Source organism: Poecile atricapillus, chromosome 8, assembly GCF_030490865.1.
Source record: "Poecile atricapillus isolate bPoeAtr1 chromosome 8, bPoeAtr1.hap1, whole genome shotgun sequence".
NCBI lineage: Eukaryota > Metazoa > Chordata > Aves > Passeriformes > Paridae > Poecile > Poecile atricapillus.
In genome coordinates, this window is record NC_081256.1 from 18,750,610 (window position 1) to 18,820,447 (window position 69,838).

The 69,838-nt window shown below is 56.3% G+C and overlaps 1 protein-coding gene across 2 annotated transcripts; it reads right to left on the reverse strand.

Moving 5' to 3' along the window:
• Positions 1–7,248: 7,248 nt before the first annotated feature.
• On the reverse strand, positions 7,249–36,764 carry EPHB3 (EPH receptor B3). Of its 2 annotated transcripts, none has more exons than XM_058844138.1 (16): positions 36,585–36,764; positions 23,183–23,247; positions 22,141–22,813; positions 14,826–14,981; positions 14,342–14,677; positions 13,437–13,561; positions 13,113–13,281; positions 12,912–13,017; positions 12,447–12,499; positions 12,157–12,279; positions 11,832–12,079; positions 11,376–11,591; positions 11,136–11,285; positions 10,848–11,041; positions 10,522–10,677; positions 7,249–10,246 (listed from the first exon to the last, which is right to left on the reverse strand). In XM_058844138.1, the coding sequence occupies exons 1-16, from the start codon at positions 36,679–36,681 to the stop codon at positions 10,138–10,140; spliced, it is 2,976 nt and encodes a 991-aa protein (XP_058700121.1). In that variant the 5' UTR covers positions 36,682–36,764; the 3' UTR covers positions 7,249–10,137. The 2 variants fall into 2 exon arrangements, with proteins under 2 accessions (XP_058700121.1, XP_058700119.1); XM_058844136.1 differs by having other exon boundaries at positions 12,447–12,544.
• Between the last annotated feature and the right edge of the window lie 33,074 nt (positions 36,765–69,838).

Below are 69,838 nucleotides of genomic sequence, written 5' to 3' on the forward strand. Positions count from 1 at the left end.
TTTCCCTGTCTTGCCTGCCTTTGTGGCCCCAACATAATGTATCAAAGAGACCTGCACTCACCCTGGGGACCCTCTCAGTTCCCAGGGGAATTGTCCTGAGAGGGACTGTAGAGGAAACAGAGGGGTGCTGAGCACATGGGAAACATAGGGTTAGATGTCACTAAGGCAAACTGTCCTCTCCCTCTCTCATGGGTCCTACCTGCTGCTGGGGCAGGAGCATCCCAGTTTGAATCCACAGGTGTTTTAGTGATCTGAGACTGGCCCTGGATGTGTGGGAGGCTCCCACCACCACGGGGGTCCCTAGACAGCCCAGCTCCCCTCCTGGCTGACATTATACCCTACGGCCTCCTCCGGCCTGGATTATCCCCAGCTGGCCAACTCGTGGCAAACATGGACTAGTTTACACACTTGCCCTTGTTAGCCAGGAGCTCCCAAGTGCCAGCGTTCAGGCACTTCCTGTGCCACCTTCCTCTGGGGCTTGCCATGGTGGGACATGAGGATGGACACGGGGTCAAGGGGGTGGCTGGACGCTGGTGCAGGGTTATCGTACAGGGGTGGTGTGGGATGATAACCAGAGCTCCCTCCTGTCAGCACTCCACAGTGTGAAAGCAGGATGGGGACAGGGACAGTCCCTAAGCCCCTGTCCCCGACCTTGGGGATGCCTTGGGATGGCGGGTGCCTGCTCCCTGCTGTCTCCCTCTCTGGCTTTGTTCCCATTGGGCTGTGTTCCCACCCGCCCAATATTCATGTAGGCCCCTTCCCTCCCCGGGGGGCTGCTAATCCCCCCCGAAACGGGCCAGGGATTGTTGACCGAGCTGCCATATCCCTTGAACAAGCAAGCCTGGGCCCCGCAGCTGCCGCCGGATTAAGAGTCACCCTTTCGCTGCCACAGCCCCCGCGCCAAAGCCCTGCCCCCCCCAGTGTGCTCAGCCCCCCATCCATCAGGGAGGGCAGCCAACAGGACGCCAAGGAGATGCCGATTTGGGGCACTGCTGCAGTCAAAACTGACAGGTTTAGTGTGGCTCTGCCAGCACCCGAAATGCCTGATCTGTTGGGTCTGGCTTGTGCTGGCAGTGCCTGGGGAGTGGGGGCCAGGAGAGTGCCAGCCTGCAGGAAGCAGCCCTGGGAGGGCATTGGTAGCGTGACACTGGCATCGGTGGCTGCCCGGTTGTTCCCATTCCTGCTGCCACCAGTCATGGCAGGGGCACAGCTGTTCACAGCAATGGCACAGGGTGAGGAGCAGCTCTCACGCTCCTGAATTGTGGGTCATTGGAATTACATTAATTAGCGTGTGCTAATGGTATCTAATTAACACCCAGCTGTGCTGATGCAGAGCTTGCTAAACCAGGCACCTGACCCCTGCCCTGGTGCCTCAGTTTACCCACCTGCAGCAGGGTGAGCCTGGCACTTGGTGCTCTGTTGAAGCCAAGAGACATCAAACCAGCAGGGAAATGTTGCAGGGAGAGGGGACCAGCTGCTGGCTTGTTATCTGGGCCAGCCCTGCCAAGTGCCCCATCCGGGGCAGCCTCTGGCTATCTCACTATCTCAAGAGCTCGCTCTGGGTTGGGGTGGACATGTCCGCACACCGAGAGGGTGTTGCTGGATGCCCAAGCCAGGGTGGCTGGGGGGTACCCAGGGATGTCTCAGAGGGTGAATAAATAGAGGTGGGAAGAGCAGAGTACCATGGTTCTGTCTGCTCCTGCTGTCGAGAGGAACGGTGGGGGCTGCCCTTTGTAGGGGAAGTCGGGGACCCATGGGTGCTATTCATACCTGGAGAGATTAAAAACATTTTTTGACTCCACTAACAAGCTCCCAGGGCCCGGCAGAAGCTTTCATCCTGTTTAAGTGCACAGAGAAGATAAAGGGTCCTCAAGGAGCTGGCTGAGATGCTCGCTGTCCTCAGTGTGCATTTTTGGTGGCAAGCACCCTATCCTTCCCTCACAGGGACCCCCTGAGCTCTGCTGCAGCCTCAGCAGTGGTGCTGGGCACCTACTGTCATGGGCTGTAAAGAGGAAAAGCCCTTTACCCATGCTGTGCCTATCCCAGCCTCTCCTAGAGAGGCTCTGCCTCCAGGTGACGTGTGACACGAGCTCAAGGACGAGCCCTCCTTCCAAACAGCTGGTGTAATGGGTGCCATCCCCTGGCAGCTAGGCTTGACCCCCCAAATGCTGCAGGGATATCTGGAGGCTTTGGATCCATGGGACACAGAGAGTTCCCCAACATCAGGATTTAGGGGCATTTTGGGGCCAACCCCATGTGGGCAAAGGGTTGGTGCAGGGGGAAAGGATACTTGAGAAATTGCAAGCTCCGGCACAAGCTGTCCTGCCTTCAATGCAAGCAGTGAGTGTGAAGTTAAGAGATAAAGAGGGAATTAGGAGATAAAGTCTGCGTAATCCCAGTTGCTCTATGCAATTAAAATGAGCTTCACCCCGCTGTAATTGGATGGAAGCTGCCTGCCAGCGTCAGCGCAACCGGGAGCGTTGGGCGAGCAGGCGCGGAGGATTCACCGCACCGAGCACGGAGACTTATCTCTCCGCCAGAAAAACCGAGAGGGCAGCGGCACAGAGAGCGGGAGTTAATGAGATGAAAATGGAAAGCCTGGCACAAAGGATTAGCTCCCGGCCGGCTCTGCTGCTGAAATCCCAAGGTTCCCTCGAAAGGCTTTCCTTGCATCATGGATGCATCCTGCCTTGGCCTGCTTTGCAGAGGAGGCATGTGCTTGGAGCAGGAAAATTTGGCTCCTCTTCAGCACTTTGAGCCCTCCGTTGGAACTGGGCTGTCCCAGCCTCCAGCTCCCCCTGCTCCACTGTATCTGTGCCCTGGTGCCCAGTCTTCCCCCGGAGGGTCCCTGCACACGACGATCCCTAACAGCATTTACAGCTGCTGGTATTAAGCAGAAATAAAAAACCCCCAAGTGCAGATTAAAAGGACACTGATGGAATGCCAGGAGAAGAATTACAGCCCTAATAAACTGCTGCCTTCTGCTGGGGGTGGGTGACAAGGGGGTTTACGAGGCCATTTAAACTTCACTGTCAGAAAGGTGTATTAAGGCTATAAAGGTCTCGTTGCCTCTCCTGTCCCCTGGATGCCAGAGCATGGCTGTGGTCATAAATCCACCTGCTCGCAGCCTGGGGCGAGGGGCCCAAGGCCCCTTGTCCCTGGGAAAAGCCAGGAAGAGCAGTGAGGCCTCCTTGGCCGGGGTCTTGGAGGGTGACGTCAGCCCTGGTGCGAGATAAATGCCGACCGCGGGCCAGCAGGGACAGGATTATCTCGGCACGGAGGCTGGGCCATGCCTCGTCCATCACCCACTGCCCACCCGCCAGGAGCGTGTGAACGGGAGCCCAGAGCCCTGCTGCCAGCGCACCCTGTCCCCTGCCTGCCACCTGGGCCCAAGGGACAACAGGACAGTGGCTGGAACCACAGCAGCGCTGCCATCACGCTCTCAGGGATGGCTCCTGCCTCATACCAGCCCTCAGATGTGCTGTGCCACAGCTCTGTCACCTGGCTCCTTGACCCCATGAGCCCCAGAGCTGAGTGTGTTATGGGATGGTCCCTCCCCATCCCTCTGCCTGGCTGTCCCCCATCCCTGCAGTCCCACGTGTTTGTTTGCACAGGTCTGATGATGCTGGCTCACACCTCGGCACTCCTGCTCCAGTGTTCCTGCCCCAGGCTTGGCTCATTCTCCTGCTCCTCTTCCTGAAAGGCTGGGCTGTGGACAGAAACATCCACCACCTCCATGGAGCTTTTACCTCCCTCCTCTCTATTGGTGCCTCCCGTGGGGTCCTTCTGCAGCATTGTGGGGTGGGGATGGGGTCAGCCACAGGGACAGGAACAGGGACAGGGACAGGAATGGGTATGGTGCTGAAAGGTGCTTTCCAGCAGAAGTCACCTGGCACAGCCTGACTCACTGCCCTGGGGATGGGTCATGGTTTCAGCTTCATCCTCCCGGGGCGCAGTCCTGGTTCCCCGCCTGGGTGACAACAGGGACAGTGGGATGCGGGGAAACTGCACCAGGGAGGTGGCAGAAGCTGAGCCACCCTGTAGGTGGTGACATGAGACACCCTTTTTTCCAGGCACCAGTGTGGGGCTGCGTGGGTGGCAGGGATGTGCTGGGGGTCAGTGGGGCTGGCTGGGAGCACCAGGAGCAAGCAGGACTCAATGCAGGGAGTTAAGGGTGGATGATGGCTGCCTCTCCCCCAGTATGTTCTGCTAGCAGCCACTTGCTCCCTCCTCTGCCCCAGTTTGGAGGCCCTCGGTCCCTGCCGCTTCCCACGCAGGCTCATTTGCGAGTTCAGAGTGAGAAAACCCGTTAATGGCACGAAATTACTTCAGGCTGTGACATGGGGAGTGGGGATCCAAGCCCAAACCCTCTCACACAGCGGGGACTTCTGCTTTTCCTCTTCCCTTTGAACTTCTCCGGCTGTCCCGAGCTGTGGTTCCCCGAGCACGGACCAGGGCAGCAGGGACGGTGGGGCACAGCAGGGTGTGCCAGCCGAACTCCCCAGCCGCAGCTGCACCGACCCCTCCCCAGGCTCAGCCCACCCACCCCGGCTCCAGAGCAGCGCCTGGGCTCATGGCATCGCCCTCGGGTGCCTGGCTCTTGCAACAGGATGGGTCATCGCAGTTTTGGTTTCGCCAGGCCCCTGGGCACGCCACGCTCATGCTTTGAGAGGAAGGCACGGGGACAGGGTGCTGCTAGGGCCTGGCAAGCACCGTGCCGGTGGCTGAAGCCAGCGTGCGGGAGGTGGCCCGGGTCCCCCCTGACTCAGCCTGCCGTGGCAGAGGCAGAGGTGGGGTAGTGATACCGGAGCTAAAAAAAAACCTGGCCGAACGCCGGGGAGAGGAAATTTCTCATTAGCCAGAAATGTGTGGCTGAACCAGTCTGACACCCGGGGCGGCCCCCGGCCCCGGCGGCGATACTGGCCCGGCTCCGAGGGAGATCAAAGCGGGAGAGGGGCAACAAGGGGGCTCAGCAGCCCTTGGGATGTGGTTGTTGGGGGTCTGGGGCAGTGTGAAGGGTCTCCTCGTCTGAAGATGCCATGTTTAGGTGGCAGGAAGGCCTGGGTGGGCAGTGGCAGGGGTAATGTTGCCATGTGGGATACAGGCATCAATACCTGTGATACTCCAGGACTGGGCAGGGGTGTTGGCCAGCAAAACCTGGGTAAGGCAAGCTAGCAGGGACAGGGGCATCTCTGCCTCTCGCTTCCAGCCATGCAGCAGTCCTTTGCTCCCCTCGTGCCCTAAGGAACCAGCGTTTCCAGCCAGCGCAGCACTTGGTGGCAGCGATGCAGCCCCTGGCACCAGCCCCAGCCTTATGAGCGAGGCCACCATTGCTTTCCACCTGACTTCCCCTGAAGATCCAGCCTTTCCCAGACAGCACTGAGTCAAGGCATTGCCCTGGTCTTGTTTAATAACCTAAAGCTGCTTTTTGCTGCCTGGGCCAGTGTTGGGTCAGATTCCGCCCCCCAAACACGGCAGACAGGCGTGGGGTGATCGATGTGGGTGCATTTGCTCGCCGGCTGTGCTGCCAAAGACGATGTCAGCTCCCAGGAATCTGCAAGAGAGCTGCCTCCTGCTCCCCAAGGCAGCCCCCCGGCCCTCAGATCCCCTTTTTCAGGCTGGCTGGCTGGCAGCTTCTGGGGCTCTTGTCCCCTATGGTCCCCCTGTAGGGACACTCAGCCCTATGAGGGGTGAGGCTGCAGCCCCTGCAGAAGTGGGCAGGCAGGACGAGCTGTGGTCATGGCAGATGAGGACAGATGCTACACCATGTGCAAGTCCTCTGCTAGCAACCAAAGGAGACTGGAAGGAAGGAATGGAAAGAAAATGATTAAAACAATTCAGGATATTTTTTTTTTTATAATTAAAAAAAAAGCCCTGGGAAAAAAGCCGTGTAGGGTCCTGGCACGTGAACAGAGTCTGTAAGTAGTCTTAAAAATTACCAATAAATAATCTTAACGGGAAACAGAAGGAGCAGAACTGGGGTGTTAGTGGGTGTTTCATGGCTTCTTGTGAGCATGGGAAAATGTGCTGGGTCCTGTCCCTTGCGCTGTGGGGACAGCCCCTTCCCGGGTCATGGTGTGTCCTTGGCTCCAGCCATGAGGCAATGACCCGCCTGGCCGGCGTCCGGGCCATCCTTGGCTGAGTGGGTTTGGGATGTGGCCCCCAGCACGGCTGTGCTTGGCCATTCCCTTGGGCACAGGGTGGTGGTGGTGGGGACAAGGCATGGTGGAGGTTGTGGAGAAAGCCTGTGCCCTCACTGCCCCGTGCCTCGTGCTGGCCTGCCGGGTCATGGATGCGCTGTGCCAAGCTGTGCCGAACCATGCCGAGCCGTGATCCCTTCCAGCTGTGCCGGCCCCAGGCGGCTGACGGGGCTGCGGGATCCTCTCCCTGCCAAGTTGTTGAGGTGTCAGCCAAGAGTTAGCAGGGAAAACGCCAAGCAGCCGGCGAGCCGGCCAACCCATCCTCAGCCTTCCTCCTCCTTCCCTGCTGCAGATATCCTCCCAGCCTCCCGCTGGAGCCCTGAGCCCCTGGCCACCCCAGCAGGGCTCCCCCTTAACACCCAGTGTGCCTTCATCCCAGCTTTGCCCCTGGGACCCCCCACCGCCGCTCCCAGGGTGTTCCCCCCATCCCGGCCCCTCCACCTGGGGTGCATGTCCCCCTCCTCTGGGTCTGTCTGGAAAGGGACGATCCCCCCTCCCCGAACTTTCCAGCTTCTCTGCAGAGCGGGAACAATCGTAGCCTTTGTCTTCCCTTAATCTCCTGGTTAGGAATTAAAAGGGGGGAAAAAACCCAGCAGCACAAAAGGCTCTTTTGCAGGGGCTGGGAGGGGGGAAGCGCAGGGCGCAGGCACAACACAGGCAGGGGTGCAGGCAGGCCTTGCCTTCCCCCCAGCCCAGCCTGGCCACCGCGCTCCCCAAGGGCCACCCCACGCTGCTCCCATCCCCATGGCCCCAGAATGTTCCCACAGTGGCACCCGAGGGCTGGCGACCCTGGGAGCATCATCTGGTCCACTCAGCCCCTCAAAACGTCCTCATCCATTGGCTGTTCCAGGAGGAAGGGAGCATCTTTTGCGGGGGGGAACTGGACTGGGCTTGCACCCACATGGGGTCAAATGCCTCCTGCTCACTGCCACGGACCCACTTAAACACACACAGTGCCCAAACACACCCTCACCTGCCCAGCATGGGGCTCCCTGCCACCCAGAGCCTCCCAAGAACCACGCAGGCACCACAGACCTCCATAAAATTCCTTAAATAATTTAATTGAAAAAAAGTATTTCCGTTAAAAAATATTTTTACAAACGCACGCTCGCATTGATTTCCCTGGCTGCTGTTTTTCGCTGTTGCTTTTCTTTCAACACGGTACACAGCTTTCCCCCAGATCTGTGTGGAAAGGGAGGAGGCAGGTACAGGATGTGGAGAGCTGCTGGGTGCACCCTTGGGTGCACCCCTGGGGCTGGGGCGAGACCCAGGGCTGGCTGCAGGGATGGTGTGTCCTGCCCCATGGGAGCAGGGTGTGCATAGAGAAGGGTGTGAGAAGGAATTTGTTGTTTAAAATGAGAACTCTTCCTCCTCAAAGCAAAGCCAGGCAAGGATGGAGGGCTGAGATGGGGATGTCTGAGATGCACCAGGGCTGGTGGGACCCCAAACTTTGCAGCAGCAGGGGCTGGGGGGAAAGGGAGGCAGGGGCAGCCCCTGTGCCCCATTGTGCTTCTGCATGGGGGGGCTGTGGGGGCTAGCAAGCCCCAAGCAGGCTCTCATGTGTCTTCAGCCACTTGTTCTTAAAAGCCCCTCAATGCCAGGTTTCTCCTGATCTGGGAGAGGGGTGAGGTCTGCCCAGTGCTGCTGTTTGGGGTCCCACCACAGTAGGGCTGGGGAGCAGCCAAGGTAGGGAGCAAGCCAGGATGGGGAACCCCAGCAAAATGGGGCTGTGGTGTCCCTGTCAGCCAACATCTCAGATACATGTTGCACAGGAGACAGTGGGATGTGGGGAGACCATTCCTGCTGCAAGACCTGCTGCCACCTGCCCTCCTGGACTTGTTTACCCTGTGGAGAAGGACTGGGTTAATGAGAAACCCAAGGACAGGCCTGTTCCAAGGAAAGGGGAAAAACAGTACCTGCCCTGTCAGCCTGGGGAGGAGGAGATCAGGGCCAAGCACTGGGGAGCATAGGGGTGCTCCCCCTCATTTTGGGGAGAGACCATTTGCCCCTCTAGACTGTCAGCAAAGCACCCCAAAAACCACTTAGCAAGGTGTACTGCAGCCGAGGGGGACCTGAGAAACCCAGGACGAGCAACTGGGGTTCCACTTGGTTACTGTGGACAAATCTCCCCTAGACTGAGGGCATGGATTCCCCCAGATCTGCTCTCCCAGGGGGTTACCTGCAGCTGGTCCGTTCACCCTGCTGAGCTCCCCCCTGCTCAAGAGCCATTTTGTAGAGGAGTGAAGCCAATAGTCCGCAAGTGCCAGGGGCTGCTGCAACCCTCCTGCTGAGGGCCAGACTGCCCAGAGGGAGCAGGGGAGGAGCAGAGCCCTATGGAGAAGCCCTGGGGCTGTGGGGACCCTCTGGCATTGGATGAGCAGTGCGCATGGCTGTTTCTGCTTGGCTTTCACATTCCCCGTTTGGTTCCTGCAGTTCCAGCCTGACTTGAGGACGGTATGGGGTAAAAAAAATGCTGAGTATCTCTAGTACATTAGAGTTGCCTGACTGGCTCTGACCTGGGACTCAGAGCCTCCACTCTATGTGCCCCATGGGGAGCGTGCTGGGTCTCCCAGCACCACAAGGTTGGTACAGCATCACTGCCTGGTCCCTGTCAGACAACCTGAAAACATGACAGCAAGAGAAAGGGAGAGCAGAAAGGGGCACACAGCCAGCTTGGGGTCGGCCAGGAGGAGGAGAAGGATGACCCTGGTGGGCAGCGAAGCTGCAGGCAGCCGGGCCCATCCAATGAGAGCGCGATCGAGCAAAGGAAACTCGGGTAAAATTCTTATTGCCTTTATTCTGCCCATTGCCTCCCACAGTCCTGCGGCCAGCACACACCCACGCACGCATGCACACACTCACGCACACTCAGGCACGCTGGGAGTCTCTCCCTCGGCTCGGAGGAACCGGGCTGCAGTGAATCCTCAGGGAAAGGTGAGTGAGTCTTTTGGCAGCAATCACAGCGTGTGTCAGGAGTGGGCAGCCGCGCCGGCGGCACCTGCTCCTTCTGCATAAAAGAGGAGGCTGGGGGAGCCACGGCCCCCGGTGCAGCCCCCGCCCCAGCCCTGCTCTCCGGCCCCTCGGGGGGAGCGTGGCTGCCGTCGGTCCGGGGGCGGAGGGTCCCTGTGCAAACGTGCTGACGGCCTTGCTCTGCAGTCCAGAGCTGGCCAGGAGAACCAAGAAGGTAAGAGATGAGGAGCCGGGCACCTGGTCCCCCTTCCTCCCCTTTCTGCTCCTCTTACCTTTTTTTAATATATCTGGGTTTTTTTTCCTTTTTTTTTTTTTTTTTTTTGCCTAACTCCCTGCATAGTAAATTGGGTTCGGGTTTTGGCGTGCAAAGCCAAGAAAGGGAGCGAAGCCTTCCCTTCGGACACGTTCCAGTGCAGACCCTTGGGCGGAGGGCTTGCCAGGGCTGGAGGAGAGGAGTGATTGTCTGGGGCTGGTGGCCCCAGCCCTGTCGTTGGCTCGGCCTCCCCCGGCTGCTTCTGTGTGGGGAACAGAGTTAGGGAAGGCTTTGGACGTGTCTGATGGACTCAGCGGACGGGTCAACAGTCTGTGGCCTCGGGGAGGTGAGGGAAGTGAGGACTGGGGGAAAAAACAGGGTGAAAAGAAATCCAAGAAGCAGAACAACTCTTCAAACCGACGAGCACCAAGACAGGGTGAGAAGTGGGTTGTGCCATCTCTGTCCCATAATCCATCTTCAATATGAAGATGTGTTGCTGCCTCGCCATTCCAGGACACGGGACGAAAAGCTGGGCTCCCTCTCAGCATGAGTGCCTTCGATCCAGGGAAGGGTGTCCCGTCCCATCCCATCCCAGGCGACCGTCCGAGGCAGAGGAGCGCCATGTGGAGGGGAAAACAGGAAGCTGGGCTGCACCGCAAACTGAACCTTTTTGGCAGGTTCCCTTGGTCCGTTCCAATGCGGAGTCCCCTGTGGTCAAACCTGCACTGGGAGCGTCTGGTTCATCTGCAGCCTCATGTCCTGAATGCTGCTCAGGATCTTCTTCTGGTGCCCTGCTAGCGTCACTCCTATCCTCAGCAGGTCCCTGCAAGGAAAAGATGAAGACTCAGTCCCCAGCCACCAGCAACATCAACATGTAGCCCTGCCCCACTGGGGCAAGGGGCCTATCCATCATTACAGCCCTCTGCCAAGTTCCAGTGCTCCCTCTAACACCAAAGGGGACTGGATGCTGAATCTCAGTCCTTAATTCAGCCCACCACGCACCCAGGTGGGAGGAGATGGTTGTCAGACAGACAAGGGACAGTGTGCAGCAGCCCTAGTCCCAGTCTTCTCCCTCCTCCCTTCCAAGCAGGGACTTACTCCGCAGTCATCTGTGCCACCAGGTCAAAGGAGGCAAACCCAGCATTGACAAAGTTCTCCTTGTACCGTCCCATTTTGATGGCATCCAGCCAGTCTCCCACGGTGGTGAAGGTGGTGTAATCCGGGACAGTGCGGTCCAGGAGCGGTTGGGAGATGCTAAAGGGCAAAAGAGCCACAGTCACAGGGAGCAGGGGATGGAGAATTGTAACTGGAAGGAACAGACATTTCTTATCCCCACCCTCCCACAGCTCTACTCCCAACCACCCCTGGAATTGTGTTCCCTGGAATTGCGGTAAATGCTGGCTGGAAACAAGGATGTCACTGACCCAGACTGGACGCTGGCGATGACCTTCAGGCTGGCAGCATTGCGGATGAGCTTGTCCAGCGTGTTGACGATCTGTGCAAATTTGGGCCTTAGGTTGCGGTCTCGCACCCAGCAGTCCAGCATCAGCTGGTGCAGTGCAGTGGGGCAGTCCATGGGGGGTGGCAGGCGGTAATCCTGCTCCACGGCATTGATCACCTGCGGAAAGACAGGCAGAGGTGTGTTATGAGCCACCTGGGCTCCCACAGGCAGCCTACAGCTCCCAGCTCCCTACCCTCCAGAGAGCACTTACATCCTGGTTGGACATGTCCCAGTAAGGTCGCTCCCCATAGGACATCACTTCCCACATGACGATGCCATAGCTCCACACGTCGCTGGCTGAAGTGAATTTGCGGTAGGCGATGGCCTCAGGAGCTGTCCATCTGATTGGGATCTTGCCCCCCTGCATGGATACACAGCTCCATGATTTAGTGCATACCTGAGGTGTCTCCCCCTACCCCCGGATCAATGATCCCTTGTGAGTGTCCCATACCAGGGAGCTGGTGTAGGTAGGGTCAGCTGGGTCATCCTCCAGAAAGCGAGAGAGCCCGAAGTCAGACACTTTGCACACCAAGTTGCTGTTGACCAGGATGTTGCGGGCAGCCAGATCCCGATGCACATAGTTCATCTCCGAAAGGTACTTCATGCCAGCGGCGATGCCTCGCATCATTCCCACCAGCTGGATGACTGTGAACTGCCCGTCATTCAACTGCCAGAGGAGAGATCAGAGGGGTTTGCAACACCCTGAACAGATTGAGGAAGGATCCCAATGTGCAACCATCACCTTCATCCTCCCCAGGGCCACCCCTCTTCTCCCACTCATGATGTCTGTGAAGAGCTTAACCCTGGGGACACCAGTATGACAATGTAGAGATGGAGAAGGGCTCAGAACTGCTGCCCTCCATGCACTGCAGCCCCCAGCCCAGGGCAGAAAGGGATGGATTCTCACCCGGAGGAAGGAGTCAAGCGCACAGTTCTCCATGAATTCTGTGATGATCATGACAGGACGGCTCTTGGTCACCACCCCCTCCAGGTGGATGATGTTGGGGTGGTCGAACTGGCCCATGATGCTGGCCTCACTCAGGAAGTCCCGCCGCTGCCGCTCCGTGTAGCCCACCTTCAGTGTCTTGATGGCCACGAAGATCTCGCGGCGGCCAGGCAGCTTCAGGCGCCCACGGCACACCTCCCCAAACTCCCCTGTAGTGGGAAGGAGAAAGGTGAGCCACAGGACAGGGTGAGAGGCAGCACCTGCTGTGCCCAGTCCCAGGACTTGCCTGCTCCAATGACCTCCTCAATCTTCACACAGGAGATGTCAATCTCTTTGGCGAATTCCCGGACAGCTTCGTTTGGGTCCTCATAGGTGAAGGGGTCAATGTATACCTTCATCCCAGGGGTAACTGCAAGGGCAGAAGTCATCACCAGGATGGAACACAGCAAGGATGACAAATGTCAAGCTGCTTGGCTGGCTGTCAGCCCACCCCTTGTTAGCAAAGGCTGCCCCTTTGCATGGGACAGGAATTGGGAGAGGGCAGGCAGAGTCCATTTGCTGGGCTCTCACACTCACCATATTGCTGCAGCTTCTCTGTGTACTCAGGGTCGGTGTTGTTGCGCTGCTTCCTGCCCAAAGGAGACGAGAGGAGGTGTTCAGTAACCATCCCTTTCCTGATGGGGCAAAGACATTCACTGCCAACTTCCAAATCCCAGCAAAGACAGCCTATGCCAGAGAGCCTTCCCTCTGGCAGCCTGTGAGCAGAGCCATCCCTCCACCTGAGGTGCAATGGGAGGAGATGGCCTAGTTGTGCTGAGTGCATGGCAGGAGCCTGGGCAGAGCCCAGCTCGTGCCAGGGAAGCAGAGGCATAATCCTCCCACATGACCCATGCTCTGAGACCCAAGTGTGGCTGATCCAGCCCTTCACTCTGTGACTGGAGCTGCCAGAGCTCTGCCCATAGGTAAGGGGGAAAGCTCTGTGGCAGACATGAGCACCCCCCAAACCCAGATTTGAAGCCCTCTGCCCTGAAAAGCCAGTACCTGAAGCAGACGATAGCAATCACCACCACCACGATGATGAACACCAGCCCTGCAGTGGCCGAACCCACGATCAGAGGCAGCTCCTGGAAAGTCTTGCTGGTGGAACCTGATGGAGGGACAGGTAGGAATCAAAGTCAAGCCAGGAAAGGACCACACACAAGGAGGCCTGGGTGATGGAGGCAGCCCAGTGCTGGTACCTACCACCCTCGGCAGTTGTCTGAAACTCCGTGGGGAGGCTGTAGCGGCCGTATCCCGCCACGGTGCGTGCCCGGACCTGCACCATGTACCGAGCATTGGCCTTCAGCCCGTCCAGCCGCACCGAGTTCTTCTGGCTGGTGACTGTGTTGGCGATGCCATCACTCTGGCCTTGCTGTAGGGGAGATGTGGGTGTCACCTTTGTGAAGCCACCCTCCATTTGCTGGCTCCCACATCCCCCAAGCACCAAGTCTGCAGGGACCCCCTATACCATGGTGCAGATGGCCAGCTAGAAGGGCTGGAGGAAGGAGAAGGCTGTTCCTGCTTTACCTTCTCCGAGTACTTGATCTCATAGTCCAGAATGATGCCGTTGGGTCTCTCTGGGGGAGTCCAAGACAGCGTCATGCTGTTCCCGGTGCTGCTGTGCAGGTGCATCGTTGGCACGGCAGACGGAGCTAGGAAGGAAAGGAAGGAATGAGCCACCTGTGCCAGGTTTCCCCCTCCACCACCCCACACAGTGTAGGGGATGCTCTGCCTGTGACCTGCTTGGATAATCATGGTGGAAAGGCATGGAAAAGCTTTGAGACTGGCCTCCCCCAAGTCTCTATAAGGAGGTATGATCTCAACACCAAGGGGAGCCTCAGAAATAACACCGAGGTCATGCTTCACCCCATGCCTAACTGCAAACTGGTCTGGGGAAGGGCCCTACCAGCCCAAACTGGGGCTCCCTCCCCTCCTCCACTTACCAGGAGCTCTGTGCTCCACCCCAGCAGCAAGACCCGTGAAATCAGATCAGAGCGCAGTGGTTGGAGATTACCAGTACGCTGGAGCGGGGCCAGAGTGGGAGGAAGGAGGGAATGGCAGAGCACTTGGCTGCCTGCAAAGGCTTGGGCTGTGCTGAGCCTTCCCAGGCACACAGGAGAGAAATCTCATTTCCTTCCTCCTCCCCTCGCAGCAGGCACAGCATCTCTGGGGTAGGTCTAGGAGATCCAGAGCTCTCTGGAGCATCTGCCAGCCCTAGTCTTCTCCACTTGCATGCATTCTGATCTCATCTCCTCTAGGGACATGCTTTAAACAGAGAGGACAGTTTACCCAGGGGATTAGATGCAGGCCCAGGGAGCCAGTTAGGCGGCACCACAAAGGACTGCAGCCTCCCAGGCTGTCAGAAAGAAATCTCTGCTCCGCTCCACTCTGAGGAGGAGATACAGCCCCTGCTCCCTGGAGGCTGCACTGACCTGCCTGGTTGGTGGTGATGTTGACAGAGGCAAAATGGGGAGGGTAGGGACTCTTGTTGGAGATGCCGTTCACAGCCTGAATCTCGAAGGTGTACTGGGTGTGGGCCATCAGGTTGCTGATGTAGATGCGTCGCTCAGTGAGGCCGAGCTGGCGCGGCACGAACTCCACGTTGTCGTCGCAGCGGGTGCACAGGCGCCGCTCCACGCTGCACTTCTTGCAGATGACGTTGTAGAGCAGGTCATCCCGCCCGCCCGTGTCCTGCGGCTCGCTCCACTCCAGCACCAGCGACGTCTCGTTCACATTGGAGATGACATTGCGGGGGGCTGAGGGGACACCTGCAGGGAAGTGTGAGGGGCAGGGGTGGTGTCTTCATGTCCAACTCACCCCTGGCATGGGCAAGGCACATACCCCCATCCCAGACAGAGACCCCCATCACCTCCACAGCTTCCCTTGCCTCCCCTCCTTGCCCAGAGCAGGACTCACTGGTGCAGGCGCTGTCTGGGGGGTCCGTGTCTGCCCGGAAAAAGCCGTTTCGACAAGTGCAGACCATTGCTGCTCCAGAGGTGGTCCGGCTATTGGGAGGGCAGGGAGAGCAGGGACCTTCCCCCTGCTTAGACTTGAAGGTTCCTGGGCCGCATGCTGGAGGAAAGAAAAACAGACCTGAGTTATAAAGTGAAAGTGAACCCAAAAAACATTCACTGCTCCCACCACAGCTGGGCAGACTCTTCCTCGCTGCCCTGCCAAATCTTTGATCAGCAGCTTGAAGACCTCAGGCCTCCTATGGGCCTTTCCACCACCATCAGCCATGCCCAGGGACGCATGGCTGGGAAGGGTGAGAAGAGTGGGCTGCTGGAAGCGCCACATGGCTTAGGCACAGCTCTGCCAGGAAATGCTGTGCTCCAGCAGCAGGCCTGAGGTAATTGGAGGTGGGATGAGTTGGTCACCACCAGCAGTATGAGGGGACGGGGGGGTCCATCCAGGAGCTCCATTCCTCAGTTCTGTTTCTTCACTGCCCTTTTGAAGGGTATTACCATGCTTCCTTCCATGGAGAATGGCCATGCTCATTTCCAGGCTTGGCAACCTTCAGAGTGCCAGGTCCATCCTCTGGGGAAGTAAGGCTGGGAAGGCAAGAATTCCTCAGTCCTGTCTGCAGCAGCCCCTGCGAGAGGCCTCCACTGCCCAAAATCAGCCACTCAGCCCCAAACCTTCCGCCTCAGGCTCTTGAGCCACTTCTCAGTCCCGGGGCGGTGGCACCTCATGAGATTGACTCAAGTGGAGCGCTGAGCAAGATGAAAACATTCCTGCAGGTCCTTGGCTGAAGAGCTGCTTCAGCATCACTGCCACCTCCCTCCTCCACTTCCGATCAGGGTCCTCCAAGGAGCCACAAGTCCTGGGATACAGCCCGATTGGCACCACAAGGTGTTTATTTGTAATGAGGGGCACGTGAAAGGATTAACAGCACATGAGCCAAGGAGCAGAGTGTCCTTGGGAACCTGACCCACACCTCAAAATAGCCCGATTTATCACGTTGTTGCCCAAGGAAGCAGATTCTGTGCTTTGTGTTTGCAGCTGGATGAGGTGAGAGACCCACTGGCGCCAGCTCTGCTTTGGCATCACCCTGTTTGCCACAGCTGGGGCAGCATCAGCACCGATGGCCCCAAAGGAAGGCACATCCTCCTCACTCCACCACGTCAGGGAAGCTCCAAGGGCACGTAACCCTCCCACACCTGTCACACATCACAGTGAAAACAGGGGGATGTTTCCTGGTGCTTCACCAGGCTGTGGCAAGTGGAAGTTTCCTGCTATGAGGCATCTCCCGACACCCTCTGTGGAAGTTTTCCGGCTGGTTGCAGCCCCACACGGGGCGTGGAGTGCTGTGAGTCACATGCTGCCAGGCCGGCCCCACAGGGACCTGCACGCAGCTCCAGGTGCTGTCTTGGGTCCCTGGTTTGTCCAGGCACCAGGAACCTCAAGGAAGAAACCCTGCTCCAGTACAGTGCTGCTGGCCAGGGGAATGTGAGAGCAGCCCCTCGCAGAGACAACTGCCTGCTCTCCAGCCCCTCTGCCTGGACGGGTGTCAGGAGCTGCTTCCTGCTCCCAGGGTGCGAGCCTTCCGGCAATGAGACTCTTCTTGGTCAAAACAGGACTGACTACATGGCTCAACTGACTCCAGCTCCTTGACCTGAGTTCACCCAGCCTCTGGGCCTTCCCATTGGAAAGCAAAGCTTTGCCCATCCCGACTGTGCAGGCTGGAAGGCAAAGGAGTGCACAGATCTACTCCTTGGCAAGCAATGGGGAGCCAGCAGGTCCAGGGCTTTTGTCTTCCCAGCCTGGGACAATCGGGCCACCAGAAAATGTGTCTTTATGTGGACAGCAGAGGCCCAGAGGTTGCAGAGCAGCCTTGGCATAGGCAGACCCACCCCGGCTGGAGTCCCGGGCGGTTCAAACTGGGTGGATGCAGATTCACACATAAGGAACCAGATTGTTGAGGAATGAGAGATGACTGAAACCTCTTGGACAGGAATGCTCTGGGCTCAGAAAGCTGCCAAACATGCTTTGGTTATGGAGAGGAGCCCAGATCCATCAGGGACAAAACCCCCTGAACAGGCTTGTTGGGGGGAGAGTGAAGCCGGAGCAAGCAGAGCTTGTGTGAAGCTGACAGCCCAAGCATGGCATGGCAGCCGAGGACAGCCAGGTGCTTGCAAAGGCTGCGGGAGGGATGAGGGCACTTGGTCTCCCACACACGAGGTGCCAGCTGGTGCCGAGTGGGTTATGGGCACAGAGGTGATCGTGGCCTCCCAGACACAGGAGGAAGAGACAGGCAGAGCTGTCCTTCAGCTGCTGCCTGCCATCCCTAAGTAGTGCCCAGTGCAGGCACAAGGGATGAAGGCCTTTTCCTTGCATCCTCATGCCACCCTGGCAGGAGGGGGATGAGCCATGAACCAGCTCTGTTAAGAAGGGGAAGAGCAGCAGAGGGACCGAGGCCCAGATGCACTCCAGTGTTTAAGTTTCCAACTCTGCTTAATAAATCAGAGCATAAAGACCTCGGTGGCAGCGTGACAGCTCTCAGCCGCCACATTTGAAGGCTGTAACCGAGCTGAAAGCTGATCCCAGGTCCCTGGTGGATAAGCCGCTGTGTCATCTCTTCTCTGCAAGAAACTGCCTGTACAACAACCACTGTCTTGGCCGGCACGCTGCGGAACGAGCCTGGGAGCTCTGGAGTGGGAACGTGACTCCATCCAGCCGGAGCTGGGAAGCCAGGCTCCCTTCTCCCTGCTGAGAGCTTTGCATAAGCACTTTTCCTGCTGAAGTGTCCTCAAATAAAATAACAACTCTGAACCTCTGCACACAGATCACATCTCCTGGTGTTGTGTTGCGGTCACTTCTGGGGAGAACATGACAGTCAGTGACAGCCACAGGATAACAGGTCAGGGAACCGAAGCGGAGCTCCCTGGTCTGAAGAGGAGCTGATGGGAGGGAGAGGCAGTCTGGCCTGACAGCAGGGATCAGCCACAGAGGGGATTTGTGTGGGGTGTGGGAGGGAGTAGGATAGTAACAGAGCCCTGCTGTAAAGCTGCCCCTGCACCCTCTACGGGGCATGGCACACCCGGCATGGCACACCCGGCCATCCAGCTGCTTCTGGCAGCCCCTCCAGGATTTTCATCAGCTGCCGACCTCCAGGGCCTGATCCTGTCTCAAAGAGCTGCAGCACAGAGCTGGGGGAAGAGGAGGGTACTATTCCCAAATACAATCCCCACCCTGGTGAATAAAGTTCAAGGAAGGGAGCTGAAAAAAACACTGAAATAAAACCCTTCTGGCAGCAGCAGAGAGCAATGACTCATCCCGTAGGCAGCCTCCATTATTGCATGGGATGCAGGCAAGCAGCAATGAACCACGCATACATCCCCAAAACTTTGGGGTCCCCTCCCTTGGGGAAGGCAGGGATAGCTGTGACACATCGGGAAAAAACAGCCCCAAACTACCATGTTTCATGTTTTGACTGTTTTCCATTCACACTACAATATTCCAGCATCCTTCCAGCTATTTCTCTCCCTGTAGGACTGAAGCAGGATGCCTCGCCTGAACTTAGATAAATTAAACTGATCATATCCCCTTGCCCATCAACCCTGTAATTTCTTTAGAGGCAGCAGTCAGGTTTGTTCAGGACGATCTGTGCTTTATGAACCTGCACAGCTCGCTCCCTTCTCGCTGTCGTAAGTGGCTACAGACGGAGCAGAGCTGTGGAAGCAACAGCCTGGCTACAGCTGAGGCGGTAACTCTGTTTTTAAGTCTCTCTTAAAAGGCAGTTATTTAAAAAAAAAGTAAAATAATCACCCTTTGGGTGAAAATATTTCACACTAGCGCAGTCCAGGAGTGAACGGGGTAAATCTGAAGGGAGAGAAGGGAAAGAGCCCTTGGGGGTTTGAAGTGGCATCCAAGGAAAAGGCAGGAAAACAATTTTTTTCCTTTTTTTTTTTAAGAAAAGAAAAAAAAAATTCAATAAGCAAAGCTGCCTCTTGAGCCACAGCGGGTCACAGGCAGGACGGCAGGGGCAGATTTCCTCGACTGTGTTACAAGTAACCCATTGTGGAGCTGCCTGGCTGTAAACCGGCAGCTCTCCCTGCCTTCCCTGCTGCTGCCTTTGATCTGGAATCCCGGGCAATTAATCCCAGGCAGTTTCACTTCCTGGGTTTCATGCAGCAAGCCCATGTTGCAATGCAAAGCTGCAAACAGTTGGCAAGTGCAATGCTTGCTTGGCAATTTTTTTTTTTATTTAATTCAGGGTGATGTTTTCATTAGTCACTGATTGCAAGGGAATTTTATTTTTGCAAAAGTTCTGATTTTGGCCCCAGACTGACCTGCACTCACCTACTGATTGTGCCCAAATGTTCAGTGCCTGGTGCCACAAGAAAAGAAACATCAAGAAGACTGAGAAATGGGTCTCAGGAAGGTGTGGTGTCATGCTGGACACTATCATCTCCAGTGCTAGCTCCTATGGTTTGGGTGTCCATGGACTGTGCCACATTGACTCAGTTTCCCTCCCAAGCGGGCTGCAGGCTCTGGGGGCACTGTGGTCCTCCTCCAGGACTCCCCCATGAGCAGAGGGGACATGCAAGGAGGGGGCTCACTGCCCACCCCGGCACAAAGCCTTTCTGTCTTTGTGTGAAGCCAACAACACAAGGGGTACAAATCCCAACAATCCGTCATGGAGCACATGCCCAGGAGCATTTTTGGGGAGCCCCTTGACACCAAATCCCCTGAACAGTTTGGGTGCCTCCTAACCAAAAGGAGAAGGGATGGGGCTGGGGGAAAGGCTAAACCCCAGGGGCTGCAGGGCTTGGGGTGTGAATGCAGTGTACCCCAGCCCATGGAGGCATGTGGGAGCCTTTGCCCCCCTCCCTGGCCATTAGCTCCTCCTTGTCCTCCAAGAGCTTCCTCTGCAGCTCTGCGTGGTAGGGAGTGTGTGGGAAGCGGCACAACCCCCAGAAGGGCCATGTGCTAATTAAATAAAGATAATGAGGCTGAGAATGAGATGCCAAATCAATGCTGTGGCAACTCAGGAGTAGAGCGCCAGGTACCAGCCTGGCGTATCGCCTTACAAAGCATGCCAAAGAAACTGTCTTCAGTCAGGCAGGATGAGCCCTCTGCTCCCGAGGGACCGGGATACAAGCTGCATTGTAACAGGTCTGAATGCAAGCTCTAATCTTGGCTCTGGATGGAGATAAAGAGGAGGAGGAGGAGGAGGAGGTCTTCAAAGGCCACTGAAAGTCTGGGAAAAGGGGGAGATTTACAACAGGGCTTATCCCATCTAAGCAGTAACTGGGTATTGTTATTTATTAAAATGCCATCTGGCATTCTGGAGCGCTGCTCGCCCACACAGTGAAGCCCCTGTGAGCTCCCTGGGGCGGGAGTGATGAAACCCCGGCTTTGGGGGCTGCATCCACACTGCTGCCCATGACATGGGCTCAGAGACTTCTTGGTGGTGCTGGACTGTGGAAATGGGGTAAGCGAACATCCAGCCAAGAGGAGCAAAGGAGCTACAGCTCCAGCTTCTCCCAGCCCTTCTTCAGCTGTTTCCACTTAAAACACACGATCATATGGCGGAAAATCTGATCCTACAAGCGTAGCGCAACTTTCCCAGAGAAACGTGAGGACACCGCCGCTTCTGCCTAGCAAGAAGGCAGGCTGCCGGATGGAGACGTGCCCATGGCCCAGCGTGGCTTCCCTGCCTGCTGCAGCAGAAGCCGGGGCTTGGTGGGAAATCAAAGGCGCTGGGAAAACCGCCACATGGGGGTCTGTCCAGCTCGGGGATGTGGAGATGGGACCTTGCCCCAGGCTCCTGAGCCTAATCTGAGGAACTCTGTCCTGCCTTGGGATGCCTCCTCTCAGCAAAGTCCTGGTACTGGCTGGTAACTGTGTCACCTTGTGTCCAAACCCCACTCTGCTGGGAAAGAGCCAACATCATGCATGGTCTAAGATCTCCCAGTCCAAGCAAGAAGGAAAGCACCTCTGCAGGAGCATGGACCTCAGTGCAGTTTGAAGTGCGGATGGATGCCTGGCACTGGTGTCCATCTGCTCAAGAGGAGCCAGACTGGCTGCTCACAAGACTGATGCAGGGGGCTGTGGCACTGATGAGCTGTGCTGGCACTGATGGTGCTGGACGCTCTGGAACTTGGCAGAGCTGCGGCCCTGTGGAGACTGACCTCTCCCTAACTAGGCACAGCAGCATGGCTGTCAGCTGCTCCCAAAGCCAATGGGGCGGCCAGCCTGACCCGAGCCCCGCGTCACAGGCCATCCCAAATCATATGGCCCCTGCCAAGAGCAAAGGGCCGGCGCCAAGCATCCCGTCATCGGCGAGCACAAGGCATCCAGTGCTGGGGGCCCAGCCAGCATCCCACTCCCTGTACAATGCCTGCAGCCAAGGGGAACGGCAACCTTTCTGCCCTAAACCCCAGACACCCCAGGGCAGGGTCCTGCTTGCCAGAGACAGCTCCCAAGAAAAAAATCACCCCAAGGGAGTGCAACATTCATCCAGACAGATTTTTCCTTATCAACACACCCGAACTGGGGTTAAACAGCAACACCAAAGCTATCGTGGGAGAACATGGCAGCTGCAGGACCCACGCAGAGCTATCCTGCTGCTAGGGTGGCTCTCCATCCCCAGCATCTCCATTTGCACGATATGTTTCCTTCCCTTCCAGCAAGAACAAGGAGTTTCAGATCCCCTGCCTTTGTGCTGGTCCCTACCATCCCTGCTGCAAGCTTCAAGCACTGGGGAACATGCATCAGCAGGGGGAACATGCATCAGCATGGCTTCTCCCACAGTGGAGCCCTGCTCACCACCAGGGCTTCCGAGTGCCTCCGCACAAGCAGCGTGAAATCACACTTGCCAAGAACAATCCCTCGCCCCAGCCATGAGCACTGCAGGAGGGAGAGAGGGAAGATGCTGGATACGGCAGCAGTGATGAGAGAACTTGGTAATTCTCAAGGGCTTAAATGTGCTGGATCCCTGCTGACGACCATGCCTTGAGCTGCAGCTCTGTTCAAAGAGATGCATCCTACAGAGGGTAGCACTGGTGGTTGCTCACCAGTGTGTCCCAGCAGACACTGCATGAGTCCAGACCACAAAGGTTTTAAGGTTTCGGAGTCAAACTGTAGACCAGACCTCTGAGATATCACCCTCCTCACTCATCAGGGAAAAGCCTCCAAAACCAGACTGAGCTCAACACAAAACCACCTCCTTCACATCAACGTATCCATGGGGGCAAAAGCCATGGTCGCTCTGCCATGCACATACCTTGGCACTGGGTATCCTTCATGGTGGGCTCATATCCAGCAGCACACGTACACGCTCCCACAGGTACCATCCACTCGCCATCACCGTTGCAGTACAGCTTTAGGGGCACAGACACCTCCACCGCATTGGGGATGCAGGTGCCTGGTGCGATGACCAGGGAAGTGGGCTCAGCCCCCGTTAAAGTCTCCGGGAAGACAGCAAAGCCAGCAATGGTGTTGGAGCATTTCTTGTAGAAAGCCCGGACAGAGATGAGGGACATGCAGGCTCCCAGGTCTTGGAAGGCAAGGTAAAAACCATTCTTGGAGAGAGGGCCAAAGCTGCGCACCTTGGTGTTCACGCGGCCAGACTCCAGCTTGGAGAAGCTCTCATCTGGGGCAATTGTATCCACTTTGATATAGGGGTTCTCCATCCAGAAAGGGCTGTTTGCAGAGGCAGAATCCGTATCTGACTCATAATAGAAGAGGTTGAAGGTCTCTTTGCAGGAGCCAGGGATGTTGGGGATGCTGTTGCAGTCCCGCACAGTGAACTTCAGCTCCACATAGACACGCTGGACATCTTGGCGCTGGATGAATTTGGTACGAAGCCAGTTGTTCTGGTTGGCCTCCCGTACGTTGCAGACCTGGTACGTGCGGATAGGGTTCATGGCCTCATCATAACCACTGACTTCTTCCCACTGTGATTGAGAGGGAAAGGGTTAGATCCCCAGCCAGGGACATCATCGCCATGGACACATTGTGAATGGCACAGGGGTGGGGGGAACAGGCACCAGTCAACAGGGAAGAGCAGCAGCTGCACCTCCACCCGTCACAACCCTCCTGGTCATCAAGGTGACTAAGAGCAACCCAGGCCAGGGACCATGGCACTCCCACTCCACCGGCATGGAGTAAGAGGAGATGGTTTCAGGAGGCAAGGATATGTACAGAAGGGAAGGAGGAAGATGCAGCCAGCTTCACAAAGGCATTGGTGAGCAACCATGATTCCCATGGGGCCAGGGCCAACTCTGCCCTTTGGAGGTTAGGACCAGGGCTGGTTCAAAACTTACCCCTGTCTCCGGATGAGTTGTCCATGACAACTCAGAGGTCACCCACTTCGTGTCCATCAGGGTCTCTGGAGAGAAAGGAAGGAGAGAAAGAAGTAATTGGAGATGAAGGCCAAGATTAGAGGGGAAAAAAACCAGGAGGAGTGGGGGAGAGGAGAGCTGAGCTTGACATTTCTGTGGAAAACAGCAACTTGGGGGGTGAGACATGGTGGGAGGAGGGGGGAGCGGCGCAGACAGACTCCAGATTTCTCTTCTCCTGTCAAGAGAACAGGAAGAGCGAGGCGTCCCTGGAGAGCTGTGCTGGAGCAGGCAAGCAGCAAGACGAAGAGCTGGCCAGGTGGCAAGGGGGAGATGGGGACAGGATGCCATCCCCAGCCACTAGCACAGCCAAACGTGCCCCCCAGGCAGTGCAGGGGGTGCCAAAGGAGGAAGCCCCTGTCCGCACACTCCCCCTCTGCTTTGGCAGGGCGCGTATTTACTGTGGCTGGGGTTGAAAGGGCCTGTTCCCATGACAGGGTGGTGCGGGCCAGGCAGGTTTATCCAGAGGAGGAGGGACTGGCAGGCTGCTCTCCCAGAGACGCCCCACATCACTCATTTTACAAGAGGGGAGAAGAATTTGACCGTCTGGCCAACATTCCTGGAGCAGACTACAAGACAAACCACCCCGGCAGCATTCCCCAAACAGCCCCAGCCCCAGCCTTGGGGGAGCGAGACGCTTGTCTGGGAAGAGCTGCAATTGCAGGCAGCTGTCGCTAATCCCAGGCAGAGCCGCGTGGCTCCGCGAGAGCACCACGCATGAAAACCAGGAGTGAAACACAAGGATGAGAGCACATCAACATGCTCAGGGGCCAATGGCCCCTCTGTGAGCTGCTGGCCCTGTGAGCCCTGCTCCAGGGATGGCCCTTAGGCTGTTTGGAGGGGAACAGGCACCCCGGCATCCTCTGGATCTTGTTCTGCCTAGGTGGGGTTTGGAAGAAAAGGGGTGCAGATGCCTGGAGACCCTGGTGTGCTCAGGGGAACACGCATCAGCAGGGGGGCTTTGCTGCCTGCACTGAGCAGGACCCAGGACCAGCACCAAAACACCTCCCTGATGAGGACCTCTCCCTCCCCAGCTGCAAGTATGGCCCCATCCCAAACCTTATGCAGCTCCCCAAGGACATCCATCTGTCCACTTCTCAGCCCACCCAGGCTCAAGTCTAAGGGCAGGGAGCCATGGCTCTCCTAGTCCCAGCAGTGGGCTGGGAACTGCTCACTCTCGCCAGCTGGGGCACAAGGATGTGCCAGGGCAGCTGAGTTGTACCAGCACCATGGCTCAGCACCACAGCAAGAGGCAGTTTCAGCTTCTTTCCTTCCACCCCAGGAAAACCCCAGGCTGACCCAACCAGGGAGGAAGTGTGGAGGAGGAAGGAAGCATTCACGCATCGCAGGGTTTCGGATGAAGCCTGACTGGAGGTAAACACCTTCTTCCCGCGTCCCACCCTGGGGAGACCCGCCAGCAGCTCCCAGGCCAGCACCCACAGGCAGGCTGGGAGCACAGGCTGTGGGTGCCACTGCGGCACAGATAAACAAGCACATTTGAGGACACGTGGGCTCTCTGACCTGCCTCGTGGCTCGCCAGGTTCCCAGCTGGGCCAGCACGCCAGCTTCTTGCCCAAGCTGTTTGCCTAAAGCAAACACACAGTCCCACTGTGGGCTGGTGGCACTAGCAGTGGACATGGCACTGACATGGAGGAAAACCTCCCATGGTGCCAGCTCCCCATCAGAAGAGATGCAGAGGGGCAGCATCTACAACAGACACCAGTGCAGAGATGGTCACTGGTTATTTGTTGTTTCTCAAGAACACAAACTAGGGGCATCTGGCAAAAACAGAGGGAGAGAAGGAAGAAGTCCTCTGTCACACAGGTAATGCAGGAGGGGTGGGACACAGGATGGGCATTGTGCACCTATAAGGCAGCCTCTGCTTGGTCCCATGGCAGTACCTGCCCCGGGAACACTGCAAGTCGCTCTTTCCCTTCCCATTTCCCACACCATCACTTACTGAACCCCAGCGGGATCCCAAGCGTGGCTCTGCACAACCACAAGACCAGTCACTGGAGATGCTGCTGTGCTTCCAGACCCCTGCATGGGGTGGCTGCCAGGGTGGGTGGGCAGTGCCAGATGACAGGGGAGCAGGTTCCAGAAGGGGGCTGCCCACACCTCTGTGAGGGACAGGCCCTGCACTGGCTGCCCTAATAAGGGCACAGCGGTGCTGTGAGGGCCCAGACACGCGGTGCTGGCGGTGAGCAGAGCCAAGCGTGTGCTCAGCGCTCACAGTGCGGGGCTGCCAACTCCCGGTGCAGATACTCTGTGCAGGTCCAGCCAGTGCAGGGCCCTGCTGCCAGCATGGCCAGCTGGGGGTGTTTCTGCAGGAGGAGCGGGGAAGGGATGCCCTGTGTTCTCAGGGCTGGGGCTGCTGATGGATGAGCGGCTGTGGCGGTGAGTCAGGCTGGGGAGATGGGGATCTGGGTGGCAGGGTGTGCCCGCAAATAGAGCGACACAAGGATGCTGTGGCAAGCCACAGCATAGCTTGGACTGACCAGACTACAGTAGGTGTTTGCTTCCCAAACCTGTCCAGGGTATGCGGGAGCACTCCTGCACAGCAGCAGGCCCCATGCAGGAAGCCCTTGCCATGGCAGTTGTCCCCTCCGGCAGCGTCCTTCTCCTCGAGTGCTGGCCGTGGGCAGAACCTCAGCCTGGACAGGAGGCTTGCTGCCTGCATCCTAATTTGGCAGCATCTGCCATCTGACCAGCAGAGGAGAAAAAAAACTGACAGAGCCAAGCTGGCTGTTGGCGTGGGAGCCACGTAAACCACACAGAGAGAGTGGGGAGGGGAAATAATAAAAAAAAAAAAAAAAAATCACCAAGCAACTCAGCTAAAGGAAACAGGCTGAGCACAGAGGGCAGAGGGGGTTTCCTGCAGCCACGGGAGTGATCCATGTGAGGTCAGTGGAGCCTCCCAGACCCTTGCAGCCTTCCATTGTGAAGGTCGTGGGTGGAAGGTTCTGTGGCCTTCTATGCTGTGTGGTCTAGGTGCTGGTGACACACATGCTGAGCTGAGTTGCAGAAACAGCTCTCAGCCCTTAAATGTGCCACAGAGCTCTCACAGGGGCCTGGCCCTGAACCTGGTCTTCTCTCCCAAAACCACTGGGGCACACTGGCCCTCCATGAAAGGGCATGTGAAAGTGTCCTGGGCTGGGGAGCCCAAGCACTGGGCTTCAGTGGTTCAGGATCAAGCAGCCACTCTCTCCCTCTGGCCCATGGTGCCAGAGGCGGGTTGAGAGGTGTCACTGGTGATTTCCCAGCGCGGTTCAGGTTTACAGGTGCTGTGGAGGGACGTGAACAGCGTCAGGGCTGGCTGAACAGTGAGTCAAAGCCACTTCAATCCCGCACACCACAGCAAGAGCCTGGTCCCATTAGTCAACGGGAAATTGGCTCCCAATTTCGCCAGCTTGGGGAAGTCACCCTAAGGCTTGCTTTATCACTGTCTGCAGCTCTGGGAGTTGTCCTCTCCTTACCTTCAGCTGGGCAAAAGCAAGGGATTGAGCAGGAGCCTCGCTATGCTCAGCAAGTGCAGCTGGCCAGGGTTGACTCCACACAGAAGCAGGAGTTCCATGGCAGAGTGGGACCTCAGAACAGGGAAGATTCTTACTCCTTGGACAGGGCTGTGAACATCATTCTGGCTGTCTCCTCCCTTCCCTGCATTTCTCCTCCCAAGCACACCCTGAGCTTCAAAGACAAGCATTCCCCTACCAGCAGCCCTCCCATCACCTCCAGAGTCCCCAGCAGTTCACTAGGTGTTTGAAGCCCTGGCAAGGACCCATCTGGAGCCGGGGACCTCTTTCTCCCGGTGCTGAGGCTCAGGAATGCAGCATGCATGGTCTGAGGCCAGTGAAAACGTTTGAACTCCCCCCTTAAGAGGCCCAGAGAGCCCGTCTCGCGCTGTTGAGCGGCAGACGCGCGCGGCAGTGATGGCTGAGCCAGAAAAGGGGGGGAAATATCAAAATTCTTTCAAGATGAAGCCACTGGGGAAGACTCAGTCGTCTCCACCAATAAGCTCCACTTTGAACACTCTGTCCTTTGAATACACGGACTGATGGCTTTTATCAGGATACACTGGCAATATAGGATGCCAACTTTTTTCCCCGATGAGAAGGCAGCTCATGCAAGTCCAGAGCATCCTGGAAGAAGGCAAGGGAGAAAAGTTAGTAAAGACACCCACACAGCCTCACTGCAAACAGAGGAACCTGTTCTGCAACGTGCCCATGCTCTCCATAAGCTATGCACACCATGGCACCATGTCTGCAGGAGCTCAGCATGGGGCAAGTGGCCCAGACCAAATTTATGTGGCCACTTGCCCCACACTGAGCTCCTGCAGACACCATCAATGGCCATTTGCTCCAGGACATGGCTTGGCTTCCACTATGGTGGCTGCTAACAGTGGTGCTAGATGCCTCTTCCTCTCACTGCCATGCTTTTTTCTTCTGGAAGGAAAGCTACCTTGTTTAGAGATGCACTTCTAATTTTGGAGACTGCCTGCTAGTCAAAAAGCCACCAAAAGGGGCATCTCTGCATATTTTAATTTTTTTCTCAGTTTTGAAGATAATTACACCAGGAGTGAGTGGCCTTGCGTGCTCCCCATTCAAGTACCTATCGGTACAATTAATCCCAGCACTGTTCTGAGCAGCGGCACAAAGGGCCTTTGGTGTAAGGTCCTTTATCTGGGAACAAAGAGCTGCCTGTGGGAGAGAACCTGAGGTTGCACTTTTCCCGCTGACAAGCGTTCTGTACACAAAAGCTGAGCTACAGGAGCGCCCTGTGAGCGCGTCAGGTCTGGGAGACCCCGCAACACGTTTTCTTGAAGTGTGCAGCTCACCCAGATCCTTCCTCCTCCAGGAGGATTCTTCCTCTTCTGGCCCCAGCTAAACCCTGTAGCCATCCTCCTCCCAGGCAGGGGATGTCCCTGCTTCAAGGCTAGGGAACTCCACATGCTGCCTGCATTTAGGAAGCTCTCCCATCCCGCTCAGCCCATGTGCTCTGTGGATGGAGCACACCACAGACAGCAGCTTTGGAGCACAGGAGATGGCGTGCTGGGAGGTTTTGGCACTTGGCAGTCCCTTGTGCTGGAGCTGCACTGCAGGGAGGAGAGGCTCTTGCTGATGCAGTCAAGAGCCAGGAGAGCAGGGAGGCTGCAGCCAGCGTGGGAGGCATCAGGCAGAGCACCAGCAGGCACCCTCAGTGGTCAGGGGCTACCCAAGGTGGAGGTGGCAGGCATGGGGCTTGGGAGCCTGGGGAAGGTTCAGGCAGGCGCTGTCTGCTAGTTCTTTCTGCAGAGATGGGGCTCACAGCACTGCCAGCATGCTGCACAACTCACATGCCCTCATCCTCCCTCATGAATCCCATCTCTTCCAGGGACCCCCTGCACACCCGGCTACCCCAGTGCCTGGTGCAAGGCCAGGGGCCTGTGCTGGTCCCACCCTTGCTCTCCCTGACTGTCAGGCCGGGCAGGCCAGGCCGTGCGGTTCAGCCCAAGGGAAGGGCTGGAGCACTCCCTATCACCGCCCACGCTGGGAACCTTATGACGAGCAGGGTGCCTGCTGCTCCCCAGCGCCAAGGGGGGAGACGTGAGGCTGCCATGGGAGCTGGCCCCCACCTCATCCCTCTCCAGGGAGCCACAGGGGCTCCAACCGCTCATGACCACCGACGTCCTGGCCACTTGTCCCAGGTCCGAGGCAAGCCAGCAACTTGTCAATGAACTGGGAACAAAGGGAAGAGAGGAGGGGAAGAAAGAAAAAAAAAAAAAGGGGCCTGTATCACAGCTGTGGCCCTTCATGCCAAGGGCGTTTGGCCCATCATCAAAGGGGATCGGATTTGCTGAGGCAAATGATGACACATCCACTTCAAGCGGGGCAGGTTCTGCCTGCTGCTGGAGGCGAGCCACCGGAGTGAAGAAGTACTGTGGGCACTTAATAATAGACTCATTATTTCTGCATTATGGCAGGGCCCAGAGGCCCCAACTGAGATTAAGGCCCCTCTGCGCACACAGGGTGCATGCACACACCAAGCCAGGCAGTCTCTGCACAGAGAACCCAGCCAGTGGTGGGCAGCACTGCCAGACCTGGCATCATTCACCACTGCCAGTTCCAGCCTTGCCAGCATCATGGTAAGCTCACAGCAGGGCCCAAAACTCCAATTCCAATGATGCTCCAAGGATGCATCCTTCATTTCCCAATCCCACACCTACACTGGAGTATTAACCTCAAGCCAGGAGACGGTCCCATGGCTCTGAGCCACTAGCCTACTGCATCTCTCTCACAGCCTTCCTCATCTGATCCCAATGTCCTGCACCTTCTGCATTGGCCAGATCCAGATCCCAGATGACTGGGAGCTGCGGAGGGGGACAGGAATGCTCCTTCCATCCAGCCCTGCCCTGTCGCTCACCCACCATCCGCTAACTGGCTGAAGAGGGTTTTCCGGCCACGTGCTCCTCACCAGGAGCTGTTTCCTGACGGCTGCGAGACAGACTGAAGCATGTGAGAGAGGACAGGTGCCAGCTCTGCAAAAGGCAGATCAAGTGGCAGCGGCTGGGATGCAGGGAGGGATGGGTGCTCCTTCTCGCCTGGTCACGCACTGGATCAAGGCAGGAAGGGCATATTTCTGCCATTTTATGAGCAGGGCCATGCCAAGCTGGGCTTTAGCACTCACCAGCATCACACTCTGTGCACTCCCTTCTACAGCACAGAACTTGGAGCCTAGGACTTTAGGAGGACAGCAGCTTCTGCCCTCCAGCTGCGCGCCACGGACACGTGCAGCCTGCTGCCCAAAGCCTGCCAGGTCCTGGTCCTGCAGAAAGGCTGTACCGACACTGGGAGAGGACGGGAGCCAGCTGCCCGAGCCCAGCCCTGCACTGCAATTACTGTTCTATTAATACCACGGGGATTTCGGATGTCAGAGCCCAGTGTGCTACGCCAGGGTCAGCTTGGCCAAGGAAGAGCTGCCATCCCTGCCCGTGTGGTGGATGTGCCCCGGTACTTGCTGCTTCAGCTTGTCCAGGGGGAAAAGATGCTTTTGCTGTGCCAGGCTGTGTGCAAAGGGGAATGGACATTTCCCACAGACAGACTCTCATCCTTGCCTGCTGCCAGACTGCCCACTTGGGACAGGAATGTCCCTGCCTGGCCCAGGGGAAGGGGCTGCCCATTGCAGCTCTCTGCCATACGGACAACGTGACCAGCCGTGCCAGGCAGGCAGGAGCTCTATGGCCAGCAGGCAGGACAGATTTATAGGTCGCCGTTCCCAGCAGGAATGGCCATGCCACCGTCCTCTGCTGCCACAGAAATAACTCATCTGACCATGAGACGCCAGACCTGTTAAGAGCCACGAATGCCATTGACTAGGACATAGGCAGCAAATCAGCAAAGCCACCCTTGTTTCCAGGACATGTTATGATGGGGACACTCCTGCCCCCCTCTCTCTTGTGACCCTACTGGCCTGTGGCCATGGTTTCATGGGGCAAGAGTCCCCATGGGGCCAACAAGCTGAGCTGGGCTGGTGCGGGTGGATGAAGAGCCCCAAAGTCCCCAGGAGAAGGAAGATAAGGCGGTGGGTACTGCAGACTTGCCTCCGCAGGGCAACTGTTTGCGTCAGGCTGAGATCCAAAAGGCCCCTCTACCCCCCCAGCTCCACTTTTTTCCAGGTTGTACTTTTGGAAAGTGCCCAGAGGAGGAGTAATGATATTTAAAAGAAAAAAAAAACAACCCACCCCTTCCCCAAAAAAGGTTACTCCGTGCACATCCAAAGGCTCGCCCCACAGACGGGTAGCTTGGCTGCCAAGCTCCATCCCATCCCAACAGCGCAGAGTGGGAGTTTCTGCCAAGATATCCCTCCTCTCTACTGCCTGGGGCAGTTACCCAAATCTCCACGCTGCTCTCTGCTCGCTTCCTCAGCTCTCTGAGAGCACCAAGCCCATCTGGAACTGCTTAAACCCAAATATTGCCCCCCCGTCCCTCCTCCACCTCCCCCACCCCCAAACTCAGATTCTTCCAAAGTTAAAACAAGCACAGAGTCAGGAGGGGGTGCCGGGCCGGGCTGACTCGCTCCTTCATTTCGGTTTAATTTCTGGGGAACTAGAATAAATCTGTTCCTGGCGATCGTTCAAGCCCTGCACATTTTTCTCATTAATAAAAAAAAGGCCTTGGATAGCACGCCGCGTGTGTGTGCCCCCCCTCCCTGCGGGGTCCCCCTGTGCCCTGGCCCTTGCTGGGCAGGCACTCAGCACCCAAGAGATGCTGGACTGGGTGCAGGGGACATGGGGACAGCGGTGTCCCTTCCCGGGGACAGGGATGGATTTTGGCAGCCCTGTGCAACAGCCACACCTCACAGAGGAACAGCAAGGCTCAAATCCCCCTGCAGCTGCTGCTGGGCAGGAGAATCCTGGGGGAGGGCTCCCCTGGGAGGGGACATCCCTGCTGCCCACCCCTGCAGCACCGCAGCCCCCGCAGGGCCCCCGGGGCATTCCTGGGGAAGGGGCCGAGAAACAGGTGTTTGTCAACAGCTCCTGCCACATGCATGAGAAACGCCAGGCCCCGCAGCGCAGCAGGGCTTAGCAATGGGCAAAAATAAAATAAAGAGAACCCCCCAGCAAAATCCTCCCCCGTCCCAGCCTGGGACCCTCAGCCAGCACATGCTGGCACGTGCATGGAGAGCGGCCATGGGGCCAGTGCTCAGCCCTGCTGCTGCGCTCCAGCCTCTTCTCAAGATGGCTCCCGTTCCTCTTCAGCGGGGTGGCCATGCGAAGATAGCACTGGGATCGCTACCTCCTGACTCAGGGAGCACAGGCTAGAAGGCTGAGCTGCGCTGAGGGGAAAGCAGGCACCGGGGGGAGGGATGCAGCCCCTGTGAGAGTGGTGGCACTGTGGGAAAGGGACGTGGCCCTGCGGAAAGGGGATGTTGCCCCACTCCCAAGCTCAGTTCCATGACTCCTCTGCGACCATGCTGAGGGGGGGTGATAATGGTCTCCAAGCACAGGAGAATGAGGCTTCACCAGAGTGCCAAGCCTGTCCCTTCACAGGCAGGATGCCCACCTGCCCTTCCTACAAAATGGCTCCCACTTGGGGCTCAGGTCTGTGAGGGAACGGCCCATGCCCCGCTGCCAGCACCGCCCAGCCAGAGCACAGGGCTGGGTTTGGAGCAAAAACAACAACAACAACAAAAATGCAATAAAAAAAACAAAACATGACTTCAAATGGGACGTCCCAGTCGGGTGGGAGTGTCACTACAACAGGCTGCCTGGCCTTCAAGATGGCAGCCCATCCCCTGGGGCATGGGGCTCTGCCTGGCTCTGCAAGGAGATTTCTGTCTGTGGAGGGACACCCCCATCTCCACCATCCCCCAAATGTTTCATGGGAACATGCTGGACCCAGAAACAACAGCAGCTCATTATGGTTTCAACCACTGAGAAGCTTGTGGCAAAGGAAACCACCAGCTCCACCGCAGCCCTTGGGTATAGTCCCCCTTTCCCAGGGTTCTCCTCCGGGGGAGGCTGACACCCACCCTGTGGTCTGCACCAGCTGGGAATGGGGATTCCGACCCCGGGGCCGCCCCAGCACCCTTCCCCCAGCGCGGCTCCCAGGCGGAGACGCTTAATCCCGACAAACCAGTTTGACTCAGCACAACAGGAACAGCTACAATTTTAAAAACATGCAAGTCTGTGATTCAGATTGCTGGGGCTGTTTTAATTAAACGCCAAGCTCCCCTGCTCCAGCAGCAGCAGCAGCAAACGGCTCACGGAAAGAAAATGCAACAAACTGGTTTCCCCAAATATCTCTTGCAGTAAGTCATCATAACAAAACAAGGAGTTTCGGTTCATTCCTTAAAAACCAGAGGCCGCTATTTCCAATTGCAAGGTCTGGGCAGGCATGGCCTGGCAGCCACAACCTCGCTGTACACTGAGGGAGAAATGTGGGGCTGCAAATGGCCCCTGGTACTCTAAATTTTCCCTCACGCCAGCTCTCCGCATGCTCTGTTTGACACAAAGGAAAGCCCTTCTCCTCCCCTCCTCAGAGCATGGTCAGGAAGACTTCCTCGAATGCAGCGTTTACCAAGGAAAGGAAGATTTAATGAATCCAGTGAGCATTGTGGAGCCCCACAATCCACTTTCCTTCACAGCCCTACCCCAAGCATCCATAAAACAGCAGGGCCAACTTCACTCGTTGCCCCACCAAGAAACACGCCATTTCTGTGAAAAGTAATTAAACAGAAAGCAGATCTCTCTGCCAAGAAAATACCTGGCAGTTCCAGCACAGGGTCAATTAAGCAGGGGTTTGCTGGTACAGAATGGAGTGTAGTCAATCTGTGTAACACCCAGCTGGGGTCTGGGAGGTGCCACTGGGCAGAGCCCAGATTAAGAAAATCCCCCCTAGAAATCTTGCTGTATTGCGCGGTTTGGCTATATCACTAGAGCCTAAGTCTGCTCAGGACTACGTGCAGCAAACTAAAGTGCTTCAGCATGGGAGTTCACAGGGAAGCACGTGGGAAACTCCAAGTTTAAATGGAGTCCTGAATCCAGAGAGGCCGCTCATGACAGAAACAGCCTGGGAGAGTGGCTCCTAGGGAGAGCAGGTCCCTGTCCCAGTCTACCCACACCCCCAGGGCGACAGGCAGATCCAGTCTGTGGCTGTCCATGCTCCCTTGGGCCAGGGTGTTTTGAAGCCTGGGATTTTACCCCTGGATGGTCGGCAAGGGCCTGGAACGCAGCACATTCCCCATGCTGTTCCACTGCATCCACTCCCCACAGGGCCTCTGCTCCCACAGCCCCGTTGGGACAAACTTCTCGGCTCAAACCCCTGCACTGGAGAAAGGATCCGCTGTTGCCCCCGGATAGAGCATTCCTTCTGCAGCCGGCCCAGGGACTGCTGAACCGGAGAAGAAAAACACATTGTGACTTCAAACAGACCCAGCGCACTTACAGGATCTGGAGAGAAACCATTTTCTCCTCGGCAGCACAAAGCCCTCACTGAGCTGCTGCTGAGCGCGGCTTTTCTCCTCCACCCCCGTGGGGCCTTGTAAAGAAACCCAACTCCCTGCCATCCCCTCGGGAACGGGGAGCGCCATCCACCCCCAAAGCCCCCTGCCCTTCCAGCCCGGCACCAGCCGCAAGCCCAGCCCGTTGCACCTCGGAGGGGACGGTAAAGTGGCCGGGTCTGGGGACTGCTCACTGCCGTTGTCTGCAGGACGTGCATACAGCTTTATGGCCATGCCAGATTTATGATCAGCACTAAAATATCCAAACAAACGTGCACATGAGATTTACAGTAACCTCTGGAACGCGCCAGTCCCCGTCAGGAAGCAGCACTGAGCGTGGACAGAAATGCCAAACGTAGCAGAAGAGCGGGAGCTCACTGATCCTGATGTGAGCAGTGGCTTCCCTAAGCTGGGCAAGGCAGAAGCCTCTCCAGGCCAGCTGCAACTTTCTCTCCAGCTCCAGCAACAGCAAAGGGAAAACAAAAAGGAATAAAAAAAAAAAAAAAGAGGAAAGAAAAACCCGAAAAAAAGAAAAAAAAAAAAAAGAGAGAAAGAGAGAATCCCACGGGGAATCGGGGCCAGCCCGAAAACTGCTGGGCAGCTGCCAGCCGGCCCCGAAATGGTCCCACTGGGCTGGCACCCAGCTGGGCCCTGACCTCTCAGACAGCGTGTTCAGCCCGACCCCTCCACACATTCGGGAAGCTGAAAAAACCCAGCAGGGGCTGTTTATTTTCTCTCCATCCGACACTTCGCACTGCTCCATCCTGGGCTGGCAGTGGGGGAAATGCTGGGGCTCCCTGTCTCCCCGAGGACTGGAAGGACTATACCCAGGTGACACTGGTGCTGCCAGCCCCCACGCCAGCTATCCTTCCCAAATTCCTAAAGCGCTGATGGGAAGCAGGTTGCGAGGGGCTACCCGCAAGCGCGGGGCCCCACCGGGCTCCCTGCCCACAACTTCGTCCTCCGGCAGCTCTCCAAAAGGCAGGGATCCCCGGGCGGGTGCTCGGGAGCCTCCATCCTGCGAGGGCTGAGTGCCGGTGGCTTCTCCTTTTCCCTCCTGCTGCGGGGTTCCCGCTTAGCCGGGAGCTCCCGGACCCGGCAGGCCCACAGCTCTGAATCCTACAGCGTACAAAGGGCGAGGGGTTTAAATTTGTTTTTTTTTCTTTCCTTTAAAAAAAAACCCCAAAACGTCGCACGGAGGGAGGATGAAAAGGTACGCGGACAACAAGCATCCCCCCCAAACTTTCTACAAAGCCCAAAGCTAGAGGAAAGACGTCCCCCAGCCACCGCAGCGGGGGAGGGCTCCTGCCCACGACCACCCCCGGCGCCGCGGCCCGAACCTCGCAACGCGGGGCGACGGCAGCGAGAGCCCGAAGCACGACACCGCCTCCGAGCAGCCCCCGCCGCCCCCTGCCCGGGCGGGGGCACCCACAGCTCCGCTCTGCTGGGGGATCTCCCTTCCCTTCCGTCCCTCCCGCCCTCCCCAGCCCCCTCCCGCCGCTCCGGCAGCGGGTTCGGTTACCGGACACCGGAACGCCGCCGCCCCTGGCACTCCGGCTGGAGCCCCGCACACTTTGTGCCGAGACAAAAACCCGTCCGGGCCCTCTTCTCCTTCTTCTCTCCGGTGAGACCCGCCTTGCCCGCCCGGGAAACCCCGGTACCCCAGCGGGGCCAAAAGCCTCTTTCCTCGCTCAGAGCTGGGGGTGCAACGGCGCTGCCCCGCGGACCTGGGTTCACTCTCCAAGGGAAAGAGAATTACTCTCCGTTCTGTTCCCAACTCCATCGGAGCTCGAGGGCGGGTGAGCCGCGGAGCGCAGACCCGATCGGGGGTAGATGCGGCACGCGTGGCCACTCGCCCCGGAGGTCCCACGCTGGAGCCTCGGGGGTTAAGGCAGCGGGCGCGGCGAGCCCTGCCGGGGAAGGGATGGAGCCGGACACGGCACACGGACACTCCTTCCGCGGCCCCACCAGTTCTGGCACGCCGTGAGCTTCCACTGAAAGAAATATTAATTTTCCAGCCCTCTCGGTCGTGGCGAAAAGCCTCGAAACGTGAACCGAGTATCCAAAGAGGCGCCGCTCCCTGCCAGCAGCCGCCGGCCGCGGATGCCGCGGCTCTGCCGCGCCGGGCTCGGTTCCACGGGGCGTTGACTCTGAAACCTACTGAGGGCGGCTGAGCGCTGGGAGCGGGGCTGCGGCGGCGAGCTCTCCGCGGGTACAACCGGGCATCCGCGGCGCGACGACGAGTCGCGCTGAGCCACGACGGGCCTGGGACATCCTGGAGGATGCGTGCACCCGTGCGCGGTCGCCCGGGCCCCGGTGCGGCGGACGGGCACGCCCGCCCGGTACTCACCCTCCAGAGCGCGGCGGCCACCGGGGAGCAGCAGGAGCAGCAGGAGGGGGAGCAGCGGCGGCGGCGGCGGGGGGGCCCCCGGGCGGGCCGCGGCCATGGCGGGGGCGGTGCGGGCGGCCCCGCCGGGCAGTCCCGAGCTCGGCGCCACGCGCGGCTCCTCTCGCCGCCGCGCCACGCTCGCGCTCTGGCGCCGCCGCCGCCGCCGCCGCTGCTGAGCCGAGCGGGGCGGGGCCCGTCCGCCAATCACCCCGCCCCTGGCAACCCGGCGCCCCTGGCGACGGCGAGCGCGGCTCCGATTGGGCGGTGCTGCATCGGGGGCGGAGCCTCCGCGGAAAGATGAATTGGAGGGGGCGGGCACTTCCCGGCGCACCCCCCGTGGCCCCGCCCCCTGGCGCGGGAGGCGCAGGGCGGAGAGCGCGCCCCACCCAGCGGCCGCCCGCGGAACTGGGCTCTTAAAGGGGCCGCGCTCCCGACCTGCCTCGCAGACCCCCGGCCCGCGCTGCCCTGTCCCCCGCCCCTCCGGGTGCGAGTGAGTGCGTAAGCCTGGTAGCGTGTGTGATGACGGGACCGTGAGCCACTCCGTGTCACACTACTGGCAGCCTGGTTTACTTGGCCACTCATTGCCATCCCATTCTCTACAGTCCCATCCTGTCTCTCATGCATCCCACCCTTTGCCAACCCATCTCACCTCGTGTTCCCCCAGCCCATCCCATACATCCCATCCTACCTCACTCATTCAATCTCTTTGTATCCTAAGCCTCCCTATGCTATCCACACCACACCATGATTCCCACCACACAGACAGAGATGAATGCTGTGATCCTGGCCAAGCTGAAATCATACAGAGAGAAGTGACCTCTCCCAGGACCCCTACACCTACCCCACAAGGTGCCTTCCCCATCACATTCCTCGTGGGAGAAGCTCCTGGTTGCCGTGCATGCAGCCACAGCTTCCAAGCTTGTGGGTAGCTCAGTGTTCTTTCCCCTCAGTCCTGACTTTGCTATGGGAAGGTTTTGGGGCCCTGTCTGGGACAGACTCTGCTCCCTTGGGATGGTGTATCCACACACACTGTCCTGGTGGTTGGAGCTGGCACTTCCACATCCTTCAGGACAGACACATATCTGCAGTGATGTGTGTGGGACACGAACTGTGACCTGTCCTGGACCTCTGCGCAGCATCTGTCCCTCAGATACCTCGGGAGGCTTTACCTTAAAAGCTTAGCAAAATCCCCCAAGTCCCTGATGCTGGGTAATGCTGATATCCCTGGTCCCTGGGAGTGGCTGGAACTCTAGCAGGTCCAGGGGCAGTGGGGTGCATGGCTGCTTGCTTCACCCTGGGGCAGCCTCGTCACCCTGGCAGAGCCATCTGGGCTGTCCCTGCAGACACCTGCCATCTGCAAGTGGCACCTCCCCACAGTGCTCCTGCCCCAGAAACCTGAACCAGAAACTCCCTTGCTGTGCAGCCCCAGCCCTGGTCCTGCACTGGTGCAGCAGGGAGGCTGTAGGATCACACTCTTGGCCACCTTCCCCATGGCTGCTGGCAGGAGCAGGAGTTTGGAAGGTTATCAGGGCTGGCTATGGTTGACCTCTCTTCTGTGAGGACAGATGCAGAGGATATCCATATCCTCTCTGCCTTCTGCTGTACAGTCCCACCACGGCTGTGGATGGGTATTTTCCTTCCATGTCCTGGAAGGATTTGGCTTCCCAAGTCTTGGCTGGAGAGGCTGGCATAGACCTGAGCTCTGCCTGGGCAGTTGAAAATTTGGAGATGACTGATTCCTACTGCAGTAATGCTGGCATCGTCCGGGAGCTGTGGGGAGCCTTGGCAGGATGCTGTGCCCTGAGGACTGCCACAGTGCCCCAGCACTTGTTTCCTGATGGAAAATTCATGCCCAAGAGAGCCAGGGTGCTAATTTAAGACAGGACATATGACATATGACTGTGATAAATTTCTGTGAGGGACAGGAGGTGCAGCAAGTGGGGCATTGCACTCTCCAGGTAAAGGGAAGTGGCCGGGGAGCAAAGCAGCAGTAAGGGGATTGCACTTGTGGAAAACGCCAAAGTTTGAGCAAAGCAGAAGTTGTTGGTTTGGACTTGCTGCCACTCAAGGAGATAAGCAGCAGAGAAGTGAGTGATGAAGCTGGCATTGTTAACACGTGCACGGGGATATAATGCAGCATCAGTGGGGAAGGAGAGGGATAGGGACTGATGCAGATGCTGAGAATCTTAACCAAAGGCCAGGCTCAGGGGTGTGAAGATTTGCTGTCTCCCTGTGAAGTCACTCCCGGGAAATCCCTCCCTGCCGGCTTAGTGAGATGCAGAAACCTCGTTTATTCTGCAATTCCAGAGGTTTGAGTTACCCAAGCACAAAATTTCTGAACGGAGCACATGGGGAAATTGCTTATTCACACTTGAATAACTCAAAAATGGCTGAACCAATTTTACTTAAACTTTCTCCAAGAATTCCCCTTGGAGCCAAGCCATGCCTGGCAAATTTCAGCCCAAAAGGAATTTATTTCAGAATAGGATGAGAAATTGGAGCAGGCAGCGGGGGTTCGCGGGCCGGGGGAGGATGCTCCATACGATCGTGTAGCTCCCCACGTGCTGTAATTAATGAGCCTCTACTCGCTCCCATGGGCTGGTGCTGCCAGCCGGCCTCTGCCCAGGACCTCAGGCTCCCTGGTGCCGGTGGCTGCAGCGCCGCGCTCCTGGCTGGGGGACGAGGATTTCAGGGCAGCTCGCTGGTCAGGGAGCCCCGCTCGCTGCTTGTGTGTTGCAGCTGGTGGGCAGCCTTGGGAGCAGTGCTGGCAGGGCTCCGATGCCTGCACAATACCAAATAACTGTGGTAACTGCGTGGTATTTGCTGGCAGGGGCTGGGTGTTTAGTGCCAACCCGCCTACTTGGGCACGGACTGGATGCTGAGGATGGCGCTGCTGTGGCCCCCGAGGGACGGGGTGATGGCGTGGCTGGGGAATAGGCATGTCTGTGTAAACACAGACAGCTCCCAGCCACACAATGTCCCTGCACACACACTCAGCCCTGATGCCCTCCCTGGAACCTTGGGGTGACAGCTGGAGACGAACAGGGCTGCAACGAGCAGTGTTGGCAAGATGTGGACAGGGATGGGCTGAGAGATGAAACGTGGGGTTGTGGGATGGGCAGGGGAGTTTTTCGTTTGCGGCACTGAGCTGAGTTAGTGATGCTCTGCCTTAGAATAGCCTCCAGCCTGCACGGCAAAGCTGCGATGCCCACGGTGTCCCTGGGAGGCATTCCTGTGCAGACAGGGAGTGGCAGACATGAAAGGAAAACCTCGAAAAGCAGCAACGGCCATAGAAGGTTCAGAGGACAAACCTCCCAGCCCAGCCCTCTCTCCGTAGGAAATTTCTCACCCAGAGACTCCATCCTGCTGGAGCAAGCCTGACTTTCACTCCCCATTTCCAAACACAGCCCTGATGTGCGCCAGTGGCGGGTCCGTGTCGCACGGGCACACGCACGGTGTGTGTCAGACCATGGCCCCGCACACGGATGCACCCACACACCCTGCCTGCTGCGCCAGCCACCGCCCCTCACCTCCTTTGCATGTGGCAACCTCAGCTGCAATTTCATAAGGAAGGGTGATTAGGGAAGAATTATTCCTATTTTCTCAGAAGATCTAAGGGGCATCAAATGAAATTACCCAGCAAGAGTCTAAAAACAAACAGAAGGGAGTACATTCCTCACCAGGCAGCCAGTCCCAGGAGTGCATTGCCATAAGGTAAGTATGGGGACTTGTGTTTGAAGGGTGGAACTGGATGAATGCAAGAAAAAGCCCTGCAAAAGGCCTCTGTTGTCTGCTCACCTGGAGCGCAGCTGTGCTGGGGATATGGGAAGCTGAGTGGGAATTTCCCCATGTTTCTGGGCTGGATACCATTGTAGTAGGGGCCATCATGGCATCAAGTGGCATCTCCAAGTCCTCTGTCCAAAGGGCTGCACTCGGAGGGGCGACATCTGAGCAGGCACCTGGGTCAGCCATGTGGCTGCTGGGGGGTCCCTTGTGCCATTTCCAATGCATTGGGAGCCGCGCGGGGCCCCGTTCTCAGGGCAGGGAGCACTGCCGGGTGCCAGCTCGCCTAGCCGCCGTGTTCCCCGCCAGACCAGCACCGGCTCCAGCCTGTCTCCTTCCCAGGCTTCCTGGGCGCTTGCCCCTGCGGGAGCTCCTCCCTGTGCTCCCAAGAGTTTGGCGCTGCCAGCGGGTCGGGGCGGCCGGCAGCACCGTGCCAGCCCGGTTGGGCCCAGCAAGGAAGCCACCTTATGCTGCTCATGGTCCCTACTTCAAAACCTTCTCCTGTCCCACCCACATCCACCACCCCTCACCTCTGGCAGCTTCAGGATGCAGTTAAACACTTCAGCACTTAAAATTTCAGGTGCTAATTGCTTAGTAATGAAAACTTTAATCACAGGGCAATTAAAACCTTAAGTAGCTGTGGGAGATCCATTCCACGTCAACAAAAAAAGTGCCGTCACTACCCCAGCACCGCCCTGGCACGGAGAGGCACGGCAGGGCCGGGAGAGCCCATCCTGCAGCCCCCACTGCCCCCTGCTCCGGGAATCTGGGGAGCCCCCCCTTCCCACGCTGAGCGGGAGGTGGCCGAGGAATGATCAGCTACTGCTGTAAAACTTAAAACCCAGCTAATTTCGGATTAAGTGCCATATGAAAGGGTTTTGTTATTTTAAATCTCCTACTTTCCAAATTCCCAGGATTAAAATTCTCTGCATTTATTTTAACCACATAACATTTGCAGACAAATCACTTCTCCCAGTGCAAAGTTTGAAGCAGGCTTAGCAGATCTAAAGCCCAGCCACAAGCTCCAGGGTGGAATCGCTGGAAGCGGCTGCCAGTGGCCGCCAGCCCCTTTCGCTGGCGCACGCTTGCAGCAGAACTCAGCCACTATTTCTGCAGGGGTAAAAGGCCTGCTAAGTGCTGAAGCCCTAGGAGGAAGCATGAAGAGGAAGGGTGGCTGTCATCCTGGCTTCTGGGCTCATTCCTGCACCAGGGATGTGCCCTTGGGAAAATCTGATGAGGCTTGTGTGTTTGCAGAGCAAGCCCTGTCCTTGTGCTGCAGGGTGCATGTTGCAACTATACTGATGCTGTCCAAGTGACACTGTCCAGTTCAGCCCTTTGTCATCCAGGTGCTGACAAATATCACACAAAAAATAAATAAAAATCAGGATTTTTGCCTTTTCTCCCTTGCTCTGCAGTCCATTGGGGCTGAAAGGGAAAGGAAGGCATCCAGCCTCGCGTGACTCTGGCTCTGTGGGAGGCAAAGGCTCCAGAGCTGGGGGACGAGGTTTGTCCCCCAGCTGCTGGGAGGTGTGGGAAACACGGGTGCCTGTGGGCAGCAAACTGCCCCCTGCTCTTTATCAAAAGCAGCATCAGTGTCTGGCAAATGTCACTCTCCCGCACGCCTCCCAGCTGGGAGGTCCGTTTCCTCCTCCCATCACCCCCTTCCCCTCGCTGCCTCCCAGCCCTGCAGCAGGACGGGGCCGGCAGGATGGGGACACGCTGGTGAGCGGTTGGCCATGGGACCTAGGGGACAAGGCAGGTGATGCAGCACTTTCATCCAGCCCACTGCTTTCTCAGGCACCTTTGCTAACAGGGCTACTAGCCTGTTAGTCCATGTATGTGTCCCCCATTAGGGAAATTTTAGGGGACTGCAGCTGAAATGCCAGTGCAGGAGCTCTTTGCATGCTCAGCCCTGAGCTGGGGTCAGCTGGGTGCCCGCCTTAGTCACAGGAAGCAGATAATCTCCAAACCCAGAGATTTATGGGCTGAAACCTGCTTTGTGCCACAGCCTGACCCCAGAGAGACATTCCCAGGTGGGGAGTAGTGACCCCCAAATGGGGTGACAAGATATTTGGGGTTCATGCTCATAATAAGAGATGCTGGCAGACCTCCTGGCTGCAAAAATCGAAGTGGCCTCTCCTGACCCTGCATGCCGTGCAAAGATGGTTGTTCCTCTGGGCTGAACAGGAACTATCACCATGTCCTTCTAAGGCTGCCTGGGAACAGCCAGAGGTGATGGTGGCAGTGGGCACAATGGGATCATAGCAGGGCCAAGCACAGAGCCTGAACCCCAGCAGCCTCCACCTGCCCACCCTCACCAGGCACTGTGGGCTGGGGGAAGCCCTCAGAGCAGAGCAGCTTTTCTGGACGCTAAGGTGAGGCTTTGGCCTTCCCCAGCCTTGGGGCAGTACCCTGGTCCTGCTTCCCATCCCACCTGAAGCATCCCTTGCCCAAAGCCAGCTCTGGATGCTGCGCCTCTCATTGCCATGGCAACCCCCATCATTGCTGGGTTGCCATGGCTCCCTGGCCCCCAGCCGCAGCCACATCCTCAGCATCAAGAGGACCCAGTGAGTTGGGTCCTTGGGGGCTGTCACCATGGGAGATGCCACACAGGGCCTGGGAGGGAAGAGGACTGATGGCTTGCTGGCATCTCCACATCACACTGAGGTTTGGACTCTGGACCACCTGGGACCTTGGGAGGTTGGTGGGAACATCACTGATAGCATGGGGAGATGGCATCACTTTGCAGACCACCCTCGTGCTTTCCAAACCTGCCTCCTTCCAGCCTAGAGTCTCTCTGCTTGGCGGAGCTGCCACAGCCCCACTGGGTTGTGTTGGTGGGCAGGCAGGCCGGTGCTGGAGCCCTTTGGTGTGGCTGCATGCTGGCAGCATCAACAGTGGCAAGCATGTGTGACCACGCTCTTGTCCACTGCCCACTGTCCCCTCCAAACACTGTCCCACCCAGTTGCAAGCACCCCACCAGGCCCTTGGGAGAAACCTCGGCTTGGGGTTGCTGTCGTGGCACTTGCTGCGCCCGGGTTACGGCTGCGCTCGGCTGCAGCACGAGCCCGGCGGGCTCCAGGCCTGGCGTGTTAAATAAACACAGCCACCGTGAGAAAAAGGCAGCCAGGAATAAATAGTCAAATAAAATAATAAGTCAAAGGAATAAACAAAGTGGGGACGTGCCCAGGCATGGCACAAGCCTCCGACGTAGCACTTCCAAGCCGGGCTCTGGCCCAGCCCCGGTGCCTGCAGGTGGTGGAGCCCGGCCTGCTGGCAGCGCCCTGGCTGGCCGCACCCCCGCTCCGGTTTCCCCCCTGGCTGCAGGAATCCCCTCTCCCCGTCACACCACATTCCTAGGGTGCCCGAGGATGGAGGTGCAAACACCCTGGGAGAGGTGCCAGGCAATTCCTGGCCTGCCTGGGATTTGCATCCGCTGCCCTGGCGCTTGGCTTGGGAGGGATAAGCCCAGGCTTAGCTGTTGCTTCCCCTGGGGCTTGCTGCCAGTTCCTAACCAGTTTTGCCGTAGCCCTTTCCCACACTAACTGGGGTCAAGGGAGCTGTGTGGCCTCCATCCCACCTCTTCCCTCCAGCGCTCAGGAGCTTTCATGGTTTAAACAATTTGCTGCAAAGGAGATGGTGTGAGGGTGGGAGAGGGGCAGTCCTGAGGGCAGGGGTCTGAAGTGGGTGGCTTCAGGCACTGTGAGGAGTCCATAGGGGATGTCTGCAGGATGCAAAGCTGGGGTGCAGACCCACGGCTGCCCCCTTGGAACCTGCATGAAGTTTGGGTGGTGGCAGACGGGGCCAGCTGAGAACCTGCAAACTCAGTGCTTCCCTGGGAAATCCCACAACACATGAGCCTGCTGGTAACAAGGCAGAGAGCAGCTCAGAGGACTCGGGGTGTAACACACTGTCCCCATCACCACAAACCTCCTTTAAAACTCTCCGCAGGGCCCTGACACTTCACCTCACTCTCTCTCCAGCTGGCAGCCAGCGGTGCTCAGCCAGGGAACAAAGGAGCATGGTTTAAAGTAGCCAGTTATTTTAAGAGCCTGCACTGGCAGTGACAAGCGGAAAATAGAAAGAAAACCAGAATAAGCAACAAAAGAGCATTCCCTGATACATACTTTCTCAGCAGTGCTTCCATGCTTTCGGTGTAGAATTTACTGCGGGCAAAAAAAATTGGAATAAAAGGAAAATTTCCTCAAAGCCCATCCATAAAACAGCACCTGGGTGTCCCAGTGGAGCAGGACGTCAGCGATATGGCTCTGCCAGGCACTCAGCTAGTGGGATTTTGCACATAGACTTCACATCTTCAGGTTTCCCTTGGCTTTCCAGCTTGAAAGGTTGAGTACAAAACAAATTGCTGGCATGCCATGCTTCACTCCACCAGCCAGGCAGATGGGCCCCCAGCACAGCCTGGCTCACCCTGGGAGCCAGCAATGGCAGAGCTGCAGCTTTGGCATGACCCGGACATCCTTTGTGTCCTCTGGCACAATTCTGCTGAGGTTTCCAAGTAAGCTCTGTTTGATCTTTGCCTCCACACGTCTGGAGGAGCAGCCTGACTTCTCCCTGTGTTGGGATGCTTTCCCATGCTGCTCAGCAGTGAGGCTCCAAGGATTCAGCTAGTTGTAAAGAGATCTGTGACATAAGATTCATAGCCCTAAAAGTTCTTCCTGAAAAGAGCCTGTCACAGCACAGACCTCCCTGCTGCACACTGACCAGGATGCTGTACTGGCCATCCCAGCTCCCTTGACATGGGAAATGGCCCTCAAAGCCTGCAGCAGTGTGAGCTTTTCCTAAAAGCATTAGTGTGCAGCATTAGACTGAGGAAAACCCAGTGAGGAGGTGTAGAGGAATGTGAGATGTGTTGCTCCAGCAGCCCGTGGGTGACAGGACTGGTTCAGCAGGCCTGTGGCTGGGTGACCCTGGTGTGCCCCTACCCACCATTTCCATGTGAGCCTGGTGGGATGGGGAGGAGAAGGATGGTGGGGAAGGATCTGTCCACTCCACACCAGGACGAGAAGTCAGGGAAGGCTGACAGGCTGAAAGGTGCACCTGGGACTATGCTGTGTCCCAAAATACCCCCCAGCTGAGAGCTGGTGGTCCTGGCACAGGAGGGGATCTGATGTCCTTTGGCAGGAGAGGGTCAGTTGTGGTCCCCAAATCAGCTGCACCACATCAGAAAGCAGCAGTTCCTGACCAGGTCAGGTACTGCTTTGTCCCCTGCAATGGCTACCGATGATGCAGGGTACCTGTAATCCACAGAGCAGTATGTTTTTATTCCCTATAATGCCAGAACACCATGGAAAACCACCTCAATGAAGCTGCTGGGATGCCAGGTAGAACATCACTGCTCACTCCTTGCTGGAGTCCCAGACTGCTCCCACATCATGCCCAGCACCATTTCCACTTGTAGCAGGTATGGCAGTACATGGGGTGGACTAATGGGGAACAGGACCAGGGAGAGGACTCTGACTTCAGTCCTCCCCTGTGGCACCCACACACATCTCCAGATTATGCCCTAAAGGATGGTCATACTGGAGGGGTGCTGAATGCAGTCCTGAGGACAAGCAGTGTCATGGAGCTCTACGGTGCCAGGACCCCTCAGCCAGGGGCTGGGCAGGTGCAGCCATGGGTGCTCCACATCCCCCCAGGTTCCTGGCCTCCAGCAGAGCATTTGGGGGGAGGTCAAGCAGTTTCTTCATTCTCTCCCCCCTCCCTTTCCAAGATGAAGAATTTAATTTTAGTTTTTACAGCTCCTCCTAGGTGGATAAATCCCTTCCTGGCGAGTCCAAGCCCTGGAAAATCTTGTGAATCTAATGCTGGCCCTTCTGGCAGTCACTGCAGCAATTCCTGTTTCTCTCCAGCCGCACTCTGTAAAGTTTTATAGTTTCCTGGTTGTAGCTGCAAGGCCCCAGCCGTGCCGAGGAGGGTGGCGGGGGGAGAGCCCAGCACTCAGGAACTCGAGGCCAGGGAGGCGAAGCAGGGAACTGTGGCTTGGTGGGATGTGCCAGGGAGCTGCCAGGTCACTTTGCGGGCTCATCCAGGCAGGAATGTTCTGTGTAGAGGATGGTACAGTCCTGCATGTGGGGATGAGGTCCATCACAAATCTCATCCCATCCCAGCATGGATCTGGGCCAGCCCTGCTTGTGTGCTGTGGGAAGATGTCACTGTCACCCAGCATGGGGAACATGCCTAGGGAGTGGGCAGAGCTGCTGGCGTCAGAGCCCTGCTGGGTACAAGCAGGGCCCCACCATGAGACCTGGTGCTCCTCCCTAATGAAAATCAGCTTTATATCTGCTTTATATCGGTGCAGCACTGCTCCAGCCCTGGGGGGAGGAAGAACCTGGAGAACAAGCAGTGCCATGGTACAGCCCATCACCTTGTTAATCTCCACTGGCCACATGCATGTCCTCAGAGGGTAATGTGGCACCTTCACAAGCATAAAACCATGGCACAGAGGTGCTGCTTTGGCTGGGACTGGCTTCATCCTAGTGCAGGACATGGTACTTGGTTGACCGAATGACCATAGAGGCCTCTGTGCTTGCTCCCTGTACCACCAGTGACAGCAGTGCCCCCCAAGGTGATTCACTCCCCATGGTGATCCACTCCCCTGGGAGCCTTGGGCTCTCATGTATGGCATAGATAAAGCCTTGTATCACCAAATCTCTTGATTTTCTTTCTGATCCTTACCTGTATTTGGCAACTTCTGATGGAAAATCTGACCCCCAGAAATGTCAACAATGAGAGGATGGGTCTGGTGGCTGTGGAGTCAGGGACAAATCCCTGCTAAATGCCCCATCGTGGCTCAAAGTCCTGGCTGATGTTCAGCTTTATTAGGGAAGCTGTGAGAGAGTGAGTGCCAACATTGTAATGCCATCAGCTCTGTTAATACTTATGCTCTGCCTCTGAGCGCCAAAGTCACCATGCTCAGCTCTGTCTGCTCTGTTGCCAAAAGGATACATTAAAAACAGCCCAGAGAGAGGCAGGGAGTGTGACAGGCAGGAAGGTGATTTCTGTGAAAAAAGAAAGAGAGGAAGGAGAGGAGTGAAGGATGTGACAGTGGTACACAGTCTCCTGCACCAGCCCAGTGCTCTGCCACTGGGTCTCATGGGATTGCAAGGCATCACAGGAGCCAGGAGATTGTGGCTGGGATGGGGATGGATGGGTGGGACACAGCATTTCCACTGCTGACCCTGCAGTGGGTCTTTCCCACATATTCCCCAGTCACCCAGCAGCCAGGGGGAAGAGAATGCCTGCGGGTGCAGGGCACCCATGGGTGCTGGGGTGCGTTGTAGCACAAGTGGGACCTAGGGGACGTGGATGCTCTTGAGTGAGTGCCACGTGGGCAAATCTCTCCCTGTCTTCCTCCTTGTCCCAGCAGCCAGGCTGGCACGTCCCCATCCCCTCCGCCAGCGCTGTATCGCTGGAGGGACATCACGGGTCACAGAGCAGCAGAGAGACCTGTCTAACCCTTCACACCCTTCCCAGAAACAAGGGGCGGGGGGAGGCAGTGAGGGGGGCTGTAAACTCTGCATTACCACTAATTAAGCACTTGGCTGTCACTGAGGCTTCCCAACACGCCTCTTTCCCTGACACTTTTACTGTTTGGGGAAATGGTGTCTCGGGCCTTTGATGAACTCGCTATGAAGTTGAAAGGAGCTTGTGGCGCGGTGCCAGGGCCCATCGCAATTGTCTCTCGGGCTGGGGATGGGAAATGACCCATTTATAAAAAGTGAGGTGATAAATTAGACCTGGGAAATGGGAGCCACCGACTGTAGATAAAAGGCAGGATGGGCCGGACTGGCCGTCGGCCCCAGCCTGTCCCCAGCCTCGGTGCAGGTACAGCCAGGCTGGGCAAACCCAAAGGGTGACAAACCTTGTCCTGCTGGTCATGCCAACCTGGCACATGGTCCCTGCTGTGGTGGGAGCACGAGCTAGTGGCAAAGGGAACTGGCACTGGGTAGGAAACTGTAGGAAACTGTAGGAAACAGGAGGACTCCTGGGAGTTTATTTATAATAGGGAGTTTTTGGGGTGAAGCAAATTCAGAAGTTGGAAATCCAGGGCGGGGACAGAGAAGAAAATACCCAGCTCTCAGGCTGTGAGGGGGAGCAAATGCAGTCTGTGTCCCAGCATGAAGCCAGCTCATGGCTGGGGCTGAGGCACAGCCCCACGTGCTTTCCCTGGGGAATATGCTGTCAAGAGGGCTATGGAGTCCCCATGTCCATTGCTCCAAGTGCCACCAGGACACAGGGCCTGGCTGGGGTGCAGGTGACAGTGAGCGTGTGGCCATGCATCGCTGCTGTCCCTGTGTGGGGACCCCACACACGCTGCCAGCACAGACCCTTCTGTTACAAGGGGCCAATCCTTGTAACAGAATCCTTGTGGGCCATGAGGGCAAACTCCTGGGGTGCAGAGGCCGTTCAAATGTATTTCATGTTACAGGGGCAGGGCTGTGGGGGTCTCCCAAGAGCTCCATGTCCTGAGCAAGTGAAGGTGTGACCATGCTGATGATTGAGTTCTGTCACCCACAGCTACATCATCATCATCATCATCATCCAGCTTCTGAATTCTCCCTGTCCCCTGTGTCTTCCCCTCGTCCCACCTCCATTCTGCCATGGCTCAGCTCCGAGCTGGAAGAGCAGCCAAGGAGCTGCACCACAGGATCATTCCAGGTTAGCTCAGAGAAGCTCCATGGAAGGCAGCTGGTTTTCCATGACTCTGGTGCCTAACCCCAGAGAGCTGGGGCTGTGGGCGGGCAGCAGGAGACACCCCTTTCCTTGTCCCCATCCCCCAGACTGGGGTGATCCTGGGGGATTCTCCCCTCCTCAGAGCAGGCTCCAGCAGTCCATATGGGGCAGGGGGACACCAGCTCTCTTCTTGCATCAGCAGGTTGCAGTGGGCTCTGCCAGCAAGTCTACAGGGTGAGAGCCTGCTGGAAGGCTAATTAATGACTGCCAATTAGCACTAGTCAGGCCTGGCTGGTGGCTGGGAGCTGGATGCAGCAGGTGATGGGATTTTCTGTGCAGTTGAAGGGAGAGTCTCTGGGTTTCACACATACAATTCAGTTGCCTGTGGATGGTGAGACACTCACCTACACGCAGACACAGCAACGGCAGCATGGGCTTGGATGGCTGCTGAGAGGCTGTGGAGGGTGGTTTGGTCAGGGATGCCAAATCCAGCTCCCAGAGATGCTGCATCTCTGCCTTCCTTGGGCTTTGCCTCCCACTGCAGCACAGGGGCCCACCAGGATGTCACCCCTTCCCCAGGACAACGCAGGAGTAGCCCTTGACATGGCCCTCCCTTTGGCACTGCACAGCTCTGGGGAAGAGCTGGGAGAGATGCCTCTGCCTGTGACGAGCTCCTGGGCTATTTGGGAAGGCTGGAGGTTCCTGCTGCCATAGGAGACAGCACTTGTAATCCCATCCTCTACACCCCTCAAACCCCTCTGTCTGCTTTTTATGACTCTGTTGTGCTCCTGCTCTTTACCCCTCATTTTCATGGCTGCTGTACCACAACATTTCCTATATATTTGAGCCCTGATTATTTCTAGCACTATACATGCATGTGTGTGAGTATATGTATATATATATATATTCATCTTATCCTCCCTGCATTGTGTTTCTCATTAATTATTCACATCTCATGAAATAGGAATGAAAAGAGATTGCATGATGCTGGCTGGAATCTCACAGGAGGGAAATCAGCCCAAAGATTTCCCACAGCCACTTCTGGGCTTAGACATGAAACCCTTTGCCTCAGGGAACAGGGCACCTGTGTCAGGGTTCCCTGATGAGAATCCAGGGAAAGGGAGCTTGACTGAAGTGAGGCTGCAGGAAACCTCTCAGGTGCATGGAACGGGTGACAAAAAGGTCTCCCAGCCCCAGTGAGTTCCTGCCATGGTGCAAGACCTGCGCCAGTCCTGGTCACTGGGTTTCATTACATGGTTTTGACTGAAAGAAATCCCTTCCTTTCAGCATGGGCTGACTGCAATGGAGTTACCTCTGCTGTGATAGAAAAATAGACAGGGGCCTGCCCCAGCCTCCCACTCAAAGGCAGTTTCCCATATTCCTGAGCCCTCTCCAACTTTTCCATGTCCTTTATCAAACCAGGATGCAGGACTCAGTCCTTGTCTCACCCACTGTACACATAGCTGGACTCATCTTTCTCCTCTTTCCACCTTTTCTCCTTGGACAGTCACACCCTGGCCAGCACACGGGCATTGAGCCCTGGGGTCACTGCTCTGCACGAACGGGAACTTCTGCTCCTGCTCCACCCAAACAGCACTTGCTTTCTAAAATAGCTCTTTTCTTCCCTCCCCTCTCCCTTGCTATTTAAAAATCTGCTTCATATACTTGATCTATTCCATTTTTAAGAGGTTATCAGGAAGAGAGGGCTAAAGAAGGTCCCTTGTTGTCCCCTTTTAACCTCTCTCCACAATGCCCTGTGCCCATCACCCTCACCCTCTGCTCCCTCACGTGCTGGCAAAGCCGTTTATTTAAGCAGTGGTACTGCAATATTTCCAGTGCTTTGCTCCATGCTCTCTGCACATTGTAATATTTTCTTTGCTCTTTTGACCATCAGCATATATTGAATAGGAACTGTTAATTGAGCTGTCTGCATTGACATGTTGGGCTTGTACTTAGTGGCTATAATTAATTTAGGACAATATATGTGAATTATCTTGATTAGTCTATCCAAGATGCATCATCTCGCACAGGCCCATGGTGAATGTCATATATCTTTGTGCAATCCTTTCCCACAGCAGCAAAGTCCTTCAGCCTTAACTAACCTAAATATGTCACGTTTTTGCTAACACGCTGCCTTCTCCACATCATTAATGAGCGTAATAAACCACACTGATGCTAACGCTCAGCAGCCTGCCTGGCCCTCTGCTAACCTCCTGCCACAGGGAGTAGTGGCTGTTCACACAGCCTGGAGGTAGAAACCAGGACCTGCTGAGGTGGAGCTGCCTGGATTTCTGGACATGCCGCTGGGGTGGGGGCGTGCCTCTGTGCAGTGGATGCTGCTGAGGGCTTTCCCTCCTCCCCACTGAGTTGGCCAACAGGAAAATCAGCTCATGAGAGGTCCAGCCAGATCTTCTCCGAGGACTGTGCTCTAGCGGGCACACAGACCTTGGGATGTATGGTCTTGTTTGCATTTCTTTGGTGTCTTTTTCTAGGGTGGAGGGAAGTGCCTGCCAGCTTTCCACAACTGAGGAAATACAATGGTGCATCTGCTCAGCCCTGCTTTCGTCAGCTTCCCCGCTCCCTCTGCCTCTTCACAGCCACATTTTGGCAATATATTTTCTCACCATTGCTTGGCCCCTGTGGAGAGCTCCTCTCAGGGTTCTCCTGGAAGTGCTCAGCGATGTTGGAACCTGTTTTCAGGCATGGCAGGCAATCCCCCACTTCTACAGGAATGCTGGTATGCCTCTGGAGCCGCCACTGGTAGGACGGGTTATGCTTATGGGGACATGTAGTGGCTCGACCTGGAGAAGGGCTGGTGCTGGCTCCGGGGCAGGCCCTTTTTTAGAAGCAGCATTCATCACCGCTGAGACCTCCTTTGATAGCTGCACTACAAACAAACACACAAACAAACCAGCCAGCCCTTCAGATACCACTCAGGCAGAACAATACAATTACAGGGCTCAGGTTTCCAGCATCAGCCTCGTCCTGGTGCTTTGGAGACCTCTGAAACCAGCAAATGCTTAACTCTGCATCCATTTGCAGGTTGCTCCGAATTTCCCAAGCACTGCAGAGGTGTTTACCCAGTGCAACAGCGCACCGAGATGGAGGAAATTCAGTGGCCCTGGTGATGTCTGACCCCAAGGCAGCTGGGAGATGTGGCACACACACCTCGCTTGCCAGCAGCCTGACCTTGCCCAAACAACCACACACTGCAGGATCCTGTTTGGGACAGACTGAGCAAGATGGGAGAGATGTTTAGGCTAAGTCCTTGGTATTTAACCATCGGAATTTAACCCCTCTGGTTCTGATTATGGCTCTAGAAGTTCAGTTTCCATCACAGACCACCGGTTTTGGCCACTTAAGAGCAGTCGGTATCACCTCTGACCCCCCTGCAAGCTTTATTGCTGCAGCTCGCAAGGAAGCAGCCGCATCGGCTGCCTCGTAAAGCTCAGGGCCTCCGAGGGCTGCTCCCAGCAAATAAACCCCTGGCAGATCCCCTCTGCTCCGTGTGCTCCCTGGGGTCCCCCAGGGCCACCCAGCATCACCGGCCCCATCACAGCATTCCCTGTGGGTGCGTGGGAGAGGGCAAGGCCAGGGCCAGGCACATCAGTGCCACTCTGATCTGGTGGCTGGTCCCTGGAGAGGGCTCCCACAGAGGGGACACGTGGGGACACCCCTCACTGGCATAGAGCTGAGTGGCATTTCCTCAGAACAGCTTTGGTTCAGCCATGAGCTGGTACAGTGCCATTCCTGCCCCACGAGTGCTTCGACTGCAGCCAGGGGCAACCTCTCCAGTGTTTCCTAAGCAATCACTGCATGAGGAATTTGCAGCCCTCCTCCTCCTCCTGTTCTCCCCAGCCTTGGTTGAATTACTGAAACCCAACAGTCAGGAGGGAGCTCAGTGTTGTCATCCCTTCCCTGCTTTGGGAGACATCCTTCCAGCCTTGCTGGGGACACATGAATGATGGAAGGGAGCAGCTCCATTCCACTGAGTCTCTGTCCCCATTGCCTGGCAGGCTGGGGAACAGGAAGGTGGCCCTGAGGGGTCCCTAATCCCACTGGGGTCTCTCCTCCTCATCATGAGCCCACTCGCTTGCCACCATCTGAGCTCCTTCTCTCCTCGGAGCTTCTCACAGGCACTCATGGTCCCATGGGCTGCCTGTGCTCACCAAGGCCCTCAGCTCAGGGATTTCTCCTGCTGGCCTGGGACTTCGTGAGTGTATCACAGCCAGAGCCCACCCTGCTCCGAGCACATGAGCCTCCTCTACACCCTGATGCTCCCAGCTGTGTCTGCTCCTCCTGCCCTGAGGGTCAGGAACTGGCACTGGTGGCACCTTGGGTCCCATGTCCCTTGCCCTGGCTGCAATGCTGTTGAGGATTCTAATCCAGACAAGCTGAAGGAAAACCTTCAGGAGGTTTCCTACTTTTGTGTGGTGAGCCAAGGCTTGGGATTTGTTTTGGAAACTCTCCCAGGGGAGGCTTTTTGGCTTGATTTTTTTTTCCCTTAGAAGGATGAAGTGTGCCCCATTGGGTTCCCTGGGCCTGCCTGAGGAAGCTTTGGGTTGCTGCTGGGATGGTGAGTGAAGTTTGTGGGAACAAAACTGCATGTCCAGGCTGGCATGCAGGTCCCCTCCAAGTGACACAATGCCATACACAGCCCAACATCCTCCAGGAGAGCTTAATCCCACACTGCTGACATGCACAGGAAGCAAATGCATGGGTGTTTAAATTAAGAAATATTAGTCTTCCAGATTTTCCCATAAAACACCACAGAAGGGGCACCCACCCACCCTGTAGATGGTGCTCAGTGTCAAACCACCACCTGCCCCCCAGGACCCAATGCTGCACTAAATAGGGTGTGAGAGCCCTGACCTGCTGCAGCAGCCACCCCTACCTTGCTGAAGCAAGGAAGCTGCATCTCTCCCCTCATCAGAGCCAGGGGATGGAGGCACCCCAGGGTGCTCGTGGAAGGAGGCAGACCCGGCAGCTGCTACCCCAGCGGGGCTCAGGGTGCCAAGGGCCCCTCAGGGTGCTGTCAGTGGCTGCATCCTCCATCCTCATCTCATGGCTTGCTAGAGGCAAGGATATTTTGGCAGGATGGGTGGCTTTTCATGGGGGAAAAGGGACTATTTAGGCTGAGCTGGATCTTCCCACCTCGGATCTGCGGATTGTATGCAAGAGGGAAGCGCTGGGGCACTGCTGGCCCCGGGGATGCTCTCCCCAGGGACACAACGCTGACGCTGATACTTGAGACACTTCAAACGGTACCAGCCAAAGCCCCCGAGAGCAGACTGACAGCAGAGCTGCTGGCGCCGTCCCCAGACGGGCTCCTCGGGTCCGAGGAGGGCTGCGAGCGCTCGCCTCTCTATTTACATTACCAGGAATGCACAAAACAGGGGGGCGCAGGCTGGGGAGGGGGGTATTGGCTGATTGTTCCCAGGATCCCCTTGTCAGAAACCCTCCCTGTTCTGTTAGTGTCTCTTGATATATGGCTTGCATTAGGGGATGAAAGTGAGGCATAGCTTGGGGTTTTGGCACGACAAACCCCATTAAACTCTCTCTGGGAAAATGAGTCCAAGAAGTGTTTTGGGGGGTTGAGTCACTACCAGAGCTGTGAGCAGCATTTATCCTCACCTCCGGCAGCCTGGCCAGGGCAGGAGAGGGGTGGGTGCTGCCCAGGGCTGGCAAGCAGCTACAGCATCCCTCTTCACCCACCCCCTCCCACTGTCCTGCCGGGATCTGGGAGTGCTCAGACACAGGGCAACTGGCCTCAGCCCTTCCATGGTATTGGTCCCAAGTCCAGGCAGCCCTCTGCCACCTGGAAGTTTTGGGGTGGGTGGAGGAGTCACAGAGTTGGGAGTCTTCCCTGCTCTCCCGAAGCTGTTTTTGGGGAGGAGATGGAGACAGGATCCTTCCCCACCATGGCAGCCTGGCTTGGGGGTCCACACCCTCCTATCTGGAGTGCTCGATCAGCAGTGGGATGCACCTTCCTTGCACCACACGTCCCTGGCTGCTTTTCGTTCCCCCAGGGGCAGCAGGACAAACCGGGGGGGATCCAGCTCAGCCCGTCTCAGCTGTGTCACTGGCTTTGGAGGTCAGGCAGAGCAGGAGAGAGCTGTGCTGGGAGAACACAGTGGGAGCTCTTTGGGCCTGAACTGCTGTGTAAGCCTTCTTCTCTCTCCCCAGCACCAGGGAATCAAAGACAGGCAGGGGGAGGGAGGGTCAGGGCAGCCCTGAGTCCCCAGCCCCTCCGTCTGTAGTTCCCAGCCAGAGGGGGCCAGGCAGAGCAGCCACCTGCCTGCACCCCCAGCCCCACAAAGGCCACTCTGCAGGTGATCTGCTCCAGGGCAAGGAGAGGGGCTGCCGAAAACTTTCCATCACCCCGTGAGGGAGCAGGAAAATACCTGCAGAAGCTGAGGCAGGAGTCAAAGCAGCAGTGGGGATGACTAAACACAGGTGAAAGGAAAATTGCTCCCGGTCAGAGAAGGCAATCCTCTCCAAACCCACCCAAATTGCCCTCTCTTCCCTGTTTGCACTGTTTCCTGCTTTCTCTGATGAGAGGCCACATGAATCCCTAAGTGCCAGTTGTGCAGCAGCAAGAACATGTCAGATGCCAAGAGCAATGCAATAAAAAGGGTGGGAAGAGGCACAGCGTGGGCATTGTTTGCCTGCCTGGCCCCTGCCTCCCACCAGCCACTCTTTCACTGTGCTGTACTTGCCCCTTGTTTCCCTATAAAGGAATCAGGAATTTGCTGGGGACCAGGGGCAATGGGCAAATGCATCACAAACACCTCTGGCTGCTACTCATGTTGGGTTCCTGAGGCCCCTACCCGTGGAAAAGGGCAGGGATCTCAGGCCCAGCACCTGCAAGTGACACTCAGGTCACCATCCTACAGGACAGCCATCCTGGCTTCCCTGGCCAGTCAACACTGCCCAGGGCTGATGGCCAATGCCCCCTCAGTGGGGTAATGTCATGGGCGCTCGTGGCACACTCTGCCCGTGCCTTGGAGGGGAGGGGGTGGCCATCAGGAATGAGAAGCAAGGCCCTGGAAGATGTCCAGCTCTCTTTTAATTAACCTGAACAAGCCAGAGCTTAAGTTTCCGAGCCAAGCCGAAGTCTCCCTGTTAGGAAAAACCTGCAGTACCTGGCAGTAATTTAATAACTCTCATTTTGAGCTTTCTAATAGCAGTGCTGTGGAACGGCTCCAAACCCACTGGTCTCCCTGCCTTTCCGCAATCAAGTTACCTTTATTGCTTTATAGCAATATTAACAGAGATACCAGTGTTAATGCCTCACCTCAAACTCAGCTGGCAGGAGCCTGGCACGGCCGAGAGGAAACCCGGCGGCGCGTGGTGGGGCCGGGACGGCTGGCTCCCGGCACCGCTCCAGCGCCCACCCCTAGCCCAGGGAGCAGTCCCTGTGCTCCAGACAGGCCCCAGTGCCAGGCACGTGGCAGGGCAAACTGTCATCCCCAGGATGGGGTCTGGCTCAGGGGTGCCCCAGGATGCACATTTCAGAAATAGTACACACCATCACCCTGGGATCCCCAGGGAGGTGTTTGCATTGCTGCAGGGGTACAGGATTAAGTCCTTTCCAGCCACCAGAGGAGCTGCCAGGACCCATGGGGAATGTGTCACCAGCCCCAGACACCTCTGCTCTAGCAGACTTGTCCCTTTCAGCATAGCAGGAGTTAGAGTGTCCTGTGTGGCAGGGAATGCCTGCCTGCTCCTGCAGAGCTGCAATTAGCTCAGTGGCATTAACCTAGAGGAGGGGCTCCAAGGCTTGAGGTGCTTCAGAAATACTACTCCCTCCCAGAGAATGCAGAATTACTTTCATCTTTGAATCCACAAGCAGAAGAGGGTCAGGAAGAGCACACAGGAGACAAACCCCTCCTTAATTTCAAGGCCAAATCATTCTGTTCTACGAGGAACACTCCATCACACGGCCAGGGCCATGTGAGCTGTTTATAGGAGCCACAGCCATCCATCACTCACAGGTGTCCCTCCATGGGACTTTCCCTGCCTCTGATCTCCCCAGCTGAACCCTGTCACCCAGCAGTTGATGCTTTAGAGGGGTTCTCCCAGTACTCCTGGCTCTGCTGCAGGTTTGTGATAAAACTGTGGTGCTTCAAGAGTAGGTTTGAAGAATGTGATTCCTCCTTGCTGGCTGGACATTGTAGGGAAAGCTTGTCCTGAGGCACAGCCCTGACCAGGGGTACCACACAGGGGATGTGGGGGATGTGGTCACCTTGCCCTCCCTGGACTCCCCGAGCCAGCCTGGGTGGCAAGGGGCAGACTTGTCACTGTTGCCATGAGCACCAAGTGGCAGTGAGGAAGAGGAAGGGCTGAAGAAGCACTTGGTGTGTGACACTGTGGGGAGGGCATGAATGCCCAGCCCTGCTGTGATGGTGCACCACATCCCAGGGCAGAGCAGGATTGTATAAAAGCCTCTGGCTGTGGCTGGCCACTGGCATGGGAGCTGACAAAGCAGCGCTCTTCCAGTTTATGGGATTGGAAACAGCTGCTGGTGGGGCACAGATAACCTGACATGGCAGGGACATGATGTGCTGCTGGAGGTGACAGAATGGCACAGAGCACGCCCTGCTGGGGTTTGCCCAAACCTTGCTGGTTCCTGCTGGTTTCAGCTGGGAGCCAGGCTGGGGCAATGGACTCTTCAGGGACTGCTGTGCTTTCCTTGAACATCTCCCATTTGGACAGAAGGTTTCTCCCCAAGCTGGAAAGTGGAGTTGAGTGTCAGTTTGTGTGTGGAGCCACTGCTAATACCTTCTTTGCTATTTTTAGCTCAGCAGCCTTGTGCTGTTGGTTTCAGCATTTTTATTTTTTTTCCTCCCAGTAAATTCCAAATCTTTTCCCTCTTTCACCTTCTATTCCGGGATGCTGCCTGTACCATTCGGCTTTGATCTGCACTGATGCCAAGTGTGTTTTGAAACTCTAAGTATAGCACATCCCTTGAATTTCTCTTATCTAGCAAAGCAGTAATATCCTCAAAGAGCTCCAGCAAGCTGGTTAAAAACCTGACATCGCACGGCTCAGTCCACACCAGCTACTCCTCAGCCTGGTTCCCAAGCATCCTCCCCTCCAGAGTGCTCTGCAGGCTTGTGACCTGGGCTGTGCTCTGCTGCTGGTGTCTCGAAGTCACTGTCAATCTTATTTTACAGCTCAGAGACTGAAAAGGGCAGCTAGGAGCAAAGAGGGCCAATATTTCTTTTTATTTTTTATTTTTTCCCCCCAAAGATGCCTGAATGCAGTCTTGAATTTTGCATCTGTAAATTGACTGTAGGTGTAAGTAATAATATTTTAGACTTCAAAATAACCAATTTTCCAATGTAGGTAGGTAACTAGGAGGCCAAATGCAGTCGTTTGTGACTGGCAGTGGATTGCAAGGGCAAAGATCTGAAGGCTGCTCTTAAATACATCCCCAAAATGTATGGTGCTCTATACACACACACTGTAACAAATTAATGTCAGATGCTGCACTTGGTATAATTAGACAGGATTTAGAGTGGCAGAGCCAGCAAATTGCTACGATTTATGTGAAGCCCCTACCCTAGGGTCTGCACCCACTGCTGCTTTGTCGTCACTGAAAATTCCTTCATCAGTTGAAGGACGCAGCCCCTGGATTGCTTTGCACAATTTGGTCCCCAGTTTGGCCCCTGGATGGATTCCTGATGTCAGCTCCTCGGGATGCTCTTTGGGGTGCAGGGTTTGAGTAGGAGCCCATAGAGCTGATAAACTACATAAACCACAAGGGACACCTACCAGAAGGACACCAGAGCCAGAGCTCTAGGAAGCACCAGTTTGCTTAGTAAATCCTTTTCTGCCTTTCCCCAACACAGAGTATGAATTTAAAAGAGGTTAGAAAAAAGAAAAAGCGTTTTCATTCCCTAGTTCTCATTAAGAGATAAACTCAATCTGGTTTAACTAACTAAGCCAAGCTCTGGCAGTGGCGGCGCGTGAGTGGCGCGGGTCTGCTCCAAAGTGGAACCAGCTCCCAGCCCCACACTTCAGGAAACATCTCATCCAGCGAACCTCATATTTTTCCCACAAACTCCCCTCGAGCTGTAAAGAACATCTGGATAATTTTAGGCAGAAAGGGATTTTCCCAGAAAGTAGCAGGGAGAGGGTGGGGGTAGGCAAGGGACCGGTTATATTTGGAAACCTCTTTCAAGCATGGAGACCCCGTTGTGGCGGCAGCATCGTGGGGTGATGCTGAGCGGTGCAGTGCTGAGAGCGGCTGTTGCACCGGCATGGAGAAATATCTGGCAGCAATTTGTGGCCATAGGTGGGTTTTTCTCCTTGCAGATGAGTTTTGGAGTGTGCTTCTGCCTGTACTCCCTCATTTGCCCTGGGATGAAGCAGGGACCTGCTGAAATCCTCCGGAGATTTGGTCCAGTGGCTCCAGGGCAGCTCCGGACATGGCACTGCTCAAAAGCAACAGAAAGGCAACAACAAAAAGGCATTTTGAATAGACAAAGTGCCCCAACTGCCTCAGGGCCCAGTCAAGCATTGCTCGGTGCTCAGAGGGGTCGATGATGAGGGTATGAGGAGGCAGCTCATCAAGCCCTTATTAGCACAGGAACTGCCGAGTGCAAATTAACGCGCCAGACTCTGTCCCAGCCGTACGGAGAGCGCCACGTGCGCAGCCACGCTGAGCAGTTTAATCAACTCAGAAAGCAATTTGTTCTCTCTCTCTTTATAACCTTGACAAGCTAGCGGGTTATTTTTAAGCACACCAGCAGAGGCAATTCCCGGCTGGTTGGCAGCTGGCTGGCAAACCACCACGCTGGGCAGGTGAGCAGCCCCCTGCCAGCTCTGCTTCAGGGCAGGGAGAAGCTTTCCCCAGGCTTCAGCACTTTCACCCACACATGCCCAGGTCAGGCACACTCTGCCGTGGGCACAGTCCACTGCTTTGGGATAGCACAACTCCCCGATGCTGTTGACCTGGGGACATGTGTGCCCTGCTTGCTGTGTGCTGTGCTGTGGAGAAGGTCGAAGAAGCCAAAAGTGCAGGGCTGAGGGACTAAGGACAGCTCAGGGCTGATGATTCCCCAGAGGATGGATGGGTAACTGAGAGGAGCTGCGTTGTAGAGGCATTGCTGTAATTTCTTTCACTGCAGAGGGCTGTCCCCAGGAAGGGAGGATGGAGGAGATGGTGTGTTGGGATGGCAGACCCACTGCCACGTGCACCCTGACACCCAGCCTGCTCCTTCACCTCCTACATCTGATCTCCCACTGAAGGAAGGCAGATGTTTTGCTGGTACGGTGCCCACTGTGCAGCACAACCAAGGTCACCCATGCGCTGGTGTCAGGGCACCAGCCCAAATTTTGACCAGGGCAGCTCCCACCCTCCCTGCTGCAACACTGCAGTACTGTCTGAGTTTCTCCTGTGAAGCCTCCTTCCTTCCAGAGGTCAACTGGACCACTGAGGTGGGAGAGATGGGACCTGGAAAACTGAGAGTAGGCGCAGCTGCCTCTGACTGCTCAGTGTCCTCAGGGCACTGGGCTGTGTTTGCTTTGGCCTGTGCTGCCCCAGCAGCTGCTCAGATGTGCTGGTGATAACACGATTAGCAGTAAATTGGTTAAAGCTTTCCCAGCCAGCAGGACGCACAGGGTGCAGAGGCCACCTCCCTGCCATGACCACCACAGTCCTCTCAGACCCAGAGGTGCTGGGTGCTCTTGGGGACAATGCTGACATGCTGGTCCCCCTCACCTGGGAACTGTGGAGGGCCTGGGGAGCAAGATTCCTGCCCCAGCAATGATATGGTTCAGTGCCTGCACTTCCAGCCGATGTAAAGCAATGTCCAAGTTTATAGAGAATTAGTGAGACTGAGGAACATTATTTTTCTTTATTAGGTTAAAGGGTAAGCAAATACAATCAATCTTGTCATGTATCACAAGATGTCAGCAACTTCCCACCTCAGCCAGAAAATTACCGGCTCCTCAGTGGATTGTGGAATTACATTCATAACCACAGAAAACAAATATATACATGTATATTTTAATGAAAACACTGAAGGTCGCTACCTCACATCATCATCACAAATAGGTTACTGCTGAGCTAATTTAATCAACAACAAAATCCAGGCTGCAGAGGAACCCCCACTTGGAGGAGGATGCAGTCCATTTAGGGAGAGGAAGGTGTTGGTGAAGGGATATGCATGGGATGGAGCTGGCAAACATGACCCCAAGCCCCAGGCTGGGCTGGTGTCCACAGGGACTTGCTGCCCCAGTCCCGACCCAGATGAGTGCAAGCACAGTGCTGTGTTCTGCCCCGTGTTTTAATGATGCTCTACCCCATGTTTTAGCCACGGGCGCATTTTGCAACGGCTGTGTTCTGGCACAGTTTGGCTTCTTCATTTAACAGCTCCCTAATTCAATTGTGCTCATCCCCACCCTTCCCTCGCCATTCCTGGTTCAGATAACCTTGCTGAACTCCTCTTGGAGATTAACCAGCGGGAGGGAACCTATTAGCTGGTCCAAGCTTCAGAGCTGCTAATCACAGCTAATGAATTAACCAAGAGGGCGTTGATGATTTCCAATCTGAGCATTCAGGAGGAGGGACAAGATCTGTCCTTCCCCCTGCCCCATCTCCTGCATCCCACTGCAGACCCCTGCTCTGAGTGCAGGATGCTGCCCTCTCCCCTTTCTCCATCTGCAGTCCCACCTGGCTCAAGGCCAGCCAGGGGTGAGGTAAGAGGAAAGCCCTTTTGAGCTGGGAAGACACAAATAATCATAGTAATGATGACTGGTAGGACTCTGAGCTGCCTGCCAAGATCACGAGCTGCTCAGACAGCCCAAAGAGCAGCGAGGCTGGAAGTCATCTGGCAAGCACGGGGCTGTCCACAGCGGTGGCGGGGCAGAGGGCAGGGGATGTGGAGAGGCGAGGAGGAGTGTGGGGCCGGAGCCTTTCCTGCCTGGCAGGATGAGGGATGTGGCCCAGCAGGGCCAGTCTCACCGTCGCGGGCACTGTGCCATGGAGGAAGCTGCGTGTGCTGGCTGCCACCGAGGGCTGCTGCTGCCCTGTGTGTGACCCCGCGTTAACCCTGCTGTCCCCACGCAAGGGCGGCTGGGTGACATTTTATCCAGTGCCAGAGTAACTGTGTTGCTGAACATGAAGTGGTGTCCTCCTCACTCTGCAAAAGGGCAGCACTGAATCATCCCCTTTTGCAGCTCCAGCTCCAACGTGTCCATGTGTCATTCCAAACCAAAAATGTTAGGTGGCACTCAGCAAGGTCCCCCAGTCTGGAGGCAATAGGAGGAGAGGGGTGGCCCAGGCAAGTGCAGTTGTTCTCTTGGTGGGAGGGGATATGGCAGCATCTTCCCACTCCAGAACAGTGCACTGTCCAAGATCTGATGTGCAGGGTAGGTGATGATGGCGATGCTGTCCCCTGTCACTGCAGCATCATGACACCAGGATCAACCCTTGCCCCTGAGATGCTCATGGGCAGGTAGTCTTGGATGTCACTCTTGGAGATATTCTGCACACAAAGGTGGTAAGGCACTCATATCCAGTCAAGTCACTGTCTGTCCCTCTCCTGGCCACAGAGCCACGCTGAGAGGTGTCTGTCATCTCTGTCACCCAGCAGGCAGAGACCAGGTTTGTCCAGCATTTTTTCTCCAAACCTGCCAAGGAAGCCCAGGCATCCACCCTGAGGATAACACAGGCAGCCTGAGCCTTGTCTGGCAGAGTCGCCACTGCACTCCAGATCCAGCAAGTGCCCAGCCCATGGCACTTGACAGGGACCATAAAACACTCGCACAAGCAGACGTGCGGCAGTGCTGAGGGCTGGCTGCCTGCCTCCTTTGGAGTGTCCCTGATCCAGAAGTGTCCAGGGTTGCCCAGGTTGCTCAAGGCTCCTCTGGGAGCTCTGGTTCAGCTCCTGTGCATTGCAGGGAAGCTGTGGCAGCTCAGAGCTGCAGAATTACTGAGATTTCACCACTTGTTGTTTGCTCAGATGATGTTGGCTGACAGCTGCCATGCACACACTGATACTCAGCAGAACCAGCAGTAGGATGGTGTCTGTTCCTGCCTGCAGTTTGCCTGCACCACCTGCTGTACTTTGGACAATGATGGCTTCAGTGTGCAGAGCCCAGGTGCATGTGGCACAGCCACCATGCTGAACAGCATACCCAGGGCAGCTGAAAGATGTGCAGGCACAAACACACAAAGTGCAGCCCCCTGCACTTGGTGGCACATGCAGACCCCCAGCCTCGAGCTGGACTCCTCCATCCAAGCCCAGGGCTTTCAGATGAACCCAAATACCTTTCAAAAGGGTTTCCCAGCAGGACATGTGCAGGAGGACCGTGGTGAGCTGGCTGCCCTGGCGCTGCAGGCGCCCTGCATCCGCCGCCACGGCGTGCTGCCGCTGTGCAGCCCTAGCCCGCCCTCATTTATCTCCCCTCCAAATTGTGAATGAACGAACTTTCTCCCAGAATAAATAACCATCGCTCAAAAGTTATTTTAGGGCTGGTCTCGGTCGCTGGAGTTTCCGCGCCTGCCGAGGCCCATCACATTGTTTTCTGCTGCTTTCCTTGGCACGGCCCCAGTCCAGGGTTCAGAAGTTATTACTATAAAAGTCAAATTGCTTTGAGGGGGGGAGGCTGGGGGAGGCAGGGTCGGTGGAGGGAGAGGGGATGGGATTCCTGGAAAGTCTCCAGCCAGGGATAATTGGAGCTGTGCGGGGTTGGACCAGTCCCCGCCGTGCTCGGGGGAGCGTTTCACCTGGCCTGTGGCCAGCGGAGCCGAGGCAAGGAGGAGGAGAAGGGCTGGGTTATTGCAGGCACTGCCCCCCCGAAATGCGGTGCTGCCGAGGTTTGGTGTGCTGGGGGGATTCCTGGGGGCCTCCAGGCTCATTCCTTGCCATCTCCTGGAGAGCCCTTGCCCATCCTCCTCCTTGCAGCCCCTTGAACCTGTGCTCTCCCCACTTCCATTTAATGCTGGTTATTTCCCCATCTACAACACTAATTACTTTCCTGCCTTTGCACTGAGAATTGCCTTAAGCCCTGAAATATTAATGTTTTATTTCCCTTCTAAAACTTCCTTTTTCAATGTTTGCCACCACAACTTGGTAAATTTTGGCCATCCATAAAAGCAAATGTTCTGCCCCTTCACACCAGGCACTGTATCCAGTTGCAGTAAAGCTGGTGACAAGATACCAGTTCCCATCCTGAATGAAGCAGCATTGCTCTCAGTCCTTTGGGCTCTTTTCCCATACCCTCTGTAGTCAAGGGTTGCCCTGGACCTTTCCTAGCACAACAGGACGGGAGCAGTTCATGTATGTGGGATCTCAGTGGGGATGTCCTCTCCCAGGGTGTCCTTGTGGGATTTTGCCCTGACTGCTGTGTCCCAAATCCTTTGATCTAAACTTGATGCCTTTTTTTTAAGTTCCATTAAATGATCATGCTGATGTCTCCATGCAACCTCATTAGGATTCACTTTGCTCTCTCCTTTCCTCCAGACAGCCTTGTTTTTATTATTCCCATTATTTAAGGTTGACCTTATAGCAATGACCAGCAGATAGGGCCATGTCTGTGCTGGCCCTTCCAACCTGCACCCCAGGGACCTGCCCCAGGCTGCCCCTCACCATGGAGCTGACACCCCAAATCCACCACAACACACAGTGCTGGGGAAGCACTGCAAACACCCCACAGCCAGGATTCTCAGGCTGGGAGCAGGCAGGAACAGCCAGGAGATAAGACATGGCTCACCTTTCATGCGTGCAGCTCGTACACCTGGAGCAAAATCATCAGGCATGGGTATCCACTCATGGATCAGCGAGGTGACTGCTGGGCAGCAAGGCTTCGAGGGACAGGGAGCAGGCACAGGAGATCACCTGGCAGCAGGAAAGATGTGACCTGTGGAGGCACTTCAGAGAGGACATCTTCATGGAATCACTGACAGGAAGAGCCCAGCGTTGTTCTCATCCCACTGGCACTCCAGCTCGGCTGCCCTGGCATGGCACAGGGCACATCCCCAGCCCTTTCCCTGTCCCATCTCCTGCCAGGGTGATGAAATATTGCACTACCTGTGACGCTCAGAGTCAGCAAATATAAAAACATTAACTGAATATAAAGAAGAAAAATGTGAGGAAAGAAGGGGAGAGGAAGCAGGGTGAACCTCAGCTCCATGGCAGCTGGGAGACAGGCAGGGCACTCTGCCCCATGCACCTGGGATCTCCCTGCCTGAGGACATGTGGAAAACCCCTGTCCCAGAGCTGCAGAGTTGCCATTCCGCACCTACCATGACCCAGCACAACCCCCCAGGCCCAGCTGGTGGTGCAAGTCTCTGCTTCTTGCAGGTAAAAGCCAGCAGAAATTACCCCTGGGGCCACATCCAGGTGGGCTGGTGGGTGAGGTTGGGTCCTGGCTTCTCTGCACACTTTTTCCATTTAACCTTTCCTTTCATAGAATCATAGAATCGTTTGGGTTGGACCTTTAAATGCCATCTAGTCCAACCCCCTTGCATGGGCAGGGGGATCTTCAGCCAATTCAGGTAGTCAGAGCCCCATCCAGCTAGGCCTTCCAGGTACAGGGTATTCACCACCTCTCTGGGCAGCCTGTGCCAGTGTTTTACCATCCCCAATGTAAAAAAAACCTCTTTATATTTAGTCTAAATTGACCCTCTTTCAGTCTAAACCCACTGCCCCTTTTTCTGTCCCTCTCAACCCCCTGCTGTGAACCCCTGCCACCCCAGCACCCCTCTCCTGTAATCGCCGTCCACCAGGCATAGCTGGTTCCTTCTCTATCCCTTCCCTAATGGATCTGACAGCTGCTCCCTGCACTGGGCTGGGTTTCAGTTTCCCCACGCTGAGGTTTTCTTGCACAGTCTGTTGCAAAGCAAGGCCTGTCTTGGCCGGGCGGCAGCGATGCTCCCCGGCTGTGGCACGGCTGCCAGGCGGGTCACCCAGCTGGCCCCTCCTGGGCACTCACCGGCACGCTGGGGACAGGAAGGAAGGAATAGAGTCATAGGAATCAGATTATGAACTGAGCAATATCTCGTGCGGAAGAGCCTGTGGGGAAGGGGCTTCCAGGGCTATTTTCGCCCAACGAAAGTTGCAATTAATTTGCGGAGGAAGTCGCTCGGCATTAAGAAACCCTCCAGGCAGAGTCCGGACCCAGGGACACACATCCCATTATTTTCTCGTTTAAAAACCATCTCGGTGGTGAAGGGGGCTGCTCCCCCCGGGCTGGCGCTAATGGGGGGGAGCTGGGGAAGGGGGGAGCTGGCTCTGGAGGGGCAGGCGTGTTTGGAGAGGGAGAGGGAGCTGAAATTAACCTTGGAAAGCATTCAAATTAGACTGTGTAATAAGAGACCCACTTCTCTGGGTAAATTTGTTAGGATTAGGGCTCACTGAGCTGTTGAGGAGAATTCAGCATGGCTCAGAGCCAGGACGAAATGAAGCTCCTGGCTTGGTCGGCTGCGGGAAAGTCCAGGCTAATGGGCTTTGGTTCAAACTTTGATAGGAAAAAAATCCAGGAACAAAGGCACTAATTCTTCCAAAAGCCCCAAAATCTCAGTTTATACATTTCTGTTTATGTTCATTCATAATAGATATACACAGCTGTTCTTATCATTCATATTCAAATTCCATATGCATCCTTAGCAGTTAGTACTCCTGTCTCAAAATGAAAAAAAGAAAAAAGCCATGTGGAAGATTAAAGAAAACTGAAAAACAACCTGTCTTGGGGTGTGAATTCTCCCAGCATTTGTGTCTGAGATCAGGTCCTTTCACTGGGGTCCAACCTCGGGACAGAGGAGGAGTCCACTACCAGCTTGGGCTGGACATTTTAGGGACTTATTTGAGTCTTTTTGTCACCTGCCACAGACCACCCATGTGCTGAGCTTCCTCTGCCCTGGGGAGTGAGGTGGCTGGCTGGGGTTCACCCCGTGCCACCAGTCCTGGCACCCATCAGCTTGCCCATGGCTTCCCCAGTGATATTCTGTAACTGGAGAGGAGTGGACAAGCCTGATCTGCTCCCCAAGGCAGGGACATCCGTGCTTACACTGCCCTGGGTGAACAGACGGGAGCTTTTCTGAATTCCATGGTTATAAGCTAAGAAAACCCCAGACAAACCAAAACTGTGATTTCATGTTATTTGGTCTTTTATTTTAAAAAAAATTCTCTGTCTCACATTCCAGAGGATCTCTCCTTGCTTCCTTCAAAAATTATCCCTGGAGTAAGGAACAAAAAGAACCAAAAAACAACCAAACAAAAAAACCCAACATTTAAATCTGGATATCTCACAGAATATTTGCATCTTAAACCTTATTTTTTGATCCTTGGAATTTGCTCTTACAGACAAATCTAGTGGTGTTGTGTAAAGCTCATTAGTAAGAACTATCTGCTAGAATGAGCAGTGAGGACGAAGATAGCAGGGATACTTAAAGTGTTGTCACTAGGTTTCAGAGTTAATCCTGCTGAGAAGTTGCCCTCTCAACTTGGAGCTGTTGTTCTGCACATCCATGACACTGCTATTGATTCTTAGGATTATTAGGGAAGGCTGAGACTCCATCCCTCTGCAGTGGGTGTGTAACCTGTGGTACCTCGAGGCAGACAGCAGGAACAGCAGCAGTGGCACTGGGCTGCTGCAGCAGCCCCTGACCCTCCTCCTCCTCCTCACCTCTGCACTGTGCCCAGGTGAGATGCAAGTTCTGGCACGGCAGGGACGTGGCCTGAGCCATCCTGGGCAGCTATAACCCGTGCTCCAGAGCCAGGAGGGGGGTGACAGGCCCTGTGGAGCAGCGTGCTGCTGCTGTATTTACATTCCAGTGTAAATTAGCTTCTCCTCTGGTCTCTCACGCGTCCTGTCCCCATTCCCTCCTGCTGCGCCTTCCCCCGGCTGCCGCAGCCCCTCCGTCTGGTTGAAATATCCTTTAATGGGGAGCTCGTGTGTTCCGGCCAGAGCAGAAGGGGAGCAGCAGCCTGGGGACAGGGGACACCTCGAGCACACCAGACAGGGCCCCGTGTCCCCCATGCTGTGCCCAGCATGGTCTGCAGTGCCTGTGACGCGCAGGGTCATGCCAGCGCCTTCCCCCGTGTCATCCCTGACACCCAGGGCACAGGTTCAACATCTGCCCAGGACACCTCCCACCACGGACATGTCCCCCACTCAGGTTTGGGTGCCTGTGAGACGTGAAGGGAGGCATCATCCTGAGACTGAAAGATCCCCTGTGGGCTGCAGAAGGCAGGCCAGAGGAGTAGAAAGCAGGCTCACCCAGCCGTCTTTCATTTCATGAACAAACACATGAAGACCTGGAAGCAATAAATCCAGAGCTTGGACTACAAAACCAAACACGGCTGCAGCTCCCCCTTGGAACAGGAAAGTGGGAGGAAGAGGGTAGCCACAAAGCCAGCCAAGGAGCACAGGCACAGTGTCCCCTCCTGAAACCACCAGGATGCTTTAAAGGGCCTGCTTCAGGGTGCTCTGGCAAAAATGTGTCCCCAAAAAGCTGCACGTGCTGGTTCTTTTGTGCTGTCAGTCACTGTGCCCCAGGGATGCTCAGAGCATTCTTGGAAGCAGCCTGGACTGACAGGGTGAGCAGCTGTCCCTCCCCCAGCTGAGCACCAGGAGCAGAGCCCAGAGGTGCAGAGGGAGCACTGGGAGGACATGTACCCTCCCTCTGGATGCACAGCATCACCCACACCCCACGCTCGAGGTGCCAGCTTGTGCAGCAGCCAGAGCCCCCTCGGGGGCAGTGGGTCGTGTGTGCTGTGCCACTGGGTGCTGTCCTGGCTGCTGCTCCATGTGGGGCTGCCCTGGGGGTGCTGCTGTGGGAGGGGGCTGCTCTGTGAGCAGGGCTCTGCCTGTGCAGGGCACCCTGCCAGGCATTTCCCAGCCTGGGTGCTTCCTGACCATGGGTGCAGTGTGGCACCCGGTGCCCGGGATGACTCCCACCTCACAGCGCTCCCTGGAAAAACAGCTGGGAGCCACCAGACCCTGTTGCTGTCAGGTCTCCCCAGCCCAGTTATCTCACTCCTGCTGCCAAGCTCCCCACTTTCCCCTCCCATCTTGCACCAGGAGCTGAGCATTTGTGTTGCTGGCCCTGCCAAAACCCTCAGGCTGTCTGCCACCTGCCCATGCAGAAGGAAGGACAGGTGTGTGCCCAGGCTGTCAGCACTGCCTCCAAACCAACAGAGCTCACTTCAGGAATCCCTGATTCCCATGTAGCTGGGGACATCCCACCCTGGAGACTTGGGAAGTCCTGCTCCCATCGGGCTGGAGATGCAGGGAGGGAGAGGAGAAGAGGATGGAGAAGTAACAGCACAACCAATGGGCAACAGAAGCCATTAGTGGGATGCCTGGCCAAGTCTGCACTTCCCCATGGTCAACCTGCAGTAATCCCGGCTTTCCCACACCCCTGCCAGGTTCAAGGGCAGACTGGGTGCCCACCAGCTCCCTCCCCAGGACCCCACTCACCTGACTCGATGATCTTACAGATGATCTTTTCCAACCCAGATGATTCTAAGATTCTATTACTTCCCTGGCAGCCGGGGAAGCTGCAGCAGCATCAGAGCTGCCTTCTCCTTCCAGCATTCGGGCAAACTGCTATTTGTAAAACAAAGGTGAAAACATCAAATCAAATGGATGAGTCAGAGGAGAAGTTCAAAAAACGGGGAGCGTGGGGAAGGGGAGAAGCAGGATCTCCATCTCTCCTCCCACCTGCATGCAGGCAGTGAAGCAGGCAGGGAGACAGGCAGCACCTCGCCTGCTGGCAG

What these genes read in the sequence shown, in the direction of transcription:
- EPHB3 (XM_058844136.1), bottom strand. Translation starts at nt 36,681, where the DNA reads ATGGCCGCGGCCCGCCCGGGGGCCCCCCCGCCGCCGCCGCCGCTGCTC. An exon ending in AGATCAAGTACTCGGAGAAG is followed by an intron (nt 13,282 to 13,436) that starts GTAAAGCAGGAA and finishes TCTCCCCTACAG; the next exon opens with CAAGGCCAGAGTGATGGCAT. An exon ending in CTACCTACACCAGCTCCCTG is followed by an intron (nt 11,286 to 11,375) that starts GTATGGGACACT and finishes GTATCCATGCAG; the next exon opens with GGGGGCAAGATCCCAATCAG.